At 42.4% G+C, this 72089-nt stretch overlaps 2 protein-coding genes across 3 annotated transcripts in view; one reads left to right on the top strand and one right to left on the bottom strand.

The window, feature by feature from the left end:
- Positions 1–21947: 21947 nt before the first annotated feature.
- Positions 21948–53071, top strand: LOC308297306 (UPF0524 protein C3orf70 homolog A-like; the record flags this gene model as incomplete). Its single annotated transcript, XM_080740719.1, has 2 exons — positions 21948–22140; positions 52362–53071. 2 exons carry the CDS (start codon positions 21948–21950, stop codon positions 53069–53071), a joined length of 903 nt encoding a protein of 300 aa, XP_080596845.1.
- A 16608-nt stretch (positions 53072–69679) lies between these two features.
- The window catches only part of vps8 (VPS8 subunit of CORVET complex), a 77868-nt gene continuing 75458 nt past the window's right edge, over positions 69680–72089 (bottom strand). For both annotated transcript variants that reach the window (XM_080740995.1, XM_080740996.1), the window contains exon 45: positions 69680–71961. In XM_080740995.1, the coding sequence (XP_080597121.1) occupies positions 71818–71961 (144 nt within the window). In that variant the 3' untranslated portion in view covers positions 69680–71817. The remainder of the gene's footprint in view (positions 71962–72089) is intronic.

The following is a 72089-nucleotide window of genomic DNA, read 5'->3' as shown; positions in this document are numbered from 1 at the left end:
AAGCTTCACATGGCCCTTTTAAACACACGCTCCCTAAATGACAAAAAAGCCACTTGGCTAAAAGACTTCATAATTTCACGTGATCTGGATTTCCTGCTCCTCACGGAAACATGGACGCACACTGGCGATTGTGCAATTTTTTCTGATCTCCTCCCGCCTGAGTACAACTTTTTCAGCTCCCCTCGGTCCACTGGCGGGGGGGGCAGTGTAGCTACAGTTTTTAAATCATCTATTTCATGTCGCCTGATTCAACCAGAGACCAGCTATGCCAGCTTTGAAGCACAGCTATTTGAAGTTAGTCTGTCCACCCCTTTACTTTGTGTTCTGGTCTATCGCCCACCTAAAAGCAAGGACTTTATTCACGATTTTGGTGACTTCCTTTCTAGTATAATGATCAAATATGACAACGTAATGCTCAGTGGTGATTTTAACGTTCATATCTGTTGCGAATCACGTCCCATGGTTAAGGACTTCCTGAGCCTCCTGGAATCATTTAACCTCTCCCTGTCCAAGACCGGCCCAACCCACGAAAAGGGTCACACTTTGGACCTTCTGTTGTCATCAGGTGCTACTGTCTCTGTCCTCGATATTTTCCCCATCCCTTGTATCTCTGATCATTTTCCCATTGTTTTCTCCACCACAACACCCGGTGCCATAGTACCGACTGCCCCCCCTGCTCGCCACACCCGTGCCATAACCTCCGCCACATCATCTCAGTTCGCCCTGCTATTCAGCCAATCCCCTCTTGCCCTAGACTCATCCAGTGACCTCAACACTGAGGCATTTCTATCCATTTTTAATTCAAATTGCACAAATATTCTGGACTCCGTCGCTCCTTTGCGGCAAAGACGCACTAAGTCACTTTACGAGCCATGGTTAAATGACTCCACACGCACCTTAAGAGCCACTTGTAGACGTGCCGAAAGGAGATGGCGAAAAGATAAGCTCCATGTCTCCTTGGATATTTTTCGTATCTCCCTCGCAGCCTATCACAGAGCAGTAAAAACTGCCAAATCAGCATATATTTCCAATCTGGTCACTAAAAATAGCAATAAACCTCAGGTCCTCTTCAACATTTTCAAGTCACTCACGAACCCCCGGGATATCCCACCTGTTACCCCATCACTCCCACTCTGCATTAAATTCCAAGAATTTTTCACTAACAGAATCACCGAGCTCAGATCGGTGCACTCCCTCAGGCCTACCGTGCTAGACCCTGCCTCTCCCATGCCCCGGCTCACTCCCACTCTCTCTCATTTCGTACCAGTCACTCTCTCCTCACTCACTGAAGTGGTCATGCACTTACGGCCCACTAATTGTCAGTCCGACTCCATGCCCTCCCGGCTTCTCAAAGAGGTCTTTGATACAATCGGCCCCACTGTCCTCCAAATTATCAACTCCTCCCTCCTCTCCGGTTCCGTCCCAGTCACCTTAAAACATGCCATCATTCATCCTCTTCTCAAGAAGAAAAACTTAGATGCCACCACCATGTCCAATTTCAGGCCCATTTCACTACTACCGTTTTTGTCAAAAATTCTGGAAAAAGTCATTTATACACAACTTCAATCATTTTTAATTATGCATGGCTTACATGAAAAATTTCAGTCAGGTTTTAAACCCATGCATAGTACTGAATCGGCCCTCCTGCGTGTTTTTAATGACCTACTTTTAACAGCTGACATTGGAAAAACCTCAGTCCTAGTTCTTCTAGATCTCTCAGCCGCCTTTGACACCGTCCATCATGACATACTTCTCTCCCGCCTAGAACACCATGTGGGTATTACTGGCCTTGCCTTAGCTTGGTTTCGATCCTACCTCTCTGGCAGAACCTTTTCTGTCCAGCTAGGGGAGTTCACGTCACCCGCAGCTCCACTTACCTCAGGTGTGCCCCAAGGCTCAATCCTGGGCCCTATTCTCTTCCTCCTATATATGCTTCCCCTAGGTGCCATTTTCAATAAACATAATATCCCCTTCCACTGCTATGCAGATGATGTCCAAATTTATCTTCCCCTTACTGTTAATACAAATGACTCCCTCCAATTATTACTCAACTGCCTAAATGAAGTAAAAGCCTGGATGGCTACTAACTTCCTCAACCTCAATGACAGCAAGACAGAAATCATATTTTTTGGCAATAACACTCCACCTTCCTCCAACATACTCGGTCCCCTAACCTCCAATATCTGTCCCTCTGTTAAAAACCTTGGCGTCATATTAGATAGTAATTTATCCCTCAACAAACACATTAGCTCTGTCATCAAAAGCAGTTTCTTTCAATTAAGACTCCTAGCCAAAGTCAAAGCCTATCTCCCCCCTAAGCAACTTGAAATGGCCATCCATGCCTTTATATCCTCCAGGCTCGACTATTGCAATGCACTTTACATTGGCATTGAACAATCGGCACTAAGGCGTTTGCAGCTAGTGCAAAACGCTGCCGCCCGCCTCCTCACAGGCACTAAAAAGCGAGAACACATCACTCCAGTCTTAGCTGATCTCCACTGGCTTCCAGTCCATTTTAGAATTCATTTTAAAGTTCTTTTATTTGCTTTTAAATCCCTAAATGGGCTGGCCCCGCCCTACATCACTGAGCTCATTGAGCCCTATCGCCCAACCAGGGCTCTGAGGTCTGCTGACCAGTCACTCCTGGTGGCTCCCACAATGAACCTCAGGACCAAGGGCGACCGTGCCTTTTCTGCTGCTGCCCCTGCTCTCTGGAACGCCCTTCCTCTAACTGTTCGAAGGGCTCAGTCCATTGGTGTTTTTAAATCTCTTCTTAAGACTCACCTTTTCTCCCTAGCTTTTAATGTTCCTTAAACTAGTCTCATCTTATGCTTTGCTTTTATAATGTGTTTTGCTGTTTTATTAATTATATTACATGTTTTGTTACTTGATGCACCCTGTACAGCACTTTGGGCAATGGTTTTTGTTGTAAATGTGCTATATAAATAAAGGTTGATTTGATTTGATTTGAATAGGCCTACAGACATCCAGACACGGCAACAGTTGATTGCAGACAGTCTATTAATGAACAACAGAAATGTTGATTATTGTAATGACAGCAAGGAATAATACAATGTTAATTAGAAAAATTAAATGGTATACATTTTTCTTTTTCTATTTTGCCAAGCAAGTAGGCTACTTACTGGCAGGTACCCAGTTATGGAGTCATGGAGAGTAAAGCAGTTGACAGACAGACTGACAGACAGACAGACAGACAGACAGACAGACAGACAGACAGACAGACATCATACTATTACCTTACTATAATATAAATCATCATCAGCCTACTGTATTAAGTGTGTAAAAGAAAATGCACCCAAGTGCAGCACAAAAGGGACACAGTATATGGTGCCACAAAAGAAAGGGACACAAAGTCATAGGCCTACTACATTAAAAAAAGACTCCACCATACTGTATAAACTACTAGTATGGTGTCAAAAGAACCTGTAATACAAAAAACAACATGTTGTTTACTAGCTCTGGCTGACCTGAGAGGAGGCACTGGTAGAAAGCAGGAATGAGCTTGTAGATCGGCTATTTTCTAGTGAAGTAACTAAAGTTTTCAAATAATCGTAGAGGATTAAAAGTACAAATTTTGTCTCTGAGATAGTGGAGTAGAAGTAAAAGTATAGAAAATTTGATATAGGCCTACTCCAGTAAAGTAAAAGTACCTCAAAATAGTAGACAGTAGGCTACTTGAGTAAATGTACTTAGTTACTTTCCACTACTGGTTCTATGTTCTGCAATAGAAGTACTAAAAGGGAAACACGGAACTGAAATGTATGAATCTTTTAAACTAAAGACATAGCCTTTGGCTGAGGCATGACACGTCTCGAGCAATCTATACGGCGGCAACAGCAAATATGTATAATGCAAGTGGTAGAATCCTTTGAACCTAAGAAAGGAGAGTGGCCTATATTTAGCCTCAGTCAGTAAGCTACTGAAAGAGTGAATGTTTCATAATGCTGTGTGTGGGGGAATCCTCTCCTGCGTTTTTGATGTATAATGTATAAGCGGGTGGACATTGTTTGAATATTAATATGACTTGTCATCCACACACAACCGGGTTTCCCATTTATGTCCTAGTGTTAAGATCAATACAGCTCAATGTAAAAATCCATTATTCCATTTCGTCACTGTCAGGCAGAAACCTTGTATCTCCAAGTTTCAAATTTGTACGTTTTTTGTAAAGTGCATCATACAAGTGCACAAAACTAGTCAGAATAGCAGATCTACAAGCGATGCGAGGCGTTGTGTGCTTTTTTAAATCATTTTTAAAATGATAAAAAAGCAAGGTTTTGGACATAGGTCTACAAGGTTTCCACCCGACATCGACGATTTGTTGGATAGGCCTATACCATAGGACAAACCTACAGTATATTTGTTACCGTAAACATGAACAATTCTCTCCTAAAGCCAGACAGAGCTGAACATTGAGATTGAAGTGCATGACGTCAAGAGGATGTGAAATCTGCCACAAGAATAAGAACATCTGGAGAAGACATCTGCTTAGCTTCCGTCCGCCCATGTTTCTGCCCGCTCCCCCGTCGTCTCACTTTTATTAAGTGTGCCTATGCATAGCATGGGACACTTATTGTTCTCGCTCATATTTATTTATTTATTAAGTGTGCCTATGCATAGCATGGGCAGACTTATTGTTATCGCTCATATTTATTTATTTATTTACTTACTTAAGTCTGTCCATACTTTTCCCCAAAGTTTGGCACGCTACTCCTCCCACAGTTTTTGCACCACACACTCGCGCCATATGTCAAATCGACCGGCTTACTCGGGAATGGTGTGCTATCAAGTTGCTAAGAGAAAGGTTCTATAGTTTAATTGATATTAATTTATTAGTTAATTAATTTTCCCCATTGGCTTATAATGGGAATCGCATTCAATTATTTTTTTCTCGCAAACCATAGGGGCTACAGTTTCAAGACTTGGAGAGGAGGTTCATAATGATTGTAAGAATTAATCAAAAAATAATGACATCACTCGGCCTCATGGTGGCGCTATAACGGCCAACTTTACGTTTTGCCCCGTAACTCTTGAACCGTAGGTCGGAAAATGAAAATTATTTTTTCCCAGGATTCCTTGGGTCATGACGCATCTCCCCATATAGGCCACGCCCATTTGCGCCAGGATAGATTTTCCGCCATCTTGAATTTTGTCCAAAACACACTTTTTGCTCCTTTTCCTACATATTTTCTTCAAATGTCTTAAAAACCGGTACACATGATCTATGAAGCCACGCGATAAACATAGTCAAAGGATATTTCGATAGTTCGTACCGTTCGTTCGTAACGCGCTTCCAAAGTTAGCGGAAGGGGCCCGTATGGCAAAAAATTGCCCTAACTCACAAACAATAGGTCGAGTCAACACTGAATTTCAGCCACAGGTCGGGGGTGGCATACTCAACCAATCCCCAAAAGCATTTCCACTTCGACCCCTAGGGGGCGTCACAAACGCGTAAAACGTAACCGTTTCGTGCCGGAACACACTCGCGCCATATGTCAAATCGACCGGCTTACTCGGGAATGGTGTGCTATTAAGTTGCTAAGAGAAAGGTTCTATAGTTTAATTGATATTAATTTATTAGTGCATTAATTTCTCCCCATTGACTTATAATGGGAATGGCAAAAACTCACATTCAATTAATTTTCTCTCGCAAACCATAGGGCCTACAGTTTCAACACTTGGAGAGGAGGTTCATAATGATTTCAAGGATTAAATAAAAAATAATAGTGTCATTTGGCCTCATGGTGGCGCTATAACAGCCCACTTTACGTTTTGGCCTGTAACTGTTGAACCGTAGGTCGGAAAATGAAAATTCTTTTTTCCCTGGATTCCTTGGGTCAAGACGCATCTTCCGATATAGGCCACGCCCATTTGCGCCTGGATAGATTTTCCGCCATCTTGAATTTTCTCCAAAACACACTTTTTGTTCCTTTTCCGACATATTTTCTTCAAATTGCACAAAAAACGGTACACATGATCTATGAACCCATGCAATGAACATACTCAAGGGATATTGCGATAGTCCATTACATTCGTTCGTAACGCGCTTCCAAAGTTAGCGGGAGGGGCCCGTTTTGCAAACAATAGCCATAAATCACAAACAAAAGGTCCAGTCAACACTGAATTTCAACCACAGATGGGGGGTGGCATACTCAACGATCCCCAAAAGCATTTCCAATTGGCCACATGGTGGCGCTATAACGGACCACTTGCCTCGTAACTCTTGAACCATAGGTCGGAGAATTAAAATTCTTTTTTCCCTGGATTCCTTGGGTCACGACGCATCTCTCCATATAGGACACGCCAATTTGCACATGGGAAGATTTTTCACCATTTCAAATTTTCTCCAAAACACACTTTTTGCATTTTTTCCTACATATTTTCTTCAAATGTCACAAAAATGGGTACACATGATCTACTAACCCATGCAATGAACATAGTCAAGGGATATGTCTATAGTCCATACCATTCGTTCGTAACGGGCTTCCAGAGTTAGCGGGAGGGGCCCGTTTTGCAAATAATAGCCATAAATCACAAACAAAACGTTGAGTCAGCACTGAATTTCAACCACAGGCTGCGGGTGGCTTACTCAAGGAATCCCCAAAAGCGTTTCCAATTCAACCCGTAGGGGGTGTCACAAACGCGCAAAACGTAATTGTCCCCATTGACTTATAATGGGAGAAAGCAGAAATTCACATTCAAGTATTTTTCTTTCGCAAAGCATAGGGGCTACAGTTTCAAACCTTGCAGAGGAGATTCATAATGATTTTAAGAATAAATCAAAAAATAATTACATCACTCATCCTCATGGTGGCGCTATAACGGCCCACTTTACGTTTTGCCCCGTAACTCTTGAACCGTAGATCGGAAAATTAAAATTATTTTTTCCCTGGATTCCTTGGGTCAAGCCGCATCTCTCGATATAGGCCACGCCCATTTGCGTAGGGATAGATTTTCCGCCATCTTGAATTGTCTCCAAAACACAGTTTTTGCTCCTTTTCCTACATATTTTCTTCAAATGTCTTAAAAACCGGTACACTTCATCTATGAAGCCACGCGATAAACATAGTCAAAGGATATTTCGATAGTCCATACCGTTCGTTCGTAATGCGCTTCCAAACTTAGCGGGAGGGGCACGTTTCGCAAACGAGAGCCATAAATCACAAACAAAAGGTCGAGTCAACACTGAATTTTAACCACGGGTCGCGGGTGGCATACTCAACGTTTCCCCAAAAGCATTTCCACTTCGACCCATAGGGGGCGTCACAAATGCGCGAAACGTAACCGTTTCGTGCCAGAACGCGTTTTTCACGGGGACCGACCCTCTCACAACGAAACACGGGCGACTCGGCAGATTGTCTCACCGTCCAAACCACTGCACAAGGTCGCGCACTGCAGGCACACTTGTCAAAATTGACTCTGTCAATTCTAGTTTATGTCTGTCCATACGATTCCCCAAAGTTTGGCACGCTACTCCTCCCACAGTTTTTGCAACACACACTCGCGCCATATGTCAAATCGACCGGCTTACTCGGGAATGGTGTGCTATTAAGTTGCTAAGAGAAAGGTTCTATAGTTTAATTGATATTAATTTATTAGTGCATTAATTTCTCCCCATTGACTTATAATGGGAATGGCAAAAACTCACATTCAATTAATTTTCTCTCGCAAACCATAGGGCCTACAGTTTCAACACTTGGAGAGGAGGTTCATAATGATTTCAAGGATTAAATAAAAAATAATAGTGTCATTTGGCCTCATGGTGGCGCTATAACAGCCCACTTTACGTTTTGGCCTGTAACTGTTGAACCGTAGGTCGGAAAATGAAAATTCTTTTTTCCCTGGATTCCTTGGGTCAAGACGCATCTTCCGATATAGGCCACGCCCATTTGCGCCTGGATAGATTTTCCGCCATCTTGAATTTTCTCCAAAACACACTTTTTGTTCCTTTTCCGACATATTTTCTTCAAATTGCACAAAAAACGGTACACATGATCTATGAACCCATGCAATGAACATACTCAAGGGATATTGCGATAGTCCATTACATTCGTTCGTAACGCGCTTCCAAAGTTAGTGGGAGGGGCCCGTTTTGCAAACAATAGCCATAAATCACAAACAAAAGGTCCAGTCAACACTGAATTTCAACCACAGATCGGGGGTGGCATACTCAACGATCCCCAAAAGCATTTCCAATTGGCCACATGGTGGCGCTATAACGGACCACTTGCCTCGTAACTCTTGAACCATAGGTCGGAGAATTAAAATTCTTTTTTCCCTGGATTCCTTGGGTCACGACGCATCTCTCCATATAGGACACGCCAATTTGCACATGGGAAGATTTTTCACCATTTCAAATTTTCTCCAAAACACACTTTTTGCATTTTTTCCTACATATTTTCTTCAAATGTCACAAAAATGGGTACACATGATCTACTAACCCATGCAATGAACATAGTCAAGGGATATGTCTATAGTCCATACCATTCGTTCGTAACGGGCTTCCAGAGTTAGCGGGAGGGGCCCGTTTTGCAAATAATAGCCATAAATCACAAACAAAACGTTGAGTCAGCACTGAATTTCAACCACAGGCTGCGGGTGGCTTACTCAAGGAATCCCCAAAAGCGTTTCCAATTCAACCCGTAGGGGGTGTCACAAACGCGCAAAACGTAATTGTCCCCATTGACTTATAATGGGAGAAAGCAGAAATTCACATTCAAGTATTTTTCTTTCGCAAAGCATAGGGGCTACAGTTTCAAACCTTGCAGAGGAGATTCATAATGATTTTAAGAATAAATCAAAAAATAATTACATCACTCATCCTCATGGTGGCGCTATAACGGCCCACTTTACGTTTTGCCCCGTAACTCTTGAACCGTAGATCGGAAAATTAAAATTATTTTTTCCCTGGATTCCTTGGGTCAAGACGCATCTCTCGATATAGGCCACGCCCATTTGCGTAGGGATAGATTTTCCGCCATCTTGAATTGTCTCCAAAACACAGTTTTTGCTCCTTTTCCTACATATTTTCTTCAAATGTCTTAAAAACCGGTACACTTGATCTATGAAGCCACGCGATAAACATAGTCAAAGGATATTTCGATAGTCCATACCGTTCGTTCGTAATGCGCTTCCAAACTTAGCGGGAGGGGCACGTTTCGCAAACAATAGCCATAAATCACAAACAATAGGTCGAGTCAACACCGAATTTCAACCACAGATCGGGGGTGGCATACTCAACGGATCCCCAAAAGCATTTCCACTTCGACCCCTAGGGGGCGTCACAAACGCGCGAAACGTAACCGTTTCGTGCCAGAACGCGCTGTCCCCATTGACTTATAATGGGAGAAAGCAGAAATTCACATTCAAGTATTTTTCTTTCGCAAAGCATAGGGGCTACAGTTTCAAATTGGGGAATCGTGTGCTATTACTTTTCTAAGAGAAAAGTTGTATCGTTGAATTGATATTAATTTATTAGTGAATTAATTTTCCCCATTGACTTATAATGGGAATGGAAAAAACTCACATTCAATTAATTTTCTCTCGCAAACCATAGGGCCTACAGTTTCAACACTTGGAGAGGAGGTTCATAATTATTTCAAGGATTAAATAAAAAATAATAGTGTCATTTGGCCTCATGGTGGCGCTATAACAGCCCAGTTTACGTTTTGGCCTGTAACTGTTGAACCGTAGGTCGGAAAATTTAAATTATTTTTTCCCTGGATTCCTTGGGTCATGACGCATCTCCCCATATAGGCCACGCCCATTTGCGTATGGGTAGATTTTCCGCCATCTTGAATTTTCTCCAAAACACACTTTTTGCTCCTTTTCCTACATATTTTCTTCAAATGTCTTAAAAACCGGTACACATGATCTATGAAGCCATGCGATAAACATAGTCAAAGGATATTTCGATAGTCCATACCGTTTGTTCGTAACGCGCTTCCAAAGTTAGCGGGAGGGGCCCGTTTCGCAAACGATAGCCATAAATCACAAACAAAAGGTCAAGTCAACACAGATTTTTAACCACAGGTTGCGGGTGGCATACTCAACAAATCCCCAAAAGCATTTCCACTTCGACCCCTAGGGGGCGTCACAAACACGCGAAACGTAACCGTTTCGTGCCAGAACGCGTTTTTCACGGGGACCGACCCTCTCACAACGCAACGCAGACAACTCGCCGGACGGTCTCACGGTCCAAACCGCTACACAAGGTCGCGCATTTAGCGCGCTGCAGGCACACTTGTCAAAATTGACTCTGTCAATTCTAGTTCTACCTTCCCTCACATTTCTTGTCCCTCTGTCTCCGTCTACATCAGGGTTCCCCAATAGGCGGCCCGTGGGCCATTTGCGGCCCGCGGGGGGCTACTGTCTGGCCCACACCAACCCCAGTAATAATGGTGGTACAAGAGCAGCAACAACAATAGTATATTGTCGTTGTCGGGTGGAAATCTCGTATCTATTTGTACATTCTTTCGCAAATCATACAAGGCCTTTGCACAAAAGTAGTGAAAACAGCAGATCTACAAGCACACAACGCCTCGCGGTGGGAGGCGTTGTGTGCTTGTAGATCGGCTGTTTTCACTAGTTTAAATCATTTTAAAAATGATGAATTCAAAATGAACGGTTTTGGACATACAAGATTTTCATCCGACAATGACGATATCTGAACTGTCGCTGGAGTAGCGGGAACCTGCAATGTTGTGGCCCTCGGCTTGGTACCCTAGACATAATTCGGCCCTTGGGGAAAACTAATTGGGGAACCATGGTCTTCATCCTTTCTGTTTTGTCCTCCATTGCTGTTCTCTTCCACTCTTTCTCTGCCTCTTGGGGCCAAACACCCAGTGGGCACCTTTTTCTATAGTTAGTGGAATAAATGGCTCCATGTAAACATGGCTATTGTTGACACCTTAACAATGCCATAAAAACAAAACAATTACACATGGGAATCCACCCAACTTAACCCTTAAGTGCTGTTCGGGTCATTTTGACCCGTTTTACATTTTCATTTGAAAAAAAAAGGTAGAAGTTGAAAATGTTTCCACCTGAAACTCACTGGCCTTAAAGATTCTTCTGAGATGAACATGTAAAAAAAATATTTTTGCACTACACCCATGCTACACCCCCCTCATATTTTTTGAACCTTAAGTGCTGTTCGGGTCATTTTGACCCGGAAGCACAGAAATACACAGTATTATGCCAAAACACAGACACACAGTCACCCCCACTTCTAACACCCCCCTTCCGAAGCCCCATTCCGAACCCTCCCCCCCTTCCTATAAGCATGAGCAATATTGCCCAGTATTAAATGAAGTCGTTTTTTTTACATGGATTTCAGCTAAATCAGTAAAAACGCCTAGCTCTTTCAGTGTTTAATGTGATATAGCAAAGCAGAAATGCAAACATTTACCAAATATATCATATGAATTGTTTGGTATTGAGTAAAAGTCAATGTATCATGATGATTTGTTAAGTTAAAATTTATATTAGTGTTGTTTTCTTTTTACCAAATATCCACCGGGTCAAAATGACCCGAACAGAACGAAGGTGTAGTGAATCTGAACAGAACTTAAGGGTTAAAGGAGCTATAGTCAACTTTTTCTTGAAAAACGGATGCTAAAATAAAAATAATGTTTCGAAAATATTTTATAAAAAAAATAAGCTTCATATACAGTATTTTCTGGACTATAAGGCGCACCTGACTATAAGGCGCACTGTCAATGAATGGTCTATTTTCAAACTGTTTTCATATATAAGGCGCACCTGACTATAAGGCGCACATAATAGACGCGTTGCGTTATGCATCCAACAGATGGAGCTGTGCTAAAGGGAATGTCAATGTCAATGAATGATCCATATATAAGGCGCACTGGACTATAAGGCGCACTGTAGTTTTTTGAGAAAATTAAAGGCTTTTAAGTGCGCCTTATAGTCCGGAAAATACGGGTATATGTGTTTCTATTCAAAAAGCGTAAAATAATGATAAAATAATCATTTTGGCCATTGTCAGAACGACACTTTGTTTACATTCTAGTCTATAGACTAGGATGTAAACAAAGTGTCGGCCCTACAATGAAAAAGTTGACTATAGCTCCTTTAAATAGATCATATACTGTACATTTTTCAAAGATTCAATTTGTGAGCTTGTAGATCTGATGTTTTTGAACGATGTCGCCTGTAATGAACATGCCCAAAAATAGGGACGTCTGAGTTCAAATGGCTCAATGTGGATTCTGCCTTTTACGATTATGTTGTAGAGACAGCGAGTATACAGTACTAAAGGATTCTCTGCTTATATTATAAACCTGGTACATTCTTGAACCCTTAGTTCTACGCCCCAAACCAAGCTGTCAGTGTCTATAAAAGCCACATCTCTGACACCGATGTTCCCATCTCCTCAGGTATCAAAGGACATTGCAAAAATAGTGTGTGTGTGTGTGTGTGTGTGTGTGTGTGTGTGTGTGTGTGTGTGTGTGTGTGTGTGTGAGTGTGTGTGTGTGTGTGCGCGCGCGCGTATGTGTGTGTGTGTGTGTGTGTGTGTGCGCGCGTGCGTGTGTGTGTGCGTGCGCGCGTGTGTGCGTGTGTTTGTGTGTGAGAGAGAGAGAGAACACTCAACACCAATATACACACCCCCATATTCACACCCTCTAGCAAAGTCTGTGATAGTCTGAGAGAGGCCAACGCGTGAAACAGACTACAGGCGGTACTTTGTTTCTAGCAGCCTTTATTTCTCTTCATCAGGAGAAACCCACAGAGCTGTGTGGGTGTCTTATCCAAAACCTAGCGGGAGGCAAACTGCACCAAAACAGCCCTCTATATGACATCCCACACTGGCTCAGTGTGGGCTAAGAAGCACATGGTGTCACACCAGCATTGTGTAGCCTACGTTGGTGATGCCCCTGCTGTAAAAAACCTGCTTTCAATAAGTGCATTCACTTAAAAAACCCAGCAGTTAGTTTAGCAGTTCAAGGGCGGTCACAAGCCGTTTTCTTTCTCACAACACTAAAATCAGCACCACTGGTTCTGATAAAATAACACTGCAATGTTAGAGACTGAGGAAGCACACAGTTATGCTGCACATTGAGTGAGAAGGGATGGCAACCCTCCCCACACCACTCTACCCTTATGCCTGAGTTATTATATGTAGTTGCACGCCAGTGTCATGCAACGAAAATAGCAGATCTAGCGCGTGTAGATTGGCTGTTTTCGGCTGGTGGCAGTGACAGTGCAAAACCTTGCTTAAATCAGGCTTTTACAGTACATGCCCACCGCTCCAATGCTGAGGTTATGTCTTATTAAAAGATAATATCTGAATAAGCAATGCTTTAAATATATATGTGAATATCACATGATGTCACACAGCCATGTTCAAAACATTCCTTCGATTCACTTTCAGCATTAAAAACCGCCAACAGCTGTCTCCAGACAACCCCTCTTATCAGGAATCTTACTTTAAGAACCAGCTTGCTCATGTGGAAATTTTTAATTAATAAAACAAATGTCCTTCAAGCGTTGTAGTTTAGCACTAGAATTATTAAGGCAATCTTGCTGCCAACCCTCACTGTTGGTCTGGGGAGGGTGCGTGACGTGCGTCCTCCGTAGACAACATGTCTCCTACAATACACCAGGCACTTCTTCTCATCTGACAGCGAGGAGTTTCACTGGGGGAATGTAACGGCCACAGAGGTGTATGCTACCTCCTCCAGATCCCAAAGAAAATAGAACAAAACTAGAAAAGTATCTGCCAGGCCAGGTTGCCTACTCAGGGCCCCGCAAACTTTGGAAGGCAGTCATAGCCAATTGGACTTAGCCTGACACTCAGCCTGAATTGACATTTCGTTTCACTTCATTATTCAGTCTGAAAGTGCTTTCCCCCAAGGCGATTGCAGGGATGGGCGTTGCCAAAAAGAGGCAGTCTTCAGCGATTGGTTCACCGACCAACACATGACATAGTGTGGCTGGCTAGTGGCTAGCCTGTTGCTTGCTAGTGCTACTTGCTAACCAAAGAAACAGTCAGAATAGGAGCACTACGAACTAGTAATCAAACACAACATAACATGCCTGCTACTGGTGTTTCATAGCGAGATCGATACGATCGCATTTTACTGCAATTTACCGCATTTTATCGCGATGCGCGGTACGGTACGGCGGCGGCGCTGGTTTACTTGGAAACACACATGAGTTCTGGGAAACCCCCACCCACGCTGATCACAAGACACTGATTCACGACGCTGATTCGCCGTACGGATTTTCAACCGAGGGAGGACTCTTCAATGAGAGCACTTCTAGACCCCTGAATCGCCAAAACAAAAAATTTAAAGGGGTGTGGCTAGCGATTCAGGGTCTGGAACTAGGCTAAATTGGACTGGCATCTAAAAATCGGAGTCACACATCTTGATCACATGAGCCCAAAGATAATTTGGGCTCGATTTGAGTGAGTTTTCTGTAGGAGTAGAACAAACTGAGTTTTGAAGAAAACGCTAAATGTACATTACTTGATGTATTTGAGTAATATCAGCATGTATTTTGCGAAGATCTGCCTCCTGGTGGTGCCATAACAGGCCAATCTGAAGAAATGTGGGGCAGAGGTTCTGCACTGGGCTCCAGGGAGTGTGCCTACAAAGTATCTCGTCGATCGGTCTAACGGTGCCGGAGATTAGCTGCTTGCAGGCAGACACGGACAGACACGCGGACGGACAGGGGCAAAAACAAAGTCTCCGGCCTTCGGCCACTCGGCATTTGGCCATCCGGCCTGGCAAAGACAATCAAACATATCACAACTAAATGTCCACAAGAATAAGAAGGCAAGCTTCAGAACCTTGATGAGACTGAATGAGATGAAGGTGCAGAATGGGATGGTGACAGTGAGTGATCCATTCTGTAGTGCCAGATGTATTAAACATTTTTAGATTCATTAGAATTACCATAATTTAATGTCCTAATATTAGTGATCAGTCAGTATACTGCTCTGTGAGTGTCAAAATACTGTCAGATCTGTAGGATGTTTCATCTTACTTCAAAGATTCCCAAACCTGAGGCTGTAACTCTCTCTCGAACAACATTGGATCATTATCTACAGGTGTACCTGAACGTTTGTCACTTTCGGTATGGAACATCGCCTCAGAATAGCTTAATTTATTTCTCATCCTTACATTCCAAGTAATCTTTGAAAGCTTCGAATATGCTTAGGATAGAGCGAGAAGCGATAGAAGACAGGAGCCAGTAGAGGGGCTAAGCGGCAGCAAGGAAACTTGTCATTCTCTCTTAGCCCCTTCATGCATTTGCCATCTCTGCACTTCATTCCACCATCACTAAGGTGATGATAAGCATTGCGCTTTCAAATAAATAGTTTTTATACTAATTCCCACGCTTGGATCAATAACATGTTGCCATCAAGGTTTGAAAACTGTCCAAACTATCCATCAACCCGTCCATTATCCATCAGCTCTACTCTCTTCCTGACATGCTTCCAGCTCTCTATTAGTCCATCCATCCAAACATTCATCCATCCATTCCAGATCTGTCCGCCCACTCAGTTGTTCCCTTGACCCGTTTCTACAGTAACAGACTCTCCAGACTAACAATGCAATGACAGATGACAAACGCTCATTATCAGCCATGACCCTACGTGTGAATGTGTTCATTCCCTCTTCTCTGCCTCTCTCATCTCATTGATACGAGTACCCAACATAATGATGCGTCTGTGTGTGCACGTGCATGTGTGTGAGTGTGAAACCACTCCAATCTTCTCATACCTCCACAAGCAATACTCTGGTGCTACTGTACACCTATGCAAACGTCTGTGTTAATTGTGTAAAAGTATGTGGGTGTTTTCGTGCACATGGATGCTGCACCCACCCACCCACGCACCCACCCACACACCCACATTATCAGACTCTCGTAATTTCCACAATTCCACTGAAAAACAATTAGGCCTACCACCACCAGTCTGATTCCGTTCCACTGCTACAAGCATCATCAGCATCAAGCATGATATGCACTGTCAAATATTCAGTGTTACATTTTTACACTCGCAAGAGTTAGATAACAATCTTTTGGGGATGACTAAACTGACAATCTCATCTGTCTGAAATGGCATCAGTGGCATCGTCATTTTTAAATCATATTAGTGAGAGAGCATGTATCGGGGAATTTGTATTCCTCATAGTCCAATTATTGAAGGGAAAGAGCAGCCTACACTGACATGTACTGAACAACATTCTGTTTTAAACTGTTTGTTGTAAACATGACCTAAGTCTAAGACATGAACTAAGATTCATAAGATAAATGTTGTGAGCTTGCAGAATGGCTCTATTTTCGCTATTCGTGTACGATGAAGTACAGTTGGGAACCATCCAAGCTCAGGGACAGCGAGGGGAGTTAGTTTCAGAGTTGCTGTTCGCTAGGCCTGGGGTCTTCAACAGGGGGTCCGGGACCCCTATGGGGTCCTCAGAGTTACTACAGGGGGGCCGCCAAATCTCTGTGTGATAGGATCACCATTCTTTTAAATGAACAACTTGAACCCTCGCATCCCTATTCTGAGCCAGATAACCGATCTACAAGCACTCAACGCCTCGCAGCGCAGCTATTTTTGTACAGAGTGAAAGGTCAAATTTACGTAAATTTTAAATATCGACAATTTAAGTGGTTAAATGTCTGAAAAAGCACATTAACATGAATCCAACATATACTGATAACAGTGCTGTCAAACAAGTCAATGAAAATCTGCAACACAATTTTATACAGTATGTAATGAGGGGTCCCAGCTTTATCTCCCTCTCGGTTAAGGGGTCCTTGGCCTGAAAACGTTGAAGACCCCTGCTCTATAGGCTAGCTTTCCCTGAACCGCCAAATCAATCCCACTAACCTCCTCATACGCACAGCGAGCGTATACTGGGAGTGGGTGGAGGGTGTGGGAGAGTAGGCGGAAAACTGGCACTTAATAACAGATGCTGACGGGCGACTGCCTCAGAGTGATTGACTGCTTGTCAGACTGTCAGATATGGTGATGATGTGGGTGAGAAGAAGTAGAGGAGAATGGAAGAGAGGAAGGAGATCTATTCTACGTAAGCATAAACACTCCCTGTGCTTTTTGCAATACTTTTTAACAGGACAAATTAAAACGGTCTAATTCCAAAGATATCCCCAATTTTAATTGCACAATGAGAGGAGAAATGATAGAATGAGCTGTAAGTGAGTACAGAGACACAGACACCCCGAAAATGCTCCACCTCGGTATCCTAATACCCTCTGTGAGGATCTCCCCTCTATTCATTATATAACCACACAGCATATTGACTCCCACATATGCAATGGATTTGGAAAAGGTCCTCGGTAACACTCATGTTAATCCATCCTTGAATCTCCCCTGGGGTATTTGGTTGAATCCTATAAGCTTTACATAGATAATGAACAATTTACTTGAAAGGTCTGGGTGGAGAGCTAGGGACATCATTGTCTTGCATGGGGACCTCTATGAAGGGGATAATGTGAACAAGTCATTTGGCAGCTCTAAAACAACCGTTAACCTACGACACCAACAGCAGTATTGGCGGTATCTTCCTTTAGTTCAAGGGTTCATCGCCATGCCGGTTTGATTGATTGAAGACTTTATTCGAATTTGCATAGAAAAAGGTACAGTTTCATGACGGTACAGTTCACTGGTACACGGTCAACTAAAAGGAGATCCTAGAAAAGACTAAGCTTATTTCCATAGGAAACCATTGAAGTATCTCATATAACATTGAATGACAGACGGATAGAACACAGTACTATGCAGTAGATATAGTTTAAAAAAAAAGTAAATATAAATAAAATAAACAGTGCAGGGGAGGGGAGAGTGCAAGGGTCAGGGGAGGCTGGCCTAGGTTTGTTATTGCCAGTTGTGAATGGCTGCCGCCTGTAAGTGGTTTTTCAGGGCGATTTTAAAGGATGCTAGGGAACCACACTCCTTTAAGGCCTTCGGTAGGGCGTTCCACATTTTGGTTGTATAGCAGAAGAACGAGTTTGACCCTTTGTTTGAGATGACTTTGGGTTGAACGTGATCTGTGGAGCTACCTCTGGTGTTCTGGACGTCCTTAACGTTTATAAAGTATTTTGCCAGGTACATGGGTATCTTAGTGGTGTAGTGTATCATGTACACCAGGCCCATTGCACGTTGCTGTACTCTGTCATCTACTATCTGAGCCACCCCACTCTTAACTGGTGAGTAGTGGTGAGGTGAGTCTGATAGGGAAGGTTAGTTCCATTAGTGGTGGACATTATGGGGGTCCTTGAAAATGAAAAGTTTGAGAACACCGTACTGGTGGACTTCTAATATAGTGTCAGTCATAGTAAATCAGTGTCATACATATTCAGAAGAACACCTGGAGACTGTTACGTAAAAACAAAATACAATTTTTGACAAGTCTTTCCACATACAAAGTCTGTGTATGGACTGGACACATTGATGACCCTTTGGTTCAAATATTTGGCTTAACTTCTTAAAACCCCCCCAGACTGGAATACTCCCTTTTCTATTCTTGGTTTATAAGGAAACAGACTTGAGGATTCAAAACACTACTCCATGCTGCTGAATCAATACAATCATCTTATCGGGAGCCAGTGGGAAACAAAGGTCACTTTCTGAGGAGGTGTGGAGAAAGGAAATTCTAAGAAATGTAGTTAAAAACAAGACAAGATTGTAATTTAAAGATGCTGGACTCTTTCAAATATATTATTTATAATGAGAGGGAGAGGCCAGAGTGCTGGAGATGTAACAAGAACGACCCACAGCCTTCTTTAATTTTGTGAATATCCAAGCTATGTCATTTACATTTCTTGTTTACTTCTTGCTTTGTGTGTATTGGTATTGTACTGATTGACATAAAAAGAAAATGGCCATAGAGATGGAAAGAACAAAACGTTATTCAGGAGGTGGATGTTGACATGGGAGGTGTGTGGAGGGATGCTAACAGGAAGAACAGAGAGACAGAGAGAGAGGGGGGGGGGGGGGGGGTGAGAAAGTCCAGAGAAGAAAGTTAATAGAAGAGAAGAAAACTATCAAGGGAACAGAGAGAAAGTGGAGGATGACGGTGAAAGAAGTCGATGATTAAAAACAAACAATGCTGAATGTCAGAAGAGCTGTGTTGACCCTGCAGGCTCCCTGGGACATCTGAACACTTGGTGTGTCGTGTGTGTGTGTCGTGTGTGTGTGTGTGTGTGCGTGTGTGCGTGCGTGCGTGCGTGCGTGCGTGCGTGTGTGTGTGCGTGCGTGCGTGCGTTTCTCGAAGATTTTGTCTTGTTTATGAACTTCTGTTTTCCATCAAGTCAGAGACAGGTCAGGTCACACCACACACAAAAACAATCACATGGTACTCACAGTCCTGTTTGATTTCTACACTCAGAAGAAGGAAAAACAAAACAGCCACTCCATTCAGCCCACAGGGCCTCATTCATTTATACTTAAGCCCCTTTTCGACTGCAGCTTTAGCACCACACCACACCGCATCCATCCAGCCATCCATCTTCAACCGCTTATCTGGAATCGGGTCGCGGGGGTAACAGTTTCAACTGAGACTTCCAGATTTCCTTATCCCGAGCAACTTCCTCCACTCCCTCAGGGAGTATACTGAGGCGTTCCCAAGCCAGTTTGGAGATATAATCCTTCCATCTGGTCTTTAGTCTGCCACGGGGTCTCCTCCCAGTGGGACGTGCATCGAGGACCTTCCTAGGAAGGTGCTCGGGGGGAATCCGTACTAGATGCCCGAACCACCTAAGCTGACTCCTTTCCAAGTGTAGTCTCTCTCGGGTGACTGAACTTCTCACCCTATCTCTAAGGGAGATACCAGCCAACAGTCTGCGGAAACCCATTTCGGCCACTTGCACCCGTCCCGCAACCTTATACTTTAGGTCATGACCCACACTTCATGACCATAGGTGAGAAATATCTACATTTTCCATTACACTAAAGTACTCCTATCGGTAAGAAACAAATTTACCCTTTTAACTGTGATTATAACACAATATAAATTTGTATTACAACTATCCTAATTATAATACAACATAATGGATTATAACTGTGATTATAATACACTATAAAGTATTAATGTATTTCTATGATAACTATAATACACTATAATATATTATATAAAAGTAGTTATAACACAATAGAATATAGTATCATGTATTACAACTATATCCTATTGGTCTAAATGAAAAGTCATTATGAAGTGTTTGGCCCTGTTTTGTCTAGCTCAGACCTTGCCTGGTTAAAACCAGACTGCACTCAACACCATGCACCCCCTGGTGTCTGGTTTATTAACCAGGCAAGCTCAGACCTACTCTGGATTGGATATAGCTCTGGTCCATCGCGTCACCTGCTGCCTCTGACAGACCCGTCGGCAAATGAATAGACGCGTTTTCTCAGCCCCTACCAGCATTCAACTTCAGTCAAAATAAACAAAACTACTTCACTACTCATCAAACCAAAGGTATTTTTTAAAGTCTATTCCCCTCGGTGGTGAAGCGGCGGTCGAGTTGGATGCACTTTATTTCATGCCAAAAATAGTGTATTTTGCAGATTGGGTGGGGTGCTGAGGGGCTCACCACCATGGAGAATAGGCCTAGACTTTCAACAACGTAAAATTGGTTTGGTGAGTAGTGAAGTAGTTTAGTTTATTTTGACTGAAGTTGAGTGCTGGTAGGGGCTGAGAAAACGCGATGGACCAGAGCTAGATTGGATACTGGATACTGGCACAAGTGGGCGGTGTGGAGTGGTGTGGTGTGGTGTCGGGCCTTGTCAGTGGAAAAAGGTCTAAAGTTGCATGTCTGTGCTGGGCACTGTAAAATAGTAAATAGCTGTACAGGTCTACAATCTCTCTTCGTGACACGGAATCACGGGTGCAACAAATAGGCTATAAATGAGGCTTTGAAAAAGGAGACATATCTGAACACATTTTTTTCCAGGTGTGTGCGCATGCACGCAGTGTGATATGTGATAACATCGAGTCACGTCAACAAATCAGATTTCTCAAATCAATTTCAATTCAAAGGAGCTTAATTGGCATGAGAAAACATACGTTTACATTGCCAAAGTGTCCACACACACACACACACACACACACACACACACACACACACACACACACACACACACACACACACACACAGATAGATAGGGCTCAGCGCTGCCTGTATTCTACTGTATTGTGTTCCAAGTGGTAGGCTTTGATGTGAGACAGGTGCGGGCTGATAAGCTCACATAATTATAAACCTTTTTCCTTTGATATTGCCTTCTGTCTACTCTGCCCAGAACCCCAGATGTGTAACAACACACAAGTGAAAATAGAGGGGATGATGGGAAAGGGAGAGAGCGAGAGAGAGCGAGAGAGAGGGGGGAGAGAGGGGGGGAGGGAGAGAGAGAGAGAGAGAGAGAGAGAGAGAGAGAGAGAGAGAGAAGAGAGAGAGAGAGGGAGGGAGGGGGTGATAGGAACCTCCCATAAGGGACGGACGGGAGTCAGTCTAGGAATAGAGGGGTGCGAATGCTGCGATCCGTTGCTTTTTATTACCACCACTAGTCAGCGAATAGGAATCACGTCGTGCGGTGTCGAAGTTGAACGTGTTGTGCGTGGTTCTACTTCCACTGGACACGAGGACAGCTCTGGGGCCAACATTCCACAGCAGCGCTCAACAACTCTTCATAACGGCCGGGCATTCGGGACTGGAGAGTCCTTCCCTTTGGAACAGGATTGTTGTTGTTCCCCGATGATGATCCGTGCGTGAACGCGTCACCGTTATTTTTGCTATAATTTGACGAGATGCGCCGTTATTCGCACCGCCTTCTCCGATGAGGGAGAGAGGCTGATTACTGAGCGTGCAGGTAACGGAGGTGCTCTGGCTGGTACCGAAGTGGGACAGTGGGCAGGAGGGATTAATTGGAAGGAGCGATGGCAACCTCTGGAGGAGGAGGAGGAGTGGGACCGAAGAGCGTGAAGTTGGACGAGGCTCAAGCCTCCGCGAAGAGCTGTGCGGGGCGGCCGGACTTTCTGCCGTGCGACGGCGGACAGTCCGCCTGCGCCACCCACAGCCACGGGAAGTGTTTCAAACTGCACTGGTGTTGCCACCTGGGCTGGTGTCACTGTAAGTTAACTTGTCGTGTATCTCTCTCTCTCTCTCTCTCTCTCTCTCTCTCTCTCTCTCTCTCTCTCTCTCTCTCTCTCTCTCTCTCTCATAGCGTAACACTGGCTATAGGCTGCATACACACAAAGTACAATCCTCTGTGTCCATGTAACTCTAGACTGCGTTCTGTCGAGGTGTGCGACAGTGTGCCAACTTGCGCTTGTGCACGCGGCCTACTTGTTGCTCTGCTGGCGCAAGTTATGTCAATTTGGTTCCATAAGGACCACAATGGAAACAAGTCCTAATATAGGGCTTTTTGTGTTATATCTTAGCACCATTGCTTAATCATCATAATCAGCATCATCATCATCATCATCACCACCACCTTAGGCCTAATATTTGCAAACTGTTGAAGTATTCAATCAATCAATCAACTTCTATTAGTTCTCAAAACATAGAGTGGTTTACAGTGTACTGTAGTTACAACAGGAAGGTCTACTCAGCTGTAAATAAACCAGAATAAAACAGAACAGAAGTATTAGGCTATAAGTAGTAGGTCTATATGGTCCAACAGAATTCTATTTGAGTGTCATTCTGCACTGCCCCTCTTTCTTTCTTTCTTTCTTTCTTTCTTTCTTTCATTCGATGTAATATCCGTTGACAGTTCCACCGTTTGCTGAACCTGCTGATTAGGTCATTTAGTGCCAAAAATGTGCCTTTGTTTTATTTAGCTCAACTGAATGAAACAAAAGACCAACTTCATGAGTCTGCGACCTCTGTTGTTCAGAGACACTCAATGAAACCTGCAGTGGTAGTCACATAACCTACACAGCTGTAGGTCCTGGATTAAACTTCAAGGAACCAGAATATGTTCCATGACATTTGGACTGTTTCCAGAAGCGGTTTTATCACACTGTCAGAGCTGGTTGTGTGTGCTTCACGTCTGCTGATACCAGGGGTTCTCAAATGTTTTAATTTCAAGGACCACCTTAACTCTGAGAGTGTACAAATGGAACCAAGTCCATTTGGTTCCATTTGTACACTTCCAGAGTTACAGACCTGTAATGGTCCATTTGGAACCCCCTCGGCCTCAAGTAACCCATGCATATGGTCCCTGTACATCACTTTAAGAACCAGTGAGGTATAGGAATACATAAGAATCGTTGGGAACCGTTAAGGAATCAAACTGTTTACCAGACATCCTCTCTAGTCTCTACCCAATTCCATTGACTTTTGCTCCTAGAGTATGATATTCTATTACAAGTGGTTCTCAAACTTGGGGTCGGGACCCCAAGTGGGGTCCCCAGATGCAGGGGCGTCAATTGGGTATGGCAGGGGTATGCAGCTGTCATACCCTGGGTCCAGGGGGGGAAATAAAAGTTACTTTTAAATATAAATCCATGAATGTTTCTTTGGTTATTATGTTGTTAAATTACAGTAAAATAACTACAAATGCAAAATGTAACAAAATGGTCACTTTAACATGGTATTAAAATTATATTCTCCACACTTGTATTCTCCCCATCTTGACAAAATGGTATATTCCCAGGTTCTGCAGGTCAGCTGCACAGGTGCAATGCATTATTGTTAATTGTGGCACGTTTACTAACATGCCAAGTTTAGCTGCACTTGAACAACCGTTCCAGGCTGCCATATCCAGTCCAAGAAACCATAGTAACGGGGGAAACATGACTGGTATGGCAACATGACTGGTGTCTTGCACGCGCGCCTTCGCACGTGTGCAAGACACCAGTCATGTTGCCATACCTTAGCCTTTTCTGAACTGACGCCACTGCCCAGATGATTAGCTTAATGTCATTTTTTTCTCACTCAATGGTATAACCAACACACAGTATAAGTGTGTACATGGTAACTGCACATTTCTAAAGTGACAATATAAGGACTTTCAAGACCGCTTTAATACCAAACTGGCCAGACTGTCAAATATTAATAAGCAAGAGGTGAACATTGTGAAAATAGCTGGCATCTAAACTGTACCTCGCCCTCGACATATTGTAATAAGCACAGATGTGTCATTTCAGACCATTGCAGGTGTTAATAATGCAGTATAAGAGGATGTCTGAAGATGTTAAGTGCAGCATGTTAGTATACAGAAGACTGGTCTATCAGAGTGTGTGTGTGTGTGTCTGTGTGTGTGCGTGTGTGTGTGTGTGTGTGTGTGTGTGCGTGTGTGTGTGTGTGTGTGTGTGTGTGTGCGTGCGTGCGAGCGCACGTACGCGTGTGCGCACGTGTGCGGGTACGTTCGTGTGCCCTATAATAGTCTAATGTACCTCATATCTGTGGCTCAGAGGGAGGTTGTACAAGGGAGGAGGAGGTGTGAGTCATGTGGGAAGGAAATGCATAATGCATCAATTAGGGTAAATGTGAGTGCAGGGAGCAGATAGCCTACTTTCAGATAAAGGGTATCTACTGTCTAGATGGGGCAAGATGCTATATTTAAATACAAGTGAAGTGATACCATCCAGCAAGCTTGCTCTGAGGCTCCAATAGAGATACTAAACTGATTGTGATTCTTCTTCTGTCTGTTTACAGACGCTTTTTAAACTGTTGACCTATACAGAATCAAAATGTGTTTTTTAATGCCTGAAGGCAATCGGTACAACATAAATTATGGATTAATGTTAGAACTCCCACAGAGAGGGAGCCTTGCTGCCAACAGAACAAAAACGGAAAGGAATACAGTATCTTTGGCTTCCTTAGCTATCATTATTTACTTTCAGCTGCAGACAATAGAATATCTTGAGGTTGTGATTGTCATTCAATATAATAGAGAACATCATTAATTTTCGAACATCTTCCCAAAAACGTAACAAATTAAAGGATAATTCAAACAATAGCAGATCTACAAGCTCGCAGCGCAGCGCAGTACACGCACACACGCACGCACACACACACACACACACTCACACACACACACACACACACACACACACACACACACACACACACACACACACACACACAGGGTATAGCTTAATGAAATGAACTTCTCAAATGCACCGCTCACTTCAAACTGGATTTGATTTTTGAATAGCCAACACTAAAATCTAAAATGACACAGATGCTTACCCGGTTTTAATGAATGAATTTAATTCTGATTTAGAACTAAATTTGTTTTAGATGTTCAAAATTAAGTAGAATAGATTGTATATAATTTGCTCAGGATAAGATTGTTGAAAATATGGCTAAAAACAGAAGATCACAGCTGGTGCTGTTAATGACAATGACTCCTTTGATTGCCGTCTGACTTCCATCTCTGGAAGGCATTCACATTCTATCAGCTGACACACTCCTAAACAATACAACCCACTTACCCACATAAGCAGTTAGTTGACATTCTTATGTGCAGTCATTATTAATTACAATAAACATTTTAAGCTTGAGTGCTTAGTAAAGTTCGAAACAGTGGAAAGGGACTTTATTCATATTTTGACTTAATTTTGACTTTCAGCCATTGTTTTTCACACTGGTTCTGTTTTCTGCTATCAGGTCCCTTTTTTATAGGGCCACAGGCCCACACAATATAGCATTTCAGAATCGACATCACAATGTACACGTGCAATATTTAGTGACATTGGATGCAATGTATAGCTACATCTATAAGGCAAATTGATAATAGTAATGAATAACCTTTAACTTTTGATATAGAAAATAAAAACTGGAAAGGTTTGCATTTTTAACGACCAATCTAGAAGAATAGCAGGTCCATGTGAAAAAGGGAGTGTGTGTGCACAGTTTGGCAACGGCCAGCCAACAGTGTTGGAGATTGGCTGGTAACAGACAGGCGGACACATCGGCGGATGGACGGACAGGGTACAAAACAAAGTCTCAGCTATGCCTTTCGGCCTGGCGGAGACAATAACATGACTTCAAGCTGCACTATGTAACTTTCCTCTTCTACCCCGGTTTCCTGCACTGACATTTTTACCAACGAGCAACCAGAATGGAGGCAGACGCTCACAGAGTTGGGAGTCGGGGGTGGACAGGGTCTCACAGCACACGGCTGGTGCTACTGAGTTCATATTTTGCACACACATTGCTCATGTTATGAGCTGTGCCGTTTTGTCTTTACATCCCAAAGACAAGATTATTAACTTCATGAACACAGAAGAGTTCTTCTTTGTTGGTGTAAAAACATGACGTTGCTCAAGCAAGAGTGCGTTGTTAACAAATGTCCGGGCGGAAACACTGGACCAGGCACAGTGTAGTGCAACTGCAACTACTGTACACCTACTACACTACTTCCAATACATACACACACAAAGGGACAACAACTGAATACTGACAGATAGAAATCTCCTTATAATTTCTTTCAGACAATTCAGCAGCATAGATAACAACAATGATAACTAGAAAATATTGTTCCTTCGAAACAATTGTGGGCTCGCTTCAAGCCAGAAAACAATGGCTATAAAAGTACAAAATGTCAAGATCGCAGGCAGTGCTCTCTTTGACGTTACTGACGTCAAAGATTGGTCCATTTTGTTCCAAAAATGTGTTGTGCAAAAGTTGACCCGCTGGTGGCGCTATAACAGGCCAATGTAAGAAGGGTGGTATCTGTTCCTTGACCTATTGGGAATGTGCTTGCAAGATTTCACGCACATTGCAGGCTGTGTTCATGATTTGAGGTGTTTTTGGCTTTGGCCACTTTATCGCTGCTTGCAGCTATATTTATTATTATTTTTTTTGTGTGTGTGCACTTCATAGGCATATTAGATAAAGGTCCTTAGATTGTGTGTAGAATGCTTCATGCAAATTGCAAAAAAAATCCTAACGGGTTTAAGCGTTTCACAAACTGCTCAAAATGATATAGCGCCCCCCTTTGGCCAATTGGAGTAAGATTGGTTTTAGTGATATTTGGACTAACACTCTACATCTTTGCCAAATGCCATGAACATGTTACTTTGCATGTATGATTTAGAGGCAGAAGAATAATTTGCATAAAACTGCAATATTCATTGAATTATTTAAAAAAGCATGTTTCAATTTTAAAGAAATCCGATCTGACAGATCTTTAGATATTGGTCCAAAGTTCATGCAAAAAAAGTTTTGTGCACGTGACGCGAAAATTCCAGAATAAAAGCGGGTTTACACGTTTTACAAACTGCTCAAAATGGCGGAAAATCGAAGGGCGGAGCTTACTAAACAACGACACAGATGTCTTCCACTTGAGTCAAAGCACGCGTGTAACAAGTTGCATGTCTTCAAACAAAACGAGTCATGACTTATGCCCGTTTGAAGTTTGAATTTTCAAACGCTTCGTATAGCGCCCCCCTTTGGCCGATTGGAATAAGATTGGTTTCAGTGATATTTTGACTAACCCTCTACATCTTTGCCAAATGCCATGAACGTGTAACTTTGCATGTATGATTTAGAGGCCGGAGAATAATTTGCATAAAACTGCAATATTATTTGAATTATTAAAAAATCATTATTTAACGTACAAACTTCTCACCACATAGCCTGTGTAGATATAGGTTCAAAGTTCATGTGAAAAAAGTTTCGTGCGCGTAACGAAAAAAAAACCCAGGAGGAGATAGATTTTTACTGTTTTTCATATAATTCAAAATTCTGGGGGATCTAAAGGTCAAAGGTCAAAAGTTAGAGGGTAAAAGTTGTTCGGCATGAGGAGACACATACGTGTATACAGGTTTCATGGCTTTACCTCAAACACAGCATGAGCTATACCTGTTCAAAGTTCGCACTTTCGAAGGCTTCCTACAGCGCCACCATTTGGCCGATTGCTGTATAAAATAATAGCACACGTCGCCACTGTAGGCTGAACACATTGATGTTTTTATTTTCATTTTCTCACTAAGTATGTAGGAGTAGAAAGGAACCAAAGTTTTTTGATACTTGCACTGACTGCCTGCCTAGTATAGAAATAATGACAATATCTAAAGTGTGCTCGCCTTATAGGCGAGCCCACAATGATAAAACCGTAAAAAGAATTTAAAAAGATAGGGAGAGAGTGCAAAAAAAAAATACACAAAATAGTAACGGTTCTGAATTAAAAGTAGGCATATACGTGTGTTGTTCAGCACTGGATTTAATAGGTCTAATTATTATTAAACCGAGTTAATTTAACAATTTTACCCCTAAAGATCCATGCGGGTCAATATTTAAACTCTTAAATGAATACTACGAATTTTGTAAGCCACCGATTTCAAGTACGTACCTCATTGACGGACAATGTGTGTTCTTCTGTTCTGATTTCATTTGCTGAGGGATTATATGATCGGGCTTTTGATCTGAGTTTCCACAGCATGGGTTTAGTGTTCCGCTGTTCTGAGAGGTGTGTGTGGGTGCACGCATGTGTACGCACATACGTGATGCAGGGAGCGATGTCAGTGGTTCAGTACAAGGCTTTGACGAGCTGTCTTTGTTATTCATGTCTTTGAAGAGGGCAGTGTGTGTGTGTGTGTGCGTGTGTGTGTGTGTGTGTGCGTGTGTGCGTGTGTGTGTGTGTGTGTGTGTGTGTGTGCGTGCGTGCGTGCGTGCGTGCGTGCGTGCGTGCGTGCGTGCGTGCGTGCGTGCGTGCGTGAGCCTTCTAGAGAGATTTAATGAGGTTGCATCAGGTGGGTAGTCTGTTCTGATTATGAATTCTGGAGACAAGCCCCATTCAGTTTTTCCCCCAGTTCTTTTTTTAACTAATTTTTTAGTATCATCAATATACATACAGATATGAGAAAGGCACGTACAATCATGTTTTCCCCCAGCTTTTAACACATTTACACAAGTTGTATTTGACAGAGCTCCTGCATACAAACAGAACGAAACATGATGATATGACTTTTAACTGGATTTGTGTAGTCCTGTAGGATTCAAGCCTTTTGATCGATGACTTAAAAGGAACAAACTTGTACGAAAAAAATACATGATTTTTAATAATCAGATTAAAAAATCGGCTTCTCAAAACGTTAAATCATTTGATTGTGCCAGATCGTATAAACAATATACTGTACTGTATAAAGGGGTTCCACCGCGCCTCAGTCCAAATTGGAGCTGGACCGGTGCATCTCAGGACGGGACTGTATGTCTACACATGTACCAGTGAAGATATATCAGTAAGAAGGAAGGTACTGGAGCCAACCGTATTTATTTGTTTGCCTGCACCCTTTAAATAAAAAAGGCTTTAATTGTCAGTTTGCTCCAGTGCTCCTTCTTCTACACCTGCAACACCTTTCTCAGCCTTTATTTTTTGTCTCTTCTGTGCAGTTTCGTCATGTAAAGGTGACTCACTAATGCAACAGTACATTTCCTGAATTGGGACGTATTAAACGAGAAGAGAACCACATTCTGCCATGTACAAACTTTACCGGAGAGTCCAAGAGAAAGTCTAGTCACTAGTGAGATATAATGAGGAAGGATTTTTCCCCCTCCCCACTTTTTACCGACATGGCTTCTCTTTTGTATCTGGAGGAGGAGAAAGACTCACATGACTTCATTCCTCAGATTCCATGCAACAGAAAGAGAGAGAGAGAGAAGGAGAAGTGAGAGTGAGACATGCTCTTTAACAAACGCACACAGTCAAATCCAGAGTATTGTTATACCGCCTGGGAGTGTAAAAAAAGAAAAATGCTGATCATGGCATTAAGTCCATTGCCAGCAGAGATTATGTGACTATGAATAGAATCATGCCACATGATGTGACTACTAGGTTTGTCCAGTCAGGATAAATGGCATTATAGTAGTGTAATGAATCCTATTTAATACTATTACCGGTATACTAGTTTAAACTATTTTTCTTTCAATGTCGCAATGTGTAGGGCATCAATTATCTTCAAGTTCTTAGTTATTGTTCAATCGTTTACATTTTTGATTATTCTAATAATCAAGAAGTGCTTTTATGGATGATAATAATAATAAAATGTTCATCATCGACTTATTCGATTTGTCTGATTAACCACCAAAGCTTTTTTTTAATACTTTATCGTGTCATTAGTGATAACTGATTAATGGATTAGTTCAATTAACTGGCACACACCTAGTGTGACGTTAGTTTAACATGACACGAGAGTGTGTTGCTGAGAGATAGCAGTAAGCAGTCAACATCAGGCCCTGAGAGAGCATGACATCATTGTACTTTGCATCATTCTGGGGGCAGCAGTAGTCTGGAGTGTAGACCAGAAGCAGACTCATCATTCTGGGGCAGCAGTAGTCTGGAGCGTAGACCAGAAGCATAGTCGTGGCTGGAAGATTACTGGTTGAAAACACGGACTGACTAAGAATATCTGGGTGGGTAAAATACACATGAAACACTGCCATTTAAAGCTAAAATACAGAACATGTTTTAAAGTTGTACCATGTAACCTTTTTATAAAACAAATCTTAAAATTGTCCTAACTGTTAAATCGCTAAAGTTTTAGAACACCCACTCCGTTATTTTCAGCTTCTGAAGCCTTCTCTTTATATGTTTTCTTCTTAGCAGTGACAGGGGCGGGATTTCGCGCCAAAATGACGTAATCTGCATCATCTGTATACGTTGTGTATACGTTGCCCAATCACATCGCCGATCATGCACACATGGTACACTACCGGCCAATCACAGCTTATCTGCTCTGGTCTCCAGGAAGCGCCTCCGCTTGGCTACAGTGTTTACCATGGTGAAGGATTTTTAACCTCATAATCCACAAATCCTGGCCAGAAAATTACGTTCTACCATGCGTTCTACCCCTCCACGGATTACTATCGGTCGCGGTGGTTTGCTGGCGCCGCTCCGGTGGTCCGCGGCGGTGGTCCGCGACGACTCCGGCCGAAAAACGGCCGAAAAAAAGCAATACCGCTACTGACCACTAGTTGAGCAATTACACAGTATAGCTTTAACCACTTAAACACTCTAGACCACTGTTTTTTTTGTGGGTCACAACTAGTAAATAAATAGTTTTTTTACTTTACTATATTTATCAAAAGTATTTCATAATTCAAATCAGAAAATCTAATAATTTCCATAAATAAATATTAAAACAAATGAAGAAGTAGTGGAAATAGCAGATCCACCTGCTCACAACGAGGCATGAAGCAACTAGCACATCACAGCTGGAGGTTGACACTCTTCCATTGAGAAACAAGCAGTTGTTGGATGAGCAATAGAAATGGTCTCTCATGTAGGGTTTGGACATAAGGATTTTTAACGATTCCGGTTCCTTAACACAGGTGTTTCCAACCTTCTGTTACCACGGACCGACTGACAGTTCATAAAATGTTCACGGACCGGCGCGGTTCCTGGCTGCTATTTATATATTATTATATCACTACATAATGTTATACCATTGAACTAAATGGCGTTATTATATCAACAAGAATATGATGATTAAAAAATATCTGCATCAGGTGGGCTTCACTTGACTTTTGAGTTTGGACAGGTAGAAAACTTTAGTTAATTGCAGAGTGGTGATGATCTTCTGATAGTTGTACTTGAATGTTGACAATAAATAATAATCCTGTTTAGTGTTTCATTAGTGTTTTCATCAGCTTTTAGTTGCTTCGCGCCGATGCCCATTGAAAGAAGGCAAGGAGAAAGATCCCAAGGATTCGACAGTGTCACTGTTATATGCGACACTGAAGTAAAACAGATGTACTGTACGCCATTATACTACTCGAAGCTTGTTAATGTAGAAGGTTTCGTTAATAATGTCACTGTTATGCAACATGGACTGATGGAAGTAGCCAGTCCGCTGTGTGTAAAATCCTGTGTTGCCAGGTTATAGACTCATGTTTCCCACGCATTTTGGACAATCCATATTCCCGGCCGTCTTGCAGACCAGCACCGGTCCACGTACCGGTGGTTGGAAACCTTTGCCTTAACGAATCCCTAACGGTCCGATTCCCTAACAGTTCCCTTTAACGATTCCTATAAGGCTTTCCAAATGAAACCTTACAGGAGTGTACAAATGTAACCAAATGGTCCTTTACGGGTCAATTTGGTTCATTTAGGACGGGAACCCCTTTTGGGTTGTTGTTGCTACGTATAGTATAGTATAACATATATGTTTTGTAAATTTTTAATAAATATTTGACCTAAATGGGTTAAAGTATTGCCACAATTTTTGCCGAATCTTGTTAGGCGTTTGTGTGTTTAAATTCAAACAAATCTGGTTAAATGCGAATGTTACTTAACCTGGTTTAAAGAGCAGTGTGCTCTTCATCAACAAACCTTGGTAATTAGATTTGTTCTTAGACAGCTGGCTGAATAACAGAGTGCTTATAGTAGTGAGTGGAGTCTGGTAAGGGTTAATAACAGAAGTAAATGATGATGTTGCTGTAAATAGAGGCTAGGCCTTGTGGGACTGGGGGGGACTAAGAGGAAGGGAGGAGAGGAAGAGAAAATATGGGGGAGGGAGTTTTGGGGGGAATATAAGGGAAGAGGAAACCGAGGAAGCAATGGGAAGGAAGTGGGGGATGGGAGAAGAGAAAAAGTAGGGAGGAGGGAGGAGGACGGTGGGAGAAAAAAGTAGCTCACAGGGGAATGGAAGGAGGGAATGGACGGAAGAGGAGAAGGATTGCAGACGATTAAATGAAGGAAAAGAAGGCAGGGGAAGACAAAGCGAAGAGAGAGAGAGAGAGAGAGAGAGGAGGAGGAGGAAAGTGTCACTGTCCTACTTGCTAGTAGAGTTAACAGTCTGCTTGTCAGTGCCATCCCCTGGGGTCTGCTCCCACTGTGTGTGTGTGTGTGTGTGTGTGTGTGTTGTGTGTGTGTGTGTGTGTGTGTGTGTGTGTGTGTGTGTGTGGTATGTTTATGCATGTATGCTTGCGTGTGTGAGTGTGTGTTCATGCACATGAGCATATGTGTGTATGTGTCTGCTGTGCATGATGTGTGTGTTTATGCATAATGTGTTTGTGCACCGTGTGTTACAATACCTAAGGGGTGTGTGAGTGTGAGTGTGAGTGAGTGTGTGTGTGTGTGTGTGTGTTTTGTTGGGAGGATGTGACTGAACAACTAGACCATACCGATGTCCTGACATCATGAAGATTTTTTCCCCATTCAAAATCCCATACGTAATACACGTAATGTAAGAACTGTGTTGAGTGTGTTCTAAACATTATGTCACGGAGGTGTTTTAAATTGTGTACGATATTTAGTTATAGCTGGTATAGTCCAGAAAATTAACTCTACGGCAGAACGCGGAAGTAGCGTTGGAAAAATACAGTAGGACAGGGGTCCTTTTTGAAATGAAGTGCCATGTTTTTATTTTCTAGATAGTCAGTGTGCCATGTCATGTCATTGTCTGTCAACATAAATTTTAATGACACCCCATAAAAAAAGACATATTTCGATTGTCAGGACATATGAATCTAGAATTATGTGGAGGATGTAATTTGCTGCAAATTAGGGTGACTTAATTTAATTGACTGCGTTTAAAACAATATTTGATTTTAAAATACAAATCCTCTCTCTCACACTTCTGCCAGGTGCCAGTGATCACCCTCGCCTGTGCCAATGTTAGCACCTGTGCCTAAGGTTGCCTACCCCTGCAGTAGGAAGCCCTGTGATTGGCTGTCCCACTGAAGCACGTCACACTCTGTCATAACATTCCTCAGATTCCCTAGATCAGTGGTTCCCAAACTCTTCAGCTTGTGACCCAAAAGAGAAATTAGGATTTCCCCGGGACCCAAACCAGTGAAAACAGCAGATCTACAAGCTCACAACGCGGCACAAAGCTTTTTGTGTTATCCTTTTAGCATGGCTTTGTAACTGTACGGCCATACTCAAACTTGTTAATAAAGTAATCAATCGATCAATCAATCAACCAACCAATTAATCAAAAAGATTTTGTGACATTGGTTCTCAGTGTGTGATATTTTGTTTATTTGATCAAACAGCTGAGAATGCAACATGACGTGATGCCGATGCTGATTGGCCACACGTGTATTGCCATTGGGCCGCTGTTTCGAATCCCCAGTACTCTGGTTAGGGTTAGGTTTAGGGTTAGGTTTAAGGTTTAGGCTTTGGGTTAGCATTCACCTGCTTCTGCAGGTTAGTGTTCACCCGCGGTGGCAGGTTAGCGTTCACCCGTGATTCGGACTACTGGCCGCTGGAAACAATGGCACATCGAAACATTACTACGCGCCCAATGTAGTCATTAGGTAGTTCCTAAGCCATGGCACGTATTGGCAGGCTTTTTATTTTTCTTACTATTTAGATAAATTAGTTCTTCATCGTCAGTTGATGCTTTGTAACCTTATGAGTAAAATCACCCCACTCATTTTACTATTTTTGTAACACATGGGGAAAAACAAGAATCGACACACAGTCATTTAAAATCTGGTGTATTGGTGTGTTGAAGTTAGTGTTGGTGTTCTTTCTCATGTATATTTCATAATATTCTAACTTACTGTAGGCTATATGTCTAGGGATGGCAAATGGAGATTTTTCTTAACCGATAACCGTCAAGGCCTTATCAGTTAATTAACCGTTAACCGTTAAGGAAATGTGTTTAAAAATGCGCTATTTTAGCGATTTAAAAAAGGAAAATAGGCCTACACACGTTTTTCCCCATAATAAAGTGCTATATTTACACATTAAAAACCATAACACTGGGAGAAACAAGAATACAAATGTTTTCTAAAAGAAAGTGTTTTTGCAAAGAAACGGATTGAAATGATAAGTTTAAATGTGACGCGCTGGTCGCCAGGCAACGTGCGCACATACAGCATTTATCCGTATGAAAAGGCCCTTTTAGAAATGTCAGCCCATGCCTCTCTAAAATTCTGTGCACTCCCTGGACCCTGGCTATTGCCTAACAAAACCAGCATGAGACGCATGTAGCCGCATGTAGCAATAACTTCCAATCGTATGACTTTTGGAATCGTTGATCGGCTAAACGTGATGTCCATTCATTCATTTACTTCCTCGTCACGCCCGTGTTTTGTGTGTGCTGATGCAGCGATCATTGAATTTGCGACTCTGAGCTTTGTTATTTTCGCATAGCCCTACTATGTAACCAAGACGACTTTAGCGTTCCTCACGTCATCAATGTAACATTAGAAAGTTGTGTTTTAAGCTCTTCTTAAACAGGATTCAATGTGACGACGCGGGTCTGTTTGTAAAATCCAATCGACGAGGGAGCATGTTTCCTGATGAACAAGTCAGCGTGTACAGCCAAATCAAGCACGCAGCGGCAGACTCGCAGTTGTATAAATGCATGGATCATCCATGCATTTATACAACTGCGAGTCTGCCGCTCCATGATGGATGTTACACAGATATTGGTGTCCAGAAATGTGTGACCACAGGGCCTGACCATAGAGTTCTAGGGCCTGACCTGTGAAGTGTGAAGGAATGGTGCTCCCTGCTGACAAAATATTTCATTACAGCAGTCTAGGATTCCATAGCCTGGATGAGCGGGAAAAGTCCCCTGCTATTGGCCCTAATGCAGTACCCCCCCATCCCATCGTTTTGGAGGGGCCGCTTCCAATCATGAAACTAGCTCGGTTACCATGTGACATTGGACAGCCAATCGGCAAATAGGTCGCCTAGGTCGCATGAATGTCTCGCCAGAAAATGATCTCTTAATGATCTGGTTTACACCAGATAAAAACTCTTAATGACCCAGGGGGTATTGGGTGTGATGGAGAGGTGGAGATGGAGGGATGAACAGAAGGATGAAAAGGAGGAGAGAGAGAGAGAGAGAAGGGGAGACTTTTGGAGGATGGGAGAGCTGATGAGCGCTACATGGCAGAAACCTTAGTCTTGATGTTTAATTCATCATGCTGAGAGAGAGAGGGGGGAAGTGAGGGAATGTATGAAGGAGGGAAGGACATGAAAGAGGAACACGGTATTCATCGATTTAACTTATGTTTCAATTTTCTTCTGATATTATATAGACACGTACAGTATATAGATTTTCACCTCGGGCACCACGTGTCGCATTGCGGACGACCCCATGTCTACTCTATTCACAACGATAAATCGATGTTTGGTAAACTAAATGATAGGTCCCTACATTGAGGAAACAGCAGGTTGGTTCCTTTGTGCCAAGAAGGTAAACCCTGGAGTCTTGTCAGGCGTGAATTCTACAGCAGTGGTTCTCAACCTGTGGGCCGGGACCCCCAAGGGGGGTCCCCAAATTATTTGTAACTTACTTTGCAACATTGTTTTCTCACTCAACAGTAAACAAACCAATTTAAAGTGTAAGTGTATAGAGGGTATCTGCACATTTCTAAACTTTCTAAGGACTTTTTAATACCTCTAAAATAACAAATTAAACTTTGGCCAAATTGTCAAATATTAGAGACAGAAACAACTCGCGAGGCGTTGTGAGCATGTAGATTTGCTATTTTCACAATAGAACCATGTTATACAAATAGTTCAAATATGATTATTTTGGGGGTCATGGCCTGAAAAAGTTAAGAACCACTGGTCTACAGCAGCCATGTTTGGTGGCCAAGTTCTGTATGTTTTACAGGCTGAGTTGTCTCAGCAGCAGCGTCCCTCCCTGGGTTTAGCCCGCAGAGGCACTTTAGCTTGCTCTGATTGGTTAGCTTATGATGACGTACTGCTGCCCCTTATCACAGATAAAAGGTTGGATATGTGAAAGATCCAGACGATCACATGCATTTGTAATAGCCTGGATATACATCTACAGGAGGGGGTCCGCTCATTGTTCCGCCGGTCCGTTGTTCCAAGTAGCGTCGGCAGGTTAGTTACTCGTCACGGTTGTTTAGGTTTAAGGTTAGGTTTAGCTACAAGAATTTGAAAAGGTTAAAAAAATGGATTATTTCTAACCCAGCTGTTTGAACAGTAGCTATTCAATAGAAAGGAATAATGGACTGCTGTTTGTTGCTGAACTTATGCTTTTAGCACCATGGCAAGAAAGTGTTCTGTAGTACTATAAGTGAGATCTTACCAAAAGAGGTGCTATATCACACCACAAGCAGTTTCCCTTTGCTAACAAGTGAAAGAAGCACTGTGTGCGCGCGTGCATGCGTGCCTGTGTGCGTACATACGTACGTACGTACGTACGTACGTACGTACGTACGTGTGTGTTCGCGAGTGTGTGCACTGCATTGGTGGAAAGTAACTAACTAAATGTACTCAAGTACTGTACTTACAGTACTTGTAAGTACAACTTTCAGTACTTCTACTCCACTACTATTATTATACAACTTTAATTACTAGTTACAAAACATACATTAACCACCTCAGCCCTATATACATTTCGGTCATCTGAAAATAGACGATCACAATGCTTCGCGATGACGTATGCGACACATTGTGAGCTTGTAGATCTGCTATTTTCAAAAGTTTTTTTTATACACGTGAAAACTTGTGAAACGGGACATTCAGCATAACGACTACTTTCGGTACATTTTGATACTTCAAAGTAAATTTAGACATACTTTTTCCACCGCGCACGCACGCACGCAGTCTGGGAGTCCTCCTGATGGCAAAAGCAGACCAGCCAGAAGAAGTGTCCAGCCTGAGGACCTCAGGGTGGTCTGGTGTTTAACAGACCCAGAGCAGCACACGGCTGTGCTTTGAATGTGCTGCTCAGTAAAATCATCAAACTCTGCTCCATGTCTAAATTGGTCATAATATGGTATATGGCCTGTACTGTGTATTTTTGGCTCCAGTAAAGATAATCCAATGATGTGGAGGATCTCTGGAATCCACATTAGGAACACTGAGGCTCCAGTGTGGAGCTGTGTCTTCCAGTGGCCAGCCTCCTCTCTCTATTACTTCTACTACATCACATCTCAGAGGCAAACGTTGTACTTTTACTCCACTACATTTATTTGAAAACTTTAGAGAAGATTTTTTTGAGGACCCGACAAAGCCAGATGTTGGAGCTTAGCTCCTTCCAAGAGCAACGCTCCATAAAGAAAAAAGTACAGTACTTGAGTAAATGTACTTCATTACTTTACACCACTGACATCTGCTCCACCTTCATATATGTTTCTAGCTCATTGTGAACACAGCTCACGTCCTCATCCAGAAACACGTCTCTGCATATCTCTGCACTTGGTCTTGAACCATGAACCTGTATTATGCAAAGAACACGTTGCTGAACATGTACCGGTATGTGACACTGCATGTCAAAAGGTATGTTCAGAGTGTAAATAGTCCATAAAGGGTTAATAATGTGAATGGCAAGTAGACTCACCTATAGCTAGTAATGCAGTTATGCTAAGTGGCAATTAAAATGACTGGCATACGTGGGCATTAGTTTACGTGTTGTGGGGGATGGGGTTACAGAAAGAGAGCGAGGGAAAGGGAGAGGTGTTACAGGGGAAGAGATTTAAGAAAACCCGCAAGTACTGGTAGTGCAGGGTTCTTCAACGTTTTCACGCCAAGGACCCCTTAGTTGAGCGAGAGATGAAGCAGGGACCCTCACAACCTCATCATAGATTCCATATAGTTTCGTTTGACAGCAGAATCATCGGTGTATTTTGGATTCATGTCAATTTGTGTTTTCAGATATTTAACCACTTGAACTGCCAATACTTGACCTTTCACTCTTCACTTTTCCCCCTCTACACCAAACCTCTTGCCGAAAATAGCCGATGTGAGCTTGTAGATCTGCTATTTTTTCTAATGTTCTCAGAATATGGATGCTAGGGTTCAAGTGGTTAATATAAAAAAGGAGAAAAAAGGTTCCTCTCACACAAAGATTTAGAGGGAACCCCTGCAGTAACTCTGAGGACCCCCTGTTGGTATAGTGACACAATTGGTATAGTGACTACTTGACTGTTATGTAGTCACTATGCGCTGTTATTACGATAACAAGGCAAGCAGCTTTAAAGTACTGGGGGTATTTAATAATAATAATAACAATACATGCAATATACAGTATATAGCACTTTAAGTAAATACTCAAAATCACTTTAAAAATGAAGCATTTTGTTACGTGCACACAGCTTCCCAACATGCATACACTGACCATTCTCCAGCAAGTGGCAGTATACGCAATTATAAGTAACTAGCCCTTACCCGTTCAAAGATATGAGCTCCAAAATGATGTGCAGTGTGTGGGTTATGGGATGTGCACTGTGCATACAGTATATGAGGGATGGAAAGTAACTTTAACTGGTGCTTGCATGATAATATGTAGGAGCATCAATGTAAGAAATACCTGTTTCGTTTAATGGCTACATCCCGTTCTTCTAATGGTTATTAGAACGGGACCAGTAGGGCCAAGCAGTAGGCGTGGTTTTCTGGTGCCACAAAACATATATATTGTATATTCATTTTCCCCATAGATTATGTTATTTCACCTTTTTTCACACAATCAAGGGTTTCACCGGGATCCTGGATGGCTCGATTCTAGGCTTAAAATAATTGATATTTGCTGATCTGCAACGGAGAAGGCAAGGCAATACATTATTTTACTTTTAGTTCACTCGCTTCTGCAAGGTCCCTTATTCATCTACCTACCCAAGTCCAGGACCAAGGGCTCCGGAAATGCGATTTGGCAATCAGAGGATGAATTGACACTATAGGCCTTTTGCCTATCTGCCTACTACATAAACACACTCACAGTACTGTGTGCACACATTTAGAAGTAGGACCGATGCGCATAGCATCTTCAAGCAGGCGAAAAGAGAAACGCTACTGGGAAACGCTTCTGGGAACCCAGATTATGCTATGACAAATGTACATTGCACTTCCCCAATTAGTTTTCCCCAAGGGGCGAATTATGTCTAGGGTACCAAGCCGAGGGCCACAACATTGCAGGGGGCGACGGTGGCGTTCCCACTACTCCAGCGACAGTTTTCGTCATTGTCGGGTGAAAAAAAAAAACGGTCGTTTTGAATTTATCATTTTAAAAATGATTTAAACTAGTGAAAACAGCCGATCTACAAGCACACAACGCCTCGTGGTGCGAGGCGTTGTGTGCTTGTAGATCTGCTGTTTTCACTACTTTTGTGCAACAGCCTTGTATGATTTGCGAAAGAACGTACAAATTTGGAGATACAAGATTTCCCTCCGACAACGACGATATACTAGTGTTGTTGCTGCTCTTATACCACCATTATTACTGGGGTTGGTGTGGGCCAGACAGTAGCCCCCCGCGGGCCGCCTATTGGGGAACCCTGCCGTGTAGTTTCATTGTACAGATTATTTAGAGTGATAATAGGTTCTAGGGTTACCTATGATCCTAGATGACCATTTCTATGCATTTGATGTATTACCTACCTTGTGTTTTCCTTGCTTACTGTGGACCACTCTGGATTAATTGCCTAAATTGTAAATTGTACATACTTTGCCATTTCTCATTACATTCCACTACTTTCTTATTGTTGTTGTTATTGCTGCTACAATACTCGAGGAACCAAAACCAAAGAATTTAGAATCTTGTGTCACAATAATCCCTTTTGGAAAGTACAATTCTTGGATGTTGCAAGTGATTCTCTCTGCCTCGTGGTCTTCAGTGCAGCAGTGGCGCTCAAGGGTGAGATGATGTAAGCGGGTCCCTGGCGGGAGGTGCTACACAGCGTGTGGTTGCCTGATGATGCCTCCATTGTTACTGTAGATGTCCAGCAGCTTATAGGCACGTAGAGGCAAGGAGAGTTAGAGCAGGAGCTGTGCACAGATAACTGGACTGCAGATATACAAGCTCACAGCGCGGCACCGAGTGCCGCGCTGCGAGCTTGCAGATCTGCTATTTTTGAAAAAGTCGCGAAAATGTGTGCAAATCTTTCAATATATGTATTTTTAGAGTGAACGTTTGTAACTCAAATTTTGCTTCTGGGTGGTGCCTGGAACTAAATATTTTGAGATGGGGGTCCGTGGCCAAATAAATATCATTTTGGGGGTCCTTCACATGAAAAGGTTTGAGAACCACTGACATAGTAGTCTCTCAAGAACAGACTAACTGAGCTCCATTTAAGTGAAAAGGACCTTTACTTTGACGATGGCTGGCCAGATTGCTGACATAGAAACATAGGTTTTTCAAAAAAATCTTAGAAGGATTCAAAAGACACTTATAGAATCGGGTCAAAATTCTGATTTTCACGATTTTTCAAAAATAGCAGATCTACAAGCTCGCAGCGCGGCACTCGGTGCCGCGCTGTGAGCTTGTATATCTGCTATTTTTCAACAGTTAAAGCATAAAATAATGATACACATAATGTGTACCCGTTCTAAATGGGGTAAGATCTGAGAACAGATTTCTTATCAGTGGTGCTCAAACCTTTTCATGTCAAGGATCCCCAAATTGATACGTATTTTGTCGCAGACCCCCATATGAAAATATTGTGTTCCAGGGAACCCCAGATGCAAAGATTTGAGTGATTTTCTTTTGCTTTTTACAAGCTCATAGCTTGGCATTAAAGTGACGCGCTACAGTATAAGCTTGTATCTGCTATTCTTTAATAGCCAAAGTATAAAATAAGGTTAAAATATTGTGATGCAAAATTATGTAAAATGACAGATGCTTTCCTTTTTTATGGGTTAAAAATATTATTTTGTTAATTCAGAAATTGTTTTTTCTTTCCCCTCAAAGTAAAGTAATGTATAACTTCTTTCTTTTTAATTTACCCCTCGGGCCAGATTAGACCCCTTCACAGAGCTGCCAGTCCGACACCCCTGAAAAACACTACAGCCTACCTGACTCCTCCACAAAGCATACAACCCCAACCCTGTGGGAGGCAATTTAAACTCATTAAGTTCAACATCCTCCCTAAAAACCACCCTCCAAACAGCTGTTTCAACAGAGACTTGTGATTTAGCCTACTTCATGAACAGAAATCGCCAAAAAAAGTATGCATGTTATATCTAGAAAAGAGTGCTAAAGTATTCTTAATTAAGAGGCTTTTGAGAGAGAGACTATATCTAACTATTAAAAGTGTATTCAGTGATAATGAAAGTGGCAGGGTTTTTTTTATAGATTTTTTACACCATTATAATGTTCTCGTTTTGATCATTAGACCCAATCACTGAATATCGCTAGGCCTACGTCTCCAGCTTCAGGATATGTATGATACTGATTTACTTCGAGACTGTGGCATTTTATGAGTTCAGTAGTTTACAATCTAGGCATTTAGCAGATGTTCTTAATTCAGAGCGACTGTGGTTCTCAAAACTTTTATTTTGGCTATCATAAATAAACATCATAACATAACTACGGCCATACTCTACCCTGATTGGTCGAGGACTGGCTGGCCACCTCTGAAACCCGAATCATCTAGCTATGCTCGTAACACGGGCCATGGTGGAAGTCCTTATATGGTCAGCACACATTCTAGTGAGGAGAATGAATGGAAAATGTACCAATTATATTTTTATTTGAATGAAATACAATCACTGAATATACCTTTAATTTACGGAATGTCTGTCTGTCAGCCGTCTGTCTGTAGTACTCTGCCTGCTGAAACAATGCCCACATTTGGAGATGACTGATATCACTGACACGTCTGGGTTCACCAACATTACAGTACTTCTGAGACTCCTACATTCAATTCCTCTACAGTACCCACCCTCCGGGCAAGGTCCTAGTGCAGAGTTCCCCAATAGGTGGCCTGCGCGCCATTTGCGGCCCACGGGGGGCTACTGTCTGGCCCACACCAACCCCAGTAATAATGGTGGTATAAGAGCAGCAACAACACTAGTATATCGTCGTTGTCGGGTGGAAATCTCGTATATCCAAATGTGTACGTTCTTTCGCAAATCGTACAAGGCCGTCGCACAAAAGTTGTGAAAACAGCAGATCTACAAGCACACGTTTAAATCATTTTTAAAATGATAAATTCAAAACGAACGGTTTTGGACATACAAGATTTTCACCCGACAACGAGTAGTGTCGCTGGAGTAGTGGGAACGCCACCGTCGCCCCCTGCAATGTTGTGGCCCTCGGCTTGGTACCCTAGACATAATTCGGCCCTTGGGGAAAACTAATTGGGGAACCCTGTCCTAGTGTATCAATACTAGAGGTTCGCGGCCTTCGGCCGCTCACATCTAGAGTCCACGCCCGCTTCTTTACTAAAAAACTTTTTTTTTCAAAAAAAAAAAAAAAATGTTTTTTGAAAAAAAAAAAGAAAGTAAAAAAAAAAAAAAAAAAAAAATGTTTTGGGGGGGAACTATTGTGGCGGAACTATTGTGCCGCAGCGCACGTTTACGGTCGGACACATTTGACCGCCGGACGCACTGGAGAGAAGTGACTGTTATGCCTCTGCTATTTCTCTGCAGTCACTGTGGAGGCAGCAGCAGCAGCGCACATGCAAACACAGTGGTGTCAAATTTCACTCTCTCTCTCGCTTGCCCGCCCCCCCCTCCCCTGTTGCCTCCTCTCTCTCGTGCTTTGCGAATGAGCGGACGGCATAGGGTTATGGGCGGTATTCCTTACGTCCTGACGACTACCGACTACCTATGTAGGCCTGGGGCGGTATCGACATTTTGTTACCGCGATTACCGTCTTCCCATTTACCGCCGGTACTGCGGTAATTACCGCACCCCCGTATCTATTAATTAAGGTTCGGCGATAAGCCAAAATATTGCAATCATCCTCCCAAAAGTCGCCTCTCCACAGCCTGACTGCCCGAGTTATTCTCCGTACAGCACAGCGGGTATGGCTTTGAAAGGAGCAGATCTACAAGCTCACAACACATCGCATCCGCGTCGGGTTACCATAGTAACGTAGGCTAGCTACTTAGCTTTTCAGACACAAACAGCTGTGTGAACAAACCAGAAGAGGACGGGTAGTCAGATCGTGTACAGTGATTCTGTAAACTCACGTCACGTCTCAACTCTCAAATCGCAGTGATTGAGTGCTGCTATATACAGGTTTTAGTTACAAGACTTGACAGAAAAGGTTATAAAATCTCCGACGCGCCGACAGACGGGGCACAACGTGCGACACGGTGGAAAAAGTAAAATAGTTTCATTTTCGGTTTTAGTCCACGCGGCCCGCGCTCCGCCAGTAATCCGTATGAATAAAAAAAGATATGCCACAACACAAGGTATGTATTAACATCCTTGTGTCGTGTGGATTACAGAGAAAGTTTACGCTGCTCTGTACTCCTCTACGCAGGCTGCCCTGTGTAGGTCTGACTGTCTGTGTCTCTGAGAGTGACGTATGTGGCTTCCAAACTGTGGTACACGGCCCAGAGCAGAGCGGCATGGAGCGCATGCGGTCCTCGCTTCTCCCCTGTTTTAAAACTCGCTGGTTTTCCAATAAAAAATAGACTTTTTTTGTGTTTTTTTACCGCGGTAAGCACACTGACACCGCGGTAGACCTCGGTTTACCGCGGTACGGCGGTTACCGTGTCCAACCCTATACCTATGCGACGACTACCTATGCGACTACCTACAGTATGAGTTGAAGTCGATGTAAAGGGGGCTTGGAAGTGGGATGCGGCAATAGGAAGAATGTATCAATATTGGCCAATACTTTACTCCCCAATATTGTATTGGACCCAGAAAATCGTTCGGGTGTGTATGTGTGCACGCACGCACATATAGGCTACATTTGTCAATGGTTCTCTGCTTTTCTCTCTCGCCTGTCTACAGCGTATAGCTCCCAATTATCAAATGTGTTTTTATCTATCAAGCCTTCTCTCTCTGGCTCTCTCTCCTCTGCTCATTATCCCTCTCTCTCTCTCCTTCACTCCTCATTACCGTTCCTCCCTCTTCCTCACACTTCCCTTCCTCACCTATTCCTCATCTTCTCTCCCGTCCTCCCTCACTCTTTCCTGTCTGTCTGCCGCTCCCTCCCTTTCACATCCTTCTCTCACATTCTCATTTTCCTCATCCTTTCTTCTGACTACAGAATGGCAGGATGTGTGTGTGTGTGTGTGTGTGTGTGTGTGTGTGTGTGTTAATTAATATTCTATAGGGACCATCAAAGAATCGCACAGACATTTCCCTTCACAAGTGTAAACACAATGAACAGATGGAAATAATGAGCTTGAACTGCCATGCTAGCAGTTCACTGTCACAAAAAGTTATGTTTTGTAAGGTATAGAGTATACATACTGTATGCTCTAGGAGAGAAAACAAGAATTGACACAGTCAATATAAAATCTGTGTGCTCGTTTTAGTGTTAAAAAAGTTTGAAAAAAAAATTTTTTTGAAAAAAAAAAAAAAAGTTTGAAAAAAAAAATTAGAAAAAAAAAGTTTAGGTCCAAAAATGTGTTAAAAAATCGACCTGATGGTGGCGCTATATGGGACAGATCCATGTCGATGAGATAAGTGTAGACATACTGTGTAGCGATTTGTGTGATTTTAGGGCAAAAACTGCAGGAGCAGTATTCAAAAATGTGTTTTAAAAAATTTGGCGGGGGTCCCTGGAGCTGCGGGGGTCCCTGGAAGGGTGGAGGTTGTGGATTGGCAGACAAGGATTGTGTGTGGAAAATTTCACATGGATAGGGGCAAAAAAGTGTGATGTGACGTGACAGACAGACTGACGGACAGACAGGCGGTGGAGGTTTTCATAGTAACTGCGACCTGACGGTCGCAATTATAATCATTAGTATTGTTTATTTTAATTATTATTATTAAGGAACTCTAGAAATCTCAGTTGGAACTGTTACCCCAGTGACCCGATGCTGGATAAGCGGTTGAAGATGGATGGATGGATGGATGGATTATTTTAGAGTAAGCTACTTTATTTACCATTATTGTGTACTCCGCCACATGGGGAGCAATCTTCAATTCAATCTTCAATTCAAAGAAGCTTTATTGGCATGAGAACACAAACGTTTACACAGTGGTGGAAAAAGTACCTACATTTTTATAATTAAGTAAAAGTATCAATTCTGCAATGTAGAATCACTCTGTTACAAGTAAAAGTCCAGAATTACAAATGTACTTGAGTAAAAGTACAAAAGTATTGGTATCCAAATGTACTTAAAGTACCAAAAGTAAAAGTACAAAATGTTTGAAAATAGCAGATCTACAAGCTCACAACACGTCGCACCGCAATGCGTTGTGAGCTTGTAGATCGGCTATTTTCAAATAGCCTTGGTATAATTTGGGTCCCCATTTTATTTATTTTTTGCATTGTGAGCTTTTAGATCGGCTATTTATAAAATGTTTGCCTCTATCTTATATTATTTTACAATTAGGCTAATGCTTGGACATTTTTGATAGTATAGTTTTAGCTTGTTGATTACTTTGGTGCAATAATGGTATTTTTTTTTTCTTTTCTTGGGGTAATAAAAAGGTAATTTTCTCAAGTACTGTACTTATAAGTACAATTTAAGGTACTTTGACTTTACTGGAGTATTTCCATTTTTCATTACTTTTACTTCTACTCCACTACATCTCAGAGGCAAATATTGTACTTATTCCACTACAATTATTTGAAAACTTTACTAGTTACTTTGAAAAGTATAGCCTACATAACCACTTCAGCCATGGCCATTTTCAAAGGATATTATTTGGTAACATGTGATACAGAATAATTGTGCATAATGAGTACTTTTACTTTTAGTCCTAAGTGTAGCCTATACTTTTACTCAAGTACATTTTGAATTCCGGACTTTTACTTGCAGTATAGATACTTTTACTTAAGTAAAACATTTGAGTATACTTTTCTCACCACCGTAGCAGCTGCAGTGTAAAGACGTCACGTCTCTGCGCCTGTGGGGGAACACGTTCTGTGGGGGAACCCTTTTTGGTGTATCACCTGACACGCTGTGCCACTATGGTCAGAGAGCGGCCCGGTGCTACGCTAAAACTCAGGCACCCATTGAATTCTGTGACCATGTGCGGTCGCACAAAATGGATTCAAAACACACACTGTTAGTTCTATCGTCTGTTGAATAGTCTAATATAAGTCAATTTTCCAACGGCGAGTGAACGATTGCATTCCGTGTCCTTCATGGATTTTTTTCCCCCTGGCTGTCAATGTTTTTATTGTCCAACACGTGTATGATTCTCTCTGTATAATAAACATTTGGTTGCATAACACAAAGAATGATAGCCGATCTACACAGCTGCAGAGTCTTTCCTCTCTGGCTCCCGTTTAGAGATGGGACGTTCGAGAACGAATCGAGTCTTTTGAACGGCTCTTTGAAATGAACGATGGGATCCGGTTCGCAGTAAGGAGCCGTTCCTTTCTAAATGAACAGTTGTGGGGAAAAGTAGGCAATTCCTTTACATAAGTACAAATATCAATACTGCAATCAATGTGGAAATACTCTGCCACAGTAGAAGTTTGGATTGTTAACGTACTTTTATATATATATATATATATATATATATATATATATATATATATAGGGGCTGTTAAGTATGACATCATTTTGTAGGCAGAGGAGAATTTCTGGCCCCAGTTTCCGTGAATCTTTTTACTATTTTTACTATTTACACATTTTTCTTCTCTTTGTTGTTGAAAGGAAAGTGTTAGAATGATACTTTAGTCGTTATTTTTTAGTCGTTGTTTTTTGAAATAGCGAGGGACAGAAAATGCTCTGGGGGCAGATTCTCCTCTGCCTACAAAATGATGTCACGGCTTAAAAGCCCCATATATATACTTTTTATTGCAATGATTTCAATTCATAATTCACATTTTATGTCCATAGTCAATAATTTTCTTTTCTTTTTATTTATTTTTTACATCTTTTTTAAACACCACCACCACAAACACCCACCACCTACATAACACAATAAAAAAACATGAAATAAAATAAAAAATAAAATAAAGAGGCTTTTTTTGGAAAATACAACATAAAATGGACCGCAACAAAAAGAAGAGGGGTTATGTGGGCACGTTATCCTTATTTATGAATGTTAATGTACTTGAGTAAATGTACAAAAGTATGGGTATCAAAATATAGTAGAAAGTACTCATTATGCAGAATGTCCTGTTTCACAGGTTTTCCCAATTAATAAAATGTAGAAAAATCATTTGAAAATAGCAGATCTACAAGCTTGTATTTTCAAATGGCAGGTATGTACCTATATATATGTCAGAAATAAATGTATACAGGGTTGTATAAGTTATTTGTTGTAATTATAATCAAAATCTACAAAGTAAGTAACTATAGTAACTAGAATGAGCCAGTCTTTTGAACGGCTCTTTGAAAGGAACGGATTCCAGAGATCCGGCTCACTTCAAAGAGCCATAAATCCCATCTCTACTCCCGTTGCCGTTTGTAACCCATAGTCTGGAGGAGCGAACTCGCCTGCGATTGGCTCTAATGCAGTTCTTTTCCCCCCTTCCCCCATTGTCTGGGGGGCCGCGACAGCCAATAGGCAAATAGGTGCCCTGTATGTCGTGCCAGAACAACAACGAAATGTAGAAATCTGTTACACAGATTTAAAAACAGTGGTGAAATGTGTGGAAATGATCCCTGTATACTGTATATACAGTATATATCCCTATACTGTATATATATATATATATGTGTGTGTGTGTGTGTGTGTGTGTGTGTGTGTGTGTGTGTGTGTGTGTGTGTGTGTGTGTGTGTGTGTGTGTGTGTGTGTGTGTACAGCCCAACAAAAACAGACATGGATATCATTTTAGGTGAGAAAGAGGCCATGCATTTGCACATTTTCCATTTACAAAAGTTTACTAACAGTATTCGGGGGCTTCCATGCAGTATAGGGGAGTCCGTCATGACGCAACAACACTAGTGATGATTGTCTGACTGTCACCTTCTGTTACTGCCTCAGATGGCTTGGGACATTGGCGGTAGTGCAAAAAAAGAAGAAAAAAAAAGAAGGTACTACTGTAGTTAGCACCATGTAGCAGAAGATCCTCTAAAATACCTCCTTTTGTGAAAGAGTTGTTTGTCGTACAAACAAGGAGGCTACAATGTACAGTATATCTGACAGGAGAAGCACTTTACTGTGTGGTCCTTTGTGTATTCTTGTTGCGACCATAGGTCGCTGTTAACTATGAAAACCGTCACAACTTGTCAGTAACGTCAACCTCAATGTCTATAGCTGACCTATGACATCACATTGTTGTGACATCACATTGTGACATCACATTCTGCCCTTATCCCTTGTATGCCCATATATGGAGATCCCTGATGTCATCAATATTAAGGATGCCCTGGTGAGCCAAAAGACGTCTGGAAACGTCTTTAAATCAAAGTTGGCACTCCTGGCGTTTCTATCAATAAATAATAATAATCAATATTGCTATTTTATCGCCAGATTAGCAAAAACACTACATTACCCATAACGCTTAGCGGCGGTGACGCAACACGCACGCTGCACGTTTGCATGACGCGCGCACAGCCCTGCAAAGATCCCCTTCAGTGAGGCTCCATTGTAAGTGAATGGAAAATGGCGGAGGTTGTTTACTACTCACGGCCGTACAAACGCATCAGATGGATATTATCGTCGGAACATTAACAATCCTACGTGGGCCGTCACACTCGCCGAGGCCCGCACGCATAGCGCACGCGCTCCGGTAAGTTCCATTAACCCTATGATGGCATCCTATGTGTTAAGCCCATAGCTTGGAATGCCCATATATGGACATATTGTGTGAATCTCTCGGTCTATAACATAAGACAATAAAGACATCTATGATGTCAGACGACAGTCATATCCATATTTGGGAAAATATTTTGTCCACATTTTGTCCAACTTAAACGACCAACCGCAACACAAATCACACTTATGAATTCCGTCCTGTGAGAATTCTGTCCTGCACTTTAGGCGTCTTACTGGTTAATATGTACAGGATAATACAGTGGTTATTACCAGTAAGACTCCCTAATCGGGAGATAAGCGACCGTAGGTCGCTTAAATAGGGCAAAAATTTGTTTTTCCAAAATCTTCCTGATCCATGTTGATGACATGAGTGTAGACATGCTGTGTAGTGATTTTCGTGATTTTAGGGCAAAATCTGTAGGAGCAGTGTCCAAAAATGTGTTTTTACAAATCGGCCTGAAGGTGGCGCTATAAGGGACAGATTCATGGTGATGGGATGAGTGTAGACATACTGTGTAGCGATTTGCGTGATTTTAGGGCAAAAACTGTAGGAGCAGTGTCCAAAAATGTGTTTTAACTCTTTTAGTGCCACCCGTTCACCACTAGAGGGTGCCCCAGGTGCCATAGAAAATCCCATAGAGATATGCTGGTATATGCAGAAGCCCTGCAGCCATGACTTGCCTGAACACTTTCCTTTGTGCATGTACAGGAAGAGGATGAAGTTAGCTTGAAGTTAGCTATTGGCTACCAAGCATTTTAGAAGCCTTATTTTCGTCAACTTAGCCATGATTAAACCTTGCACACCTCATGCATGGGAAAAAAACAGAGAAGAATGAGCTCTAAAAAATCCAATGCAATCCTGGATTGCATTGGAGTGGATTTGTGCAGTTTGTTCACAGCTTTCAAACAAAAAAATCCGATTGGAAATCCGTTCAGGCATTCTTGAGATAATCGCCATTATGTTTTACATGTTATGTAAACAAACATGGCTGCCCTGTATGTTAGATGGGGGTGGAACATGCAAAATCGCGATTGAAATCATGTTCACTAGATTTGATGGGGTCCAAAAAAAAATCTTTTTTTAAAAACTTTTCAAAAAAAAATTATTTTATTTATTTTTTTTTTCCCAAAAACCGAATTTATTCGGTTTTGGCATTTCTTAATACGTTTTTAAAAACCGAACTTTTTCGGTTTTGGCACTGGATGAGTTAAAAATCGGCCTCATGGTGGCGCTAGAAGAGGGCCATGTGAGAAATGAGGGGTGGGGTGTCCGCGTTGCCTTGGTGGACGAATAGGTACCGGCCCCGGCTCTCCCGGACCCTCCTAGCCCGAGTTACGGCATTTTATGTGAGCTGCAGTGGAGGGGGTCCTCCACTGGGGGCGCCACCACTTTTGCATCCGTTGTGGAGCACCAGGAGTCGGTGGTCCCCGGGAATTCCCCGTGAGCAGCCCCGTTGGGGTGGTCATTTTTGCACATTTGGTCATTTTTTACATCTGGGGGTCCCCCAGGGACCTGGGGGTCCCTGGAGCTCCGGGGGTCCTTGGAGGTTGTAGTTTGGCAGCCAAGGAGCGTGTGTGCAAAATTTGGCATGGATTGGGGCAACGGTTGCGGAGATATGAGCAGGGCAATAGTGTGACGTGTGAGGTGTGACAGACAGACGGACAGACAGACAGACAGACTGACAGTTTGTGCAGGTTTTGATAGTAAGTGCGACCTACGGTCGCAATTATTTCCTATATATATTCTTTTAATAAAAGAAATGACAGATGTACAAGTTCTCAGCGCAGCACAAAGCTGAGCTTGTACATCTGCTAGCCAACATATAAATGGATAAAGGGGTTAAAATGATTATGATGCTTTTGGGAACCCCCCCCCCCCCCCCCCCCCCACACACACACACACACACACACACACCAAGGACCAATGAGAGAGAGAGAGTGGTAATTGAAAGTCTATCCTGAACCTCTTAGTTATATCATTCCATCCTTCTACCCTTCTCTCTCTCGATATCCCGCTTTCAACTGGTATAATCACGTCAGAGCAGGCTCCTCTTCTCATCCCTGCCCGCAAGAAAGTGCATTTTCTTCTTCCTTTCCTCATCTCTCGCTCCCTTTAATCCTCAGCACCTTCCTCTGCCATCTCTCTCTCTGTCTTAAGTATATGATTTGTTTCCCATAGAGCTGTAATTCAGGACAATCTCTCTCTCACACACACACCCCAACAGTACAGTCTATGACAAACGAATTCCATGAAATATAGTGTGTTAGATTACCTACAGTATCTCAAGCTCAGTCCCAAACCACTCTATGCTTTGGGAAATGGTCTGCACTCTGCAGTCATAGGTATACAGTGAGCTATAGTCAATGAACCAAACCAGAACCAAAACAAAGCCAGACCACTGACCGGTACGGTCCTTTATGTAATGAATACATCTTACAAATACTCTCCTACATCAGTGGTTCTCAACCTTTTCAGGCCGTGACCCTCAAAATAATCTTGAAGAGAACTAAGAGTCGAGGAATTACATTTTTGTCGGTTCTATTGTGAAATTGGCAGATCTACATGCTCACAACGCCTGGCGTTGCGAGGCGTTGTGATCATGTAGATCGGCTATTTTCAAAATTTCTGCGTTTAATATTTGACAATTTGGCCAATGTTTAATTTGTCATTTTAGAGGTATTAAAAAGTCCTTAAATTGTCACTTTAGAAATGTGCAGATACCCCCTATAAACTTAAACTTAATGTTGGTTTGTGTACTGTTGAGAGAGAAAACAATGTTGCACATTAAGTTAATCATCTGGGGACCCCCCTGGGGGTCCTGACCCACAGGTTGAGAACCACTGTCCTACATAACATGCATTCATTCTAACTGTCATCTCCCTGCAGGTAAATACGTGTACCAGCCAATGACCAACGTGTGCCAGCTTCCCAGCACGCCGGTTCCCTCCGGCGCGTCCGAGCACGCCGCCTCCTCCTCCTTCAGCCTCTCCGTGTCGCTGGCCGAGCGCTTCCTGCGCAGCGCCCCGGCCCTGGTGGCGCCGGCCAGCCAGGCCCGGTTCTGCGTTATCGCCGAGCTCTTCATGGACGACTACGTGGTCAAGAGGATCAACGGCAAGATGTGCTACGTTCAGAGGCTGCCCCTGACCCCGCCCCCCAAGGCTCAAGCCCCGCCCCCGGCGAACGCGGCGCGCGGCGACTCCTCGCCGAGCTCCGGACTTCCGCCGACCCCGAAGCGCCAGTCCCAAGTACGACGCCCGCAGCCCCGAGCGTCCAACCGAAGCCCTCGGGAGGACTACAACGAGATGACCAAGCCGACGTCGGAGCCGCATCCGATTGGACAGAAGTCACAGCCCTGCTCCTCCCCTTCCAGCTCGGAGGACTCTGGCATAAACGCGGTGGGCGGGACTTATACGGAATCCTATGACGAGGACGAGGACGATGATGGCGAGGAGGACGAGGACGGAGACGAGGAGGAGGAGACGAACAGTGACGTGGAGTCAAGTCGGGGTTCTCTGTGGGAGGGCGAGGAGTTCTCTCTGTTAGCTCCGTCTAGGTCTCTGGTGGAGATTATAGAGAAGATAGAGACCACTGTCTGACACACACGCACACACGCGCACACACACACACACACACACACACACACACACACACACACACACACACACACACACAGTATGTGTCACGAATGGTCCTTTGTATAAACTGTGTAGCTAATCCCAGCAAATGCATAAAACTTATAATGCGCACACACACGCGCGCGCGCACACACACACACACGCGCACACGCACACGCACACACACACACACACACACACACACACACACACACACACACACACACACACACACACACACACACCTCTGACCACTAACTAGTCTTAGCTGCTACTACGACAAAGCTGTCGACCTTCCCTGTTCACTCCCAACTCCCTCCAGGTTCACGTAAAAGGCTTGATTTTCACGCATGGTCTCCTTTTTCTTAATCAAAGCCTGTTGCCAATGTTAATTGAAAGCTTCTATTTCCACAGCAGAGTCAAGAGGGATCAACAGCCACTAAACTCAATCCAACGCCTTTGTTAACAACATGGGACTGAAACCACTCTGTTCACTGGGAAACAAAGAAAATGAATCACTGTTATGTTGCTTTGTGGAGAACTGGCTATCCCCAAATAATCAAACGTAAAATGAATGAGCCGCATACTGAATAGAGCTCGGCAGTTCCCTGGTATGAAAAGGTGGATGAAACACGAGTCCATATCGATGTCTAGTGTCAAAAGGAGGATACCAAGGTTGTCAACAATAAGGGCACTTTCTTTAAATAAATGGCTGCTCTATCTGCAAGCCATGCGCCTTGCTATCCTTCATTTGAAATTCGTTTCACCTTAGATGACCAAAGAGCATCAGTTTAGTGTGATAGCCAGAAGAAAGTGTTCATTAAATTGTCATCCCTTTTTTTTCCACTGCATTTCCTCGGCTGGTTTCATTGTGGGAGACGGGAAATTGTTTTGAATGGACCGCAAATAGCTCTTCCTGCCAGCTTTGATTATCTTGATGCAGACAGTTGAGCCAAATCAACAAACACTTCTAAAAGGTATGGACACGCCAAAGGCATTATTCAGTACATGACAAGAGGGGGAAATGGCTGCCAGACAGCTTCTTTTGCAATCATAACAAACTAAAACAGGTAATTTCTGTCCTCTTCTATGTGCTATCCTCCAAACTGTTGTGTGTTTCATATTGAACGATGCAGTGACTAAAAGGTAGAGACTTGAACCCTAGCGTCCGCATTCTGGGGAGAACATTTGGTGAAAATAATAGATCTACAAGCTCACAACCTGCTATTTTCTGCAGAGAGATTTTGAAAAAAGGAGCGGACCTAGTATAGAGACCTGCAAGACTCCAGTCAATTAAGTACTGTTTACATGTATACTGTACTGTAGGGGTTAAAGGTGTGGTTCACCCCCAAAAATTACACATTTCTAGAGCAGGGGTTTTCAAAGTGGGTGACGGGGCACCCTGGGGTGCCGCGACGGCAGTCCAGGGGTGCCGCAAGATCATTTGATAATATTTGGAATTTATTTGGACACAAAAAATATTTAGTATCATTTTAAACAAAGTACAAAGTTATTTTCAGTCAGTTCTAACCATAATGGCTATTATCTCAACGTTTTCCTCGCAACATAATCACTAAAATATCATCACTGTCGGGCAGAAACCTTGTATCTCCAAGTTTCAAATGTGTACGTCTTTTGGTAAAGCAAAGCCCTGCTTCATCATACAAGACTGTCGCACAAAACTAGTGAAAACAGCCGATCTACAAGCATGCGAGGCGTCTACAAGCGATGCGAGGCGTTGTGTGCTTGTAGATCTGCTGTTTTCACTAGTTTAGTACATTTTATAGATGATAAATACAAAACAAACGGTTTTGGACATACAGTACAAGGTTTCCACCCGACAACGACGATATGCTAAATATAAGGTGCTGGGAGTGAAAATTATAATGTCGGGGTGCCTTGGATTAAAAAAATATTCATGGGGTGTCCTGAGACAAAAAAGTTTGGGAACCCCTGTTCTAGAGACTCAGCCGCTGGTCATCAAATTATTGCCATAGGACTGTGACAAAAACTATCTCCATGAATTCAGGCCTTCATGGGGTTTGCAATTGATAGAAAATAAGTAATTTTTTGGGGGGCAACTACTCTTTTAAGTGGTTAATACTGTATAAAATCAGATCAGATAGAATGGTAACCTAAGAGTACAGTATGTTTCAAACATAGTTGTATGTGTAGTGAAAAGTTTAAAACTATGTATGTCCATAAAACCAGTTCTTCAATTTCCCTTACATTTTGCAAAGTGGTTTTGTAACGAAAGTGTCTGTGATACCGATTGACAGACACACCTGCAAATACCCACGGTCTGAAGTTGAAAAGCACAAACAGCAGGCTATAATCATTATCACACATACAGTACTTGACGACGCAGGCCTGAAAGGCAACAGAGTCTGTTACCATGGTGACGGAGACATATAAGTGAATGATAAAAAGCACTTGGCCATGGCATTTCTCCATGGCCGCCACGCTAGCTCCACAATACATGGCCAAGTAACTGGTCCAGGCCAACATATTTGTTTTTTACAGTGTTGTCCAACTATGGTGACACCACCAACACACATGGGACTAGAGAGCACTTGGATACAGATACGTGGTTGGCATTGCAGTCTCTGCACAATTATTACACTTATTTTACATACACTACTGTTAAAGTTTATTTTGAGGTGAAATTATTGAGACAGTTGTGTGAAACAGCTTATTTTCCCCCTCCCCTGCCCTCCCCCGCTGTACTCTTGTGAAACTTTAAGTTGTGATTAAAAGATGCATCCTAGACAGACATATGAGCTGGCGAAAGTCGGGAGCTTTTGAAAAAGTATTCATCTCTTGATCTGAAATAGGAACAAAATAATCACATGTATTTATACATTTTGCGTTGCTGTACCTTTATTTCTACAGTGTCTTAATGAAGAACCTTTTTTATTTTATGTAAGAGCCTTGTGTGCCTGCAATACTAACACAACTGTCTCAGTGTTATTTCCATCATTATTGCATTATTAATATAGGGTATATTATGCAGTATACTGTATATTTGGAGTGTTATATGACACATTATGTAAGGTGAGGTCCCTACAATGCTTTCTGACAATCATGACTATAACAAGGCCCTGTAACGGCAGCATATTGTGGAAATATACAGTAGGTAGGTAATAGGCCATTAACGACTTGTGATTTTTGCAAGTCGACTCAACTCAGTAAAAAGTTGAGATGAAGTCGACTTTATCGTTTGATGACGTCATCACATCACACACGACCCCCCCAATTATTTTGGGGGGTCCCCAGATGACTTAATGTGAAACATTGTTTTCTCACTCAACTGTAAACAAACCAACATAAAGTTTAAGTATATAGAGGGTATCTTCACATTTCTAAAGTGCCAATTTAAGGACTTTTTAATACCTCTAAAATGGCAAATTAAACATTGTCCAAATTGTCAAATATATGAGGCATTGTGAAAATAGCCGTGCTCACAACATGCTCACAACGCCTTGCGATGAGCATGTAGATCTGCTATTTTCACAATAGATTTTTTTTTTTTTTTTTTTTCAACTTCGACTTTCGACTTTCTCTGGTGGGAGTCGACTTGTGTAATGAAGTCGACTGAGTCGACTTTTTCGTTTATGCCCTAGTAGGTAATCTTCCCAAGAATTAGTACAACTAACAATTGTATCTTATACCATTACTAGTCCTGTGCCCGGGGTGTGCGATGAGGGATTGAATGTAGGAGTCTCAGAAGTAATGTAGGACAACCCAGACCGGTGCCCGTTGGGCAGAATAGTCACCATCGATGTCCAGTTGTGCAATACCCGTTGTTCCGTCTGTCTGGCTGGCACTCTTTTATGCCCATATATGGTGTTCCGTGTCCTGTCCTGTCCAGTCCAGTCTGTAATATAATCTCCAAATTTGGACAATGTAGTGACGTCAGTCAGTGACGTCAATTGGACATTGTTACCATGGTGGCGACACTGTTTAGTATCAGTGATGTCAGCATGCAGACAGACGGTCAATTAATAGTTAGAAGATTATGTGGCTGTATGACCCCTTAATTACAGTATGTAAATTGACTTTGCCCTGATGATTTTTGTATATCTGCACTTTCCGATTTTAAAGACATTTTAAATAATTTAAAGAAGGTCATTTTTTCAGCGTTTAATAAAAAGCAACCAATGGACACCAATGAAATATAGTGGTTTATAGCACAGCAGTAATCTCTACTATGGTGTCATCTTACATAAAGTATTATTTAAAACATGCACAAACTATTTTTAAACAAATAACGAAATAATTCACAAAAGGAGGTATGGAGTCGGACTTCTAAAGAATCGCCTTCTGAAACAGAAAGCCCTCAGGCATGTAGCCCAGAGACCACAATGTGTCATTTGACACTGAATTCAAGACATTTGTGGAGACTGTTGTAGAAACATAGCCACATGGGTTATACATTGTTCATAATGTTGTCATGCTGTATGGAATACAGAGGACAATTATATTTTCAAAAGGATGGCCATGACTGGGGGTGGGGTTAATATGTGTCCATCGAGGCTGAAGTGTGCATAATAATTTATTAATTATACAAGTTTATTGGGGCCACACAACCTCATCTCTACATCCAATTATTTGTAAGTTATGCTGAATATATCATACCTGAACCTGACCAATAAAGGACTATGTCGATAATTTAACCAAACAATAAATATCTTTCTGTATTAAGTTTTGAGGTTCTTCTCATTCCACAACCAGGTATCATTTTCACACGTGGACATTTCTGTAACTTCCTATGTGATAACACATGACAGAGACTTTTGAAAGCACAAGCATGATGGGATAAGCACAGAATCATCTGCAATGGCAGCAGTTTTAGCTCTCAGAGGGGGTCCGTGTCACTCCACTGGTTTTCAAATGGCCAAAATGTATATAGGGCTTAGGTGGGTAATGTGTGTTTTGTCATAGAAATGTTACTTGAGTAAATGTACTAGTTACTTTACACCACTGGACATTAGACTGTGGCGATCCTGAGGGAATCCCAGGCCAGTGTGGAGTTATAATCCCTCCACTCTATGACTGTGGGGTCCTCGCATGGTGTATAGCGGTATAGCGGCTCAAAGGCCCTAAATGCCTAAAACAAGGCTCCAAACAGCCCAAAACAAAGTAATTAGGGTCCTATTTCCTTTTCGGGCTCACCTTTCTGCTTTTCATTTTTCAAGCGTGGGGTGGCTCCGAGTAGATGACAGAGTACAGCATCTTGCAATGGGCCTTGCATTGTGTCTTTTTTCTTATTTTCTTCGCATACCGGTAGTACTGTGTTTTATCTGTCTGTCAATGTTATACGAGTTAAAAAAGGATCTCAATTTAAATAAGTATAGTGCTTACTTGAGCTTATTCTTTTAGTTGACCTTGTACCAGTGAACTGTACCGTCATGAAACTGTACCTTTGTCTATGCAAACTTCTAATAAATTCTTCAATCAATCAATCAATCAACAGACGCAAGTTAAATGCATGGGAGACCATGCATGCAAGGAACATCTCATTGGAAGCAGTTAGGGGTTCAGTGTCATATTCTGAAGGACACTTGATCAACATACGCAATGTTCGATCTATGAAAACAAACAAAACAAAAGAAGCGACTATAGGCCACATGAGCACTTTGAAGTTTGAACCATCAACTATTTGAAAATAGCCATTATACAAGCGCACAAGTCACAACACAATGCAATGCGTTGTGAGCTTGTAGATCTGCTATTTTCAACAAAATTGTGAGGAAAAAAAGTTCTAAATGTACGGAATATTTTTGAAACAGAACAATTCTGGTGCAGGGGTCCCTGACACAAATTATTATTACAGATGGGGGTCCGTGGACAAATACATTTACATACAATTACTATTATAACTAGGACAACTGGTTTAAACAATAACCAACAAAATTGGAAGCGAGCCCAAATAAGCAACTAAAAAGAAGCCCCCCCTAAAAAACAACACACAACTTCCAATATTTACATGCAACTTTACAGAAAGAACAAGCCCAAAGCAGACCTGGCAACACTGTTCCAACATTATGCCAGAGGAACCTTCCGGCTCCCAAGCAGCTGCTCCACCTCCTCCTGAGCCACTGCAATCTCTGCCTTTAGTTTTTCTTTCTAATGTGAGCTATCTCTCCCTCAATCTTCAGTATTTTTTAAAAACTTCTGTATTTGTTTCTCTCCTACTCTCCCAATGTCAGTTTCTCCCCGTCTGTGTTCCAGTGTACAGTAACCTGCCTTCTTGGCCAGGTCCCAAGAGGTGCATAACTCAATGCGACTACTATTATAGTTAAAGGGAGTGCAAGTGATATGCTTGTTAAAAAAAAAAAAAAAGAAAAAAAAAGGAAGTAACAAAAGTGACCATTATGCAGAATTTAAATGTATAAAAATCTTTGAAAATAGCTGATCTTCAAGCTCACAGTGCGTTGCTAAGCGATTCAAATAACCAAAGTATAGAGCTGAAGTGGTTAATGTATGTTTTACAATAATAATCCAAAATCTACAAAGTAACTACTAGTAACCAAAGCGGTCAAACAATTGTAAGTCAAATATTTGCCTTTGACATGTAGAAGTAAAATTATTGAAAAGTAAAAATATAAAAATTGTACTTAAAGGAGGACTTCACCACTTTTCAACATATCTTCATATAATAGGTCCTCACTAATGTTCATAATAAAATAGCGCAATTTTTGAAGCGGTGAAAGCCGCTTCCAATGAGTGGCTTTGTGTGTCCCACGCCCATATATGGTCATTTCAGTCCAGAATGAACAGGTTTTTTCAAAAACAAAATGTGTTTCAATTTCCACCTCGTTTTATCTGTCCCGTACGTCCAGAATATCAGTCCAGAATGAATAGGGTTTTTCAAAAACAAAATGTGTGTCCCATGTCCATATATGGTCATATCAGTCCAGAATGAACAGGTTTTATCTGTCCCGTCCGTCCGTCCGTCCGTCCGTCCGTCCGTCCGTCCGTCCGTCCGTCCGTCCGTCCGTCCATCCGTCCGTCCGTCCGTGTGTAGTGTCCGTCCCGGTCTGATGATTGGATACTTTGAGGATTGGTCAAGCTTCACATGACAATTCGGCCCTCCAGATAAAATCATTAATTCATTCAGAATATAAAGAATGTATAGATCACAGAGTTCATAACTCTAGAACACAGAATAAAAGTTCACCGCTTCACTTCAAACCGAGGTTTGATTTTTATTTTTTTCTACTCGGTCCAAGTCTCCTAGGAGAGCTGGGGGAAGTTCAGAATCCAAAAAAAAAAATTTTTTTTTTTAGTGAGGACCAATTATATGAAGATAGGTTGAAAAGTGGTGAAGTCCTCCTTTGAACACTTAAACCCCAGCATCCATATTGTGGGGAAAGCTTTCTCTTTCCAGCATTCCCTACAATTACAGAAAATACACTAGTACAGGGCTCCACTCAACCATATGGGGTTTAAAGTGGTTCAGAACAGTATGTACTTGGTTCTACACTGATATTGCTACTTTTACAAGTACTTCTTCCACCAGTGCTCGGCCGTCATTCTAATGAATGGTGAAAATCAGTGACAGCCCCATGCACCTTTCTACCCCCGCCCTCCCCTCTATCCCTCCACCACTCTGACCTAAAATGACTCCATTACTGTCTGGACGTTTTAATCCATCCATCCATCTTCATGCTCTAATCTGGAGTCGGGTCGAAGAGGTAGCAGTGGACGTGGTCCCAGTCCCAGACGACCCTTTCCCTGGCTACATTAGCCTTAGACATTAGCAGTCACTCACATTTTTAAATAAATTAAGTAAAAGTGCAATACTGTAATGTAGAAATACTACACTTGTACTTACAGTACCAAAGGTAGACAGTACTCTTTATGCAGAATGTCTCATTTCACAAGTTTACAAATCTTTTGAAAATAGCAGCTCTACCAACTCGCGACGCGACACATTGTGAGCTTGTAGATCGGCCGTTTTCAAATGGCCGAAATGTATATAGGGCTGAGGTGGGTAATGTGTGTTTTGTCATAATCAAAATCTACAAAGTAACTAAAGTTTTCAAATACTTGTATTGCACTAGTATATTATTCGCCTCTGAGATGTAGTGGAGTATGTAATTAGTTACTTAGTTTACACCACTGAACATTAGACTGGGGCGATGGCGACTCCAGCGTGGAGTTATAATCCCTCCACTCGGTCCTCTGTCTTCCTAGTGGCCTCCTCTCAGCTGGACGTGTCTGGAAAACCTCCCTAGGGAGAACGACCAGGAGACATTCTCCCTAGACGCCTGGACCACCTCACCTGACTCCCTTCCTACGCAAAGGAGCAGGGACGTGAAGAGAATGTTAGAGAGTCAGGGGCTGAAAGTTCTAAAGGGGCCTTCTGGTGAAAGTGTAGAAAATAGCAGACCTCCAAGCTCATAACGCGTGGCTATTTCCGGTGCGTGATAGGCTACCACACTGAACATGGGCATAATCAAGTCGCATAATCAAAGTCAATACTGGATTTCTATTCAGGAGTTTGGACAAGGCAATTCTCTTGAATGCTGCCTTCAGGTATGGCATGGAAAGGGGGCATTTCACATTTCTTTCACCATAGTGAAAACTGCATTCCTGGTCTGGACAGGGCACGTTTTTACTGACGGATAAAAGGGCAGGGGCTCAAGCCCCCTTTGGTGTCTATGTGTGAACATGCCTGCAAAGGAGCAGTGGCTCGACTGCGAGTCTCTCATGGATATAGACTGAAGCTTCTCACCTTATCCCTAAGGGAGATGCCGGCCACCCTCCTGAGAAAACCCATTAAGGCTGCTTGTGTCTGCAATATTGTTCATGACCCACATTTCCTGACCACAGGTAAAGAGTAGGAACGAGGATGGAAGTAGTAGATTGAGATGCTTTACCCTCTGCCTCCAGCTCTCTTTTCATCACAGTGGTATAGCTTTCCTGATGCTCAGATTCTACGGATGATCTCATGCTCCTGCCTTCACTCAGAGATACTTGAACAACAATCACTTGGGGTATGGATGGACATGATGGGCAATATACCATGTTCCTAGCCTGGGATCCAGACTGAGTCGCTCCATTTGGTTTTTCTCTCACTTCGCTACTCTGAATAAAAGTCAGACAAACGGAGCGAATCAGTCTGGATTTCAGGCTACAACTTTCCTGCTATTTGTGTCTAGGGTCACAAATAGCAGGAATCAGATCAAACACTAAGGAACCGGAATCGGTTCTATCACATTGGTTTCTGGAACCGGTTTTATCACAGTGTCAGAGCTGGTATGTGGACTTCATGTCTGCTATACAATTACAATACTGTTGGTTCTCAAACTCCATACACCATATACCATATAACTCTGAGATTGTACAAATTGTGTGGTATTGTTACTTTTACTTAAGCAAATATATGAGTACTTCTTCCACCACTGTTTACCGATGGCTGTTTAAAATGCTGGGGATCTAGAGAAGTTCTATGGCTGTGATTCCCACCGGGTGGAAAGGTCAGTTAAAATGTTAAGATGGTGAATGTAAATTTCCGTTAAACTCTCTGTCCTTAATTCACACCATCCACTTACACTCTTGCTCCAGGGCTCTCGCTCAAGACTCCCATCCCCGGTTTCTTTCTTCCTCGAGGCAAAATGCAAGTACATGTACATGGAGGAGGAATGGATGAAGATGTGTCCTGACGTGTCCTGTGCGCACGCCCGCACACACACAATATATTTGCAGTACAAGAGGGGAGAAGGGAGCAAGTGAAAGACAGTGACATACAGTATGTGCGTGCGCGTGCCACACACGCACGCGCGCACACACACACACACACACACACACACACACACACACACACACACACACACACACACACACACACACACACACACACACACACACACACACACACACACACACACACACACACACACACACACACACACACACACACACACACACACACACACACACACACACGGCTACAGTGGCAGACAGCTGGTGAATCAGAACTCTTTCAGACAGTGTGAGGGGTTGATTATGCAGCAAGACTTTTCTTTTGACTTTACTTTTCTTACAGTCACTCTGAGCACATCGTCTACTTTATCTCATCCTCTTCCACTGCTCTCGTTATCATGCTATTTCAAGAGCGGTTTATTTGTCACTCACTCATAGCGCGGGTACAAACAGTGAAAGGTTGGGGGCGGCATGTTCCCGCAAACTTTTCAGCCGAAGCACTTTATGCACAAAGCTCAGTTGTCCAGTCCTGCTGGATGAGAAGGACAATTACATTTTGGTAAAATTTTCCGTCCATTCATTTATATCAGCAATGGTTTGCCACACTCCTCCCCACAATGCTCCCAACATGGTACAATTTACAATTACAATTTAGACGTTTTTAATCCAGAGCGAATTACAATAAGCAAGGACGGCACAATACATCAATACAATCAATACAGCAAATGTATAGAAATAATAGTCATCTAAATACATAGGTAGACCAAGAATCTATTCAATAAAAATCAATAAAATCTAAACAATCAAAAACATCAAACATCTGTACATCGAAGCTACACACTACAGTTTCCATGTACGATAGGATGCCAAGTCGAAAATGGCCTGACATCGGTCTATATAAAGAATGCTATCTAAATTACATGTATGGTCATTCAGGGTGCAGTCTAACCCTAACCCTAAGGTGCAGTCTGAAGAGGTGAGTCTTCAGACTGCAGCGGAAGTAAGGGAGTGCAGTTCTAATTGCAGTGGGACTGGGAGTTTATTCCACAGTTTGGGGGTTCAGGAGGGCGAAGAGTCTAGGAGGAGTGGATCATTGTTCTGGGGTTTTTAGTGAAGGTTCTGTCAGCGTCCCACATACACATGTCATTTAACATTGACATATAGGGGGTGGTGCCACACATGTCAAAACTTTAAAACCCAGTCCACACACAGCAATGATTCTCAACATTATGAAACGGTTGCAATATGCTGCAACATATTAAATGAGACAAATTGTAGCGGTCTAATTTGACCCATTTGCAGGTCAGTCCAGTTTTACATAATCGGAAAAATGTTCATACATTTTCTAAAAGTAGCATCTACAAGCTTATAACACGTCACATACTGTATGTTCCAATGTTCAATGCCAAAAACACAATTAAATTGACATTTCTTTGTGTGACAAACAATTAATCGTCAAACTATCATGATCATGACACAAATGCAACCACTTGCCCCGTGAATTCCTTGGGTCTTGGCGACTGCCTCCCACAGACTCCCACGATTTGCGTCAGGGCAACAATACTGTACACTCGCACCTTTCTAAATGAGTTGACGCACTATCACTTACAGCACACTCATCCTCCCGTTCTCTCACTCGAGACTCACTCCCTCCTTTCTTTCTCGAGGCAAATGTAAGTGCGTGGAGGAATGGATGAAGATGTGTCTTGACAGTTGCGTGTCTGCACACAGAATCCCCCCCCCCCCCCCCCCCACACACACACTATGAATGCAGTAGCTGAGGGGAGAAGGGAGCAAGAAGACACTGACATACAGTGCCACACATGGCTAATACAGCAGACAGCTGGTGAATCAGAAGTCAGACAGTGTGAGGGGTCGATTATGCAGCAACAACTTTTCTTTGGCTTTACCTTTCGAGTACACAATCTTCCTCAAATACTTCTCCACTTTCATGAAACCCATAAAAACACTCATCATGATTGGTTAATAGTCTGCATTTCTATAACAACTTCCATCCAAAGCGCCTTAAAATCTGTACATTGCCTTCGCACAGATGCAGGGGACACCATGCAAGGCACCTGCTCAACGGGAGCAGACAGGGTTATCAGTCATCAATGTGATTTTTTATTTTTTATTTTACATAATACTGTACTGTAACATCATAATTTGTCATTTTGATCATAAGCCCCAATTACTGAATGTCGATATTATTTACTATGACAATATGGCACAATTGGACCTGTAGGTTACATTTGTGCATTCTCAGAGTTACAGACATGTAAAAAGGTCAAGGTCTTTATGCGCTTTTGGTAATATAATTATCCGCTCATTTGTATGTCCATGGAAAACTAGAATTTTGTCAAAAATGTCCTCTGCAAGCCAGCATAGAGATGACCCCCGTTTACTTGCCTTGCCTAAGGATACTTTGACACACAGTCAGGGGAGCTGTGGATCGAACCAACGATTCCAAGGCTGGCTACGACACACATTAAGGTGACTTGTCTTCTCCTTGGGGATGAGGGGGGAGAGTGGAATCCAATTCATTCCCAATGGAAGTCAGTTTTCATGCCTCTTCCAAGCCTCTTGGCTTAAATCATAATAAAGCTTGATTTAAGCCAAGAGGTTTGGAAGCTTGATTTAAGCCAAGAGGCTTGGAAGAGGGAATGACTTCCATAGGAATGAATTGGACAACGCCCTCCCCCCTCATCCCTCAACGCGATTGAAGGGTATATCACTCAAGAGCGTGGACGCACCCCAAGACGACTGCTCTACTTACCGAGACACTGTCGCCCCATTATGTCACTGTAGTCAGTGTTTGTCCCACAATCATTCACATTCAAAGAAGCAGCTGTTGACTCTCATGTGCTGTGCACCTACAGGCTCCTAATATGAATCCTACTGATTTTGGTGACCGTGTGACCTAACCTTTTTTTTACTGCGATCATGGGGCCAAAAGTGTGCACTTGCACTCGTTTCACTCCTCGTTCTCAAAAGCTATTGGCTGGATTGCCATGGAAAGAGTTGTCATGGAAAGATCATGTTCCTCAGAGGCTCAGCTCTACTGGTTTTTCTCTAGTGCCACCATTAGGCCAAAACATCAAATTGCAAACAAGATATCTAAAACAACATGACTGCCCTGAAACTTAAAGCAGTCAACAAGGATGAGCCCTTCTTTTGGTGACCTTATAGCACCACCATTAGGCCAATTTTTGCACTTGGGACATAGGTTATGTGAAAACCTAATGGGCAGATCGCCATCAAACTAGCAGAGTGCACTCTTCAAGTTTGGAGGATGATCCCTAATCGTTTAAGTAACGCCATTATGTGACCATTAATAATTCTGGCCTCTAGTCTAAAAGATCACTAGTCTCTCTTTGCAATGCTTCACTTATTAACAAATTATTTCCGTATTTACAAAAAGCAGTGACGAAGGCTACAATAGTCTTCCTCAGACAACTGTCACATTCAAATTAGCCGGCTCATATATTATCTGCTCAATCATCTAGACGTTTTGGCTACAGCACTTGGCTGTGAACGTGAATGTCAGAACTTCATTTGGCTTAGCATATCAGATACACATAGCATGTATGGAGGCACGCATTGCCATAGCGTCGCTTATAAACCTGTTCTCACAGCAGTGTGTGTTCTCCTGGCCAGACTCTGCTCTCTGGGTCCGACATTGTTGGGGAAGTTAAAGTTACATGTAATTGAGTTACGTAACTAAGTTACATTTTTCTGTAACTTGCCGGTAACCGAGTTACATTCATATTTATGTAACTCGTCAAGTAACTGTGATAATTTTTGGGTCATTTTTGGCTCAAGTTACAAGAAGTTACAAGCAAAGTTATAGTTTTACATTTAAGTTTTGTTAAGATTGACGAATCAAATGTCATGTAACAGTTTAATTAATATGCATAGAGATGTGATGTGATTAGACTGACGATCAAATGTCATGACTCATGTAACAGTGTCCTCAAGGATATCATATATATCCTGTAGGATATTATATTTTGTTTCATGTACACCAAATGTACATCCTCAATTTAACGCTGGAAAAAAAAAGTAACTTGAAGTAACTCAGTTAGTTTTTCGATGTAACTTGAAACTTTACGTTAAGTTACATTTCTCCAGGGGTATAACTGTAACTTGATCAAGTTACTACCATGGTGAGTTACTTGTAACTGTACAAGTTACGCTTTCAAAGTAACTTCCCCAACACTGCTGCACTCTCTTTGCTCTCGCTATTGGTTTGATTGATTGATTGAAGAATTTATTAGAAGTTTGCAATAGAAAAAAGTACAGTTTCATGACAGTACAAATCACTGGTACAAGGTCAACTAAAAGGAGATCCTAGAAAGCCGAGGCTTATTTCCACAGGAACCACACTTTAAGTATCTCATATAACATTGAAAGACAGACGGATAGAACATAGTACTTTATCTAGGATAATATCAGTTTCAAAAGCATAACATCAAATACAAAAGGCAGAATACAAAGAAAAGGGGGGGGGGGAGCATGGGGGCTTAGTCTATTTACAAGTCACGGGTAGCTGCTGTCTGAAGGTGACTTTTCATACCAATTTTGAAGGAGGCTAGGGATTTGCTCTCCTTTAGGGCTTGTGGAAGGGCGTTCCACATGTTGATGGTATAGCAGGAGAACGAGTTAGCGCCTTGTTTAGTGTTAAATCTACGCTGATGATGATTAGTGGAGCTGCCTCTGGTGTTATGATCGTGAACATCCTTGACCTTTAAGAAGTAGTTTGTCAGGTACATGGGAATCTTGGAGGTGTAGTGTATCTTGTACACCAGGCCCATTGCAAGATGCTGTACTCTGTCAGCTACTTTGAGCCACCCCACGCTTTCGTGGTGATGCTCGGTAAGGTGGGTCAGAGGAGGGAGACCAAGCACAACCCTAATTAGTTTGTTTTGGGCTGTTTGGAGCTTTAGCTTTAAGGCAGCTGGGGCGTCGCGATACCAGACAAGGACTCCGTAATCAATGAGGGGCCCAATAAGAGCACCTCCTAGTGTCTTTCGGGATTTAATATTGATCAGCGGGGCAACTCTTTGCAAGAAGCGAATTCGTTGATTGACTTTATTGATTACCTTGGTGGTCATTTTTTCACTGGATAGGTTAGCCTCCAGGATGCAACCCAGGTAGCAGATGTGGTTTTTTCTTTCTATCACAGTGTCACCTACTTTAATTGTGAAGTTCTCAACTAGGCTAAGTTTCTGACTAGATCCAAAGAGGATACATTCAGTTTTGCCTAGGTGAATTGAGAGTCTGTTGTCATTGAGCCAGGTGCAGATCTTGTTAATGTCTCTTGTTAATGATCTTGTTAATGTTCAATAGACACGTTTAAGACACTGACACAAACAAGTGTAATTCCATGGATCAGAGGAAAATAGTAATCGGCCTGCACCACGGTAGTATAACAAACATAGTCCTTCACTCTCCATTGAGCCTGCCCTGTGCTCTCATCCATGTTTTACTGGTGCCATGGCATTGGTCCGAAGGTTCATTAGTCCGAAGGTTCATTAGTCCGAATTTGTTAAGAATACTATGCCTAACTCTAACCCTAACCTTAACCTCAGTAACCCTAACTAAATTCAGACTAATGAACCTTCGGACTAATGAACCTTCGGACTTATGGGCAGTGGGCAGTCCCCGTTTTACTGTGAGTCTCCCCCAGCTGGATTCATTCAGCCGTCTCATCAGTGTAATGAATTCATCCAGGTAGCTCCTTGTGACCTGAATCTAACTAATCAACCCATTGAGAATGTAATAATTTGATCTTGACACGGGCCCTTCAAACCACTTAAAACCTATATGCGTTTTTGACAGTTGTCCCCCAGAGGTCTATATTACAGTGCTTTACGTCTCCTTAATTCGTTCCCTCTACTACTGTACATCAAATATCTTTGCCAAAATATAGCCTATCTACAATCTTGTAGAGCTAGAATGTTTGTCTATTATGGCATGCACAGAAACTGAAAGCTAGGGTTCAAGCGGTTTACAGTGACGTTCGGATTAGAGCGTGTTGGAACCAAGCAGAAACGTCAATACAGTGCAATGGCCGTAACTGTTGAATAGAACAGGAATAATGATTATAAGCAGCAGGGGGATAATTGTGGTTCTGTGTGTGTGTGTGCATGTGTGTGCGCCAGTGCCAGACAGCATTTGCCCACTGTACTGTTAGTTTGAAGGTTTGACTCATCGACATAAATCGCCCAGACGCATGTTTTCTGAACTACAATATCAACCATATTCATTTTATTGTCATGAGTGCTGAAATAGAATCCATTTTACTTTTGCCATTGGTACAACATTGACAAAACGTCATGGAAAGCTTCACAATATATCAGACAGAGTGCTTTGTGTGTGTGTGTGTGTGTGTGTGTGTGTGTGTGTGTGTGGGTGTGTGTGTGTGTGTGTGTGTGTGTGTGTGTGTGTGTTTGTGTGTGTGTTTGTGTGTGTGTGTGTGTGTGTGTGTGTGTGTGTGCGTGAGTGACTGCGTTTGTGTGTGTGTCTGAGTCACAAGCTAATAATCATCCTAGCAAGTCACCAGCGATTCACCAGTTCACCCGCATGGGTGGACAATGCGTGTGTGTGTGTGTGTGTGTGTGTGTATTCGTCACAAGGTACACAGAGGTTTATTCTTTGTGAAAAGCTGTCTGGGGGCACAATCGATAAGATCTGTCAAGTGGCTTACATAAAGACTGTGATAATAGTTATTATGGAGTGTGTATGTCCGTAGAAAGCATCTAAGGACAGCAGAGATTCTGCGTGAATGCTATTGTGTGTGTGGGTGTGTGTGGGTGTGAGTGCATCTATTAAAAAAGACAGAACCTGTTAGAAACACATGTTTTATTTGCGGTTATTCAAGAGGCAGCTGCACAACACGTTGTCACGGCTGTATCCTAAGCACACTGACACTGTGGTACAATAATAATTAAGAATACATGTATATTTACCACATTGCAGACAAGTATCTAATAAATCATATAAATCAAAAGAGTTTTAGAGTCAAGTCTGTTATCAAAAAGTTAAATGACGCTTTTCCACTGCATGGCACTGGCTTGACTCGACTTGCCGTAGCACTCAGCTGGGTTAAGCTGAAACTGAAGTCCCCCTTGGCATAAGCTAGGTATGTAAAAAAAATAAAAAGGGAGACCATACCAAACATGTGAAATGTGAAAACACTGCAGACTACTAGTTGGAAAGAGGGAATTGTCACAAGGATCATTGCGACATGATGGACTCCCTTAAAGTGGTAGTTTAGATTTTTTTTACAAAATGCCGTATAGGAAATACTTATTTTACTAATATAGTCCCGTGGTCAGAGAGTTCTGGTCAGTTTCTGATGAACATGAAGTAGTTCCTGTGATTTGTCAGGGCCCGTGGCCCACTCATTAAAAATAGATGAATCCACAAAACTAGCATCATTTGTATTGTTGACCTATTTCTGCCATATAGAGCAAGGTTTCGTTCAACTTTGACCCCTGTCACATTTGTGTTCAGCATTACTACGCTGCTGCAGCGAATGCACCCAAAACATGGTGCTTTGCAGTCAGCTCAGCTGATATATGGTAGAAATAGGTCAACAATACAAATGACGCTAGTTTTGTGGATTCATCTATTTTTATTGAGGGGGCCACGGCAAATGGCCCCCGCTATTCATCATAAACTGACCAGAACTCTGCCCGCAGGACTCTGGCAATCAATGAATACCTTTGCAACCACTATATTAATGGCAAGTATTTCCTACAACCTTTATGTCATTAAATCTGAACTAACACTTTAAATGGTAAGGGACTATAATTGTATGGAGGCTCCTGAATACTGTAAACTTCAGCCCTACTGAAGGTTTCATTTTCCTGCCTAAAATCGGAAACTACTGGACTGCATGTAAAGGTAAATAGAGATCGTCTCCAGAGAAGGTGCCATTGTTCCTTAGCACTCTGGATGCCATATGAAGAACAGCTACACAGAGGGGGGTACAACCTGAACTGAAGTGGAAAACAAATTACTTTGTACCAAAATCAAGTAGAGTCGAGTAGCGTCTGTACGATGCAGTGGAAAAGTGTCAGTAGTGTTTCATCGGCAAGTTGCAGTGTTTGTAGAAGGTGACTTGTTGTTCCTGGCCTCACATGTACTTAAGAATTTAAGTACAATCACAAGACACCTCTTTTCCCTTACAGCCCTGGTCTCTCTCTCTCTCTTTCTTTTCAAGCACACGATGAGGTGCTGGCACAATCCTGACGGCACTGAGAGCTAGGCATTTTCTTTAGAAATCGGTGAAAAGGGCTTTCAATAGTGTTGAAACAACAGCGTGAAGCATGACTAATGCCTCCTTTGAGGATCTTGGTCTGTTGTGTTAGGAAAACAAATCGTAGTTTTTTCGTGTTTTCTTTTCTTTTGGCTTACACGGACCGGACGGAGGTGCCAATCAAAAGTGGCTGAGTGGAAGCATTATGAGACTCACATCGCCAGTGTTTTACAAGGTGCACACAGAGGACTTGCATTTACTGTCGCGACACAGCACAGCAAAATCCTCAGTGTACAAACTGACATTTTTACACACTTAAAGAGTTGATTTAAACCAGGACTTTACTGAGCATCCATTGCAGTTATTATATTCATTGGTGTAGCAGCCAACCACCTCCTCAAGCACTTTGTTTAAACATGCACAGAGGACTGTTACGAGGGCAATATTTATTCATGGTTTATTGGATTACTGTGTCTCAGGGATTTGGTTGGCTTATTCCCCGTAATTAGACGTAACCAATTTTCCACGCTGCAAAAGTCACAACTGTCACGGACAGGTCTGTTTGGAGAAATTGGGACGTCCATATCTCTTTGTTACGCTATACTGTACTCCTCAAACACACTTAGAAAAAAATCATTTTAAGCGGTTTGGTTTCTGAAAACGGATCCCTGCTGGTTGAGCCCAGACAGAGAACAACAGTTTAGTTGTGGGTCACAGCGTCTGCTCCATCATGTACCTGGTCTCACCGCTACTCCTCCACCAGCGGCGGAGGGGAAAGTTTGAGCGGGAAGTTCTCGCTGTGGAAGATGCTTCCGCTTCCCGGCTGAGCGGTGTTCACGAGTCCTGCCTTCTCGCTGCCATGGCACCGGGAGAGTTCAGAGAGGATGGCGAGCTGGAGGTAAGTGAGAGAAAAACACAAGGAAGAGTCAATTATGTTTTTTTTGTTATATAACTTTGTTATATAATTTTTCTTTAGATTAGATTGGATTTTTGCGTTTGGCTATTACAAAATAGCAGATA

Source organism: Nannobrachium achirus (genome assembly GCF_963921795.1).
Source record: "Nannobrachium achirus genome assembly, chromosome: 13".
Classification (NCBI taxonomy): Eukaryota; Metazoa; Chordata; class Actinopteri; order Myctophiformes; family Myctophidae; genus Nannobrachium; species Nannobrachium achirus.
Note: the sequence above shows the minus strand (reverse complement) of the source record. Positions and strands in the feature narration are given on the sequence as shown.